The sequence below is a fragment of the Mytilus californianus genome, unplaced genomic scaffold, assembly GCF_021869535.1.
Source record: "Mytilus californianus isolate M0D057914Y unplaced genomic scaffold, xbMytCali1.0.p SCAF_2, whole genome shotgun sequence".
NCBI classification, from domain to species: domain Eukaryota; kingdom Metazoa; phylum Mollusca; class Bivalvia; order Mytilida; family Mytilidae; genus Mytilus; species Mytilus californianus.
Window position 1 is genome coordinate 6,076,251 of NW_026262668.1, and position 72,089 is coordinate 6,148,339.

A 72,089-nucleotide genomic window follows, 5' to 3' on the forward strand; every position below is an offset into this window, starting at 1 on the left:
TAAAGATGTAGCTTTTTCACACACAAATGAGTTAAATGGCATATGAGAATTTCTAATTTTAGATGAGAACGTATTTTATCTGAGTGGTTGTGTGGTTGTTTTCCCTTACAGCCTAATGCTATTTTTTTTAATCTATCAAAAAATTTTGTATTTGTAAAAACAGTCGTGATGACAAGACAAGATAAAACAATTATCTTAACTTAATTCAAAAGTATATACCCCTTCTTCTTCCAATAGCATTCACATGAAGATGAATGGTTCTTCGTTTTTGGGTAGTTTAGGCGATTTGAGCACACTGGCTAAGTTATGTGCACAGTGATTGTCGTTTTAACCAATGCGGTCATCCCCTTATTACGAATTGTAATGAGTACGTTATAAGATCTTCTATTGATTCGAAGTCCAGTCCTGACCTCAGTGACTTATTTTCAGTTTGACTACAATCCATGATCTTCCAACTGGTGCTTTTTCCCGGAAAAAAAATTGACGTCACGTTGTCTTATAACGCGTTTTTCCCCCAAATGACCTTCGGGTCAACCGAGGCAGTTCATTCATAAAATCGAATCTTGCATGAAATCTTTTGTATTTATTCGATGGTGATAATAAACTTGATTCATGATTCACAGATGATTGCCACAATTATGACGTCATTTTGTTAGATGACGTCATCTATGCAAGTTTAGGTGTATTTGACATACAAACAAAAACAGTAAGTATTGATTTATTCTTGTAGAGTGTAACGAGAATTAGCCCTTTGTCTTTTATTATAATGTAAAACATAAAAAAAAATCAATGCCTTCTGGTAAATCCATTCTATATATATAATAACGATTTGCGATTTGCTGTTGTCAAATAGTTTCAAAAATGAGTGTACCGTGTGCTTGATTGAATGCCCAGTTCCATGAAAAAACAATATATATATCCATCAAATAAGTGGACTCAAGGGACGATCCAGTGGCGGATTTACCGGGGGGGGGGGGGGGGGGGGGGGCACAGGGGGAACGTGCCCCCCAGTCGGGGTCACCAAAAAATTTTCTAACATAGTTTTATTGCTACTGTATCTGCTTATCTAGATCGAAAATCAAGACACAGCTTGAATTGACTTCCTAAACTGGTCGTTAATTGACCCCAGCTTCAACATGTGTGATTTATGACAACTTATCGATGGGTTTGTAAATATTGACACCTTTGTGTAATGTCTATATCCAAAAGCATTTATGTAAACTACATGTACATGTACATGCTGATTGGAATTAATTCGAATATATTTATTGGTTTCTAATACAATATTACAGGAACAAGATCGATTAACAATTGACATTTTCTGATCAGAAAAGAAATTACCAACTAAAATCGGTCAAGAATATGTAAAAATAGATGTTTAGTGTCAAGAATGTTAGTATCGATATGATATACCGTGGGGCGTCTTTTTTACCAAACACTCACCATGCTCACATTGTATTCGGTTTCTGGGGAATGTCCCTTTCTCAGAACAGTCTTTTTCGGACTTTATTAAACAACAAACGATTTTTTTTAATGCATACAGCATTTTTTTTTAAACAGAATGTCGTGTTTTTCCCCTTATTTTTTTTTATGGAAACAAAAACGGGCGTCTTTTTTACCAAACACTCACCATGCTCACATTGTATTCGGTTTCTGGGGAATGTCCCTTTCTCAGAACAGTCTTTTTCGGACTTTATTAAACAACAAACGATTTTTTTAATGCATACAGCATTTTTTTTTTAAACAGAATGTCGTGTTTTTCCCCTTATTTTTTTTTATGGAAACAAAACCTTCCCCCTCCACAAAACATGAATGGTCTGTGTCTTATATAATCATTAATAAAATGATATTGTATCTTGGAAAACCTACTTATATTTGAGATGAAGAACATCAATAAAAGCTCATTGTGTGTTTTTTTTTGCTGTGCATGTACTGATTTTGTGTCATGGATGAATACCCCATATCCTTTGTTTTTCTATTATAGTACAGTAATATGTGTATATTTTTCTTGTTTTAATTATCATGTATGAGGGTATGAATATTTTACCGTGAATGAGGGTATGAATGGTTTACCGTGAATGAGGGTATGAATGGGGTTTACAGATTAGAGAATAATGGTCAAAAAGTTGAGACTAGAAAAAAATAGGCCCAAAAAATATAGAAAACAGATTAAAGCTGTGATGAACTGTAAAGAATAGAGGACAATTGGCAGCAAATAAGAGAGTAGAAAGAAATGGACCCCAAAATAATGAAAAGATATAACCACCATCATCCCCAATACATGACACCAACAACACCCACACTTGCATATAAGCATATATAAAAAAAATCTTAAATTTTGGTTTCATGGTCCCCCCCCCCCCCCCCCCCCCCAAAAAGACATCGAGGTTCTGGATCCGCCCCTGCGATCGATTTGATATTATAGGGAGGGGAGGATTGCAAGAGAATTTTAGAAATGAATATTCATGTCTGGTAAGAACTTAAATAGTAACCTTGCCCAAGAGAAGATGAAAATGATAGTCTGCACACCAAAATGTAGGAAATGAATGTGAACAAAAGTGAAAATAAATTTTCGCGCTGCAAAGCTGCTTAAAAAAGTTAAGCTGAACTAACAATAGGTAAGAACGAATTTCCTGCCAACAAATTGCAAATAAATAGTCCTGGCTCACACGGAAGATCGATTGGTCGCCTCCTCACCTTGTTATAACTGTAAACAAGCATGTCTGGTAGATTCGCCCATAGGTAGATACATGTATTGCCTTTATGAAACACTTTCTTTGGAAATATTTTAAAAGGAAAATTTTCATAAATAGATTCCCATGCAGGTATAAAATTTAAGTATACATGTAAATGTCCATGGTAATTTGATAGCTGCTATGGAGCGATTATAATGTGATAGCTTTTGGTGTGTAAATTATCAAAGAAAATATACAGAGATCCCCGTAAACTAGGAAAATTACAACGGAAATGATGGATTTCAACGAATTCAAATATTATGTCCCCCAAAACACATCTACAAAACACAATCCTGTTTGTGATAAGAAAACAGTAAAAGTAAAGATTTTAATAGTACCAAATCAGTTTTTCTGTATAAAGATATATATAAGAAGATGTGCTATGATTGCCAATAAGCAACTATATCTACCAGAGTTTGATTGACGAAGATATAAAGCAATTATATATAATCGTACGGCCTTCAGCATAGGGAAAATCCATACCGTATATTCAGCTATAAAAAGTCCGAAGTAGTTCATCTTAACAAGCTTTAATTATGCTGAAAAAAATGATCCGAACTATACGTAACAAACATAGTTTTATGCTGCAAATGGTAGAAATATATACAGCTAGGGTTGTTTGGAGGGCGGATTTCCTAGATGGACGGATTAACCGGACTCAATTGTCAGTGTGACATTTTACTTTTATTATGCATTCCGTAACTGAAATTTATCATTTTTTTTATGTTTTTACTGGTTTATATTATTTAAATTTAATCTAAAGTATATCTGACATTTTCTGACACTATTTATTTTATACATGTGAAGTTCTTTTTCTGTAATATACTATGATAATCCTTACCAAATGTCCGAAACCAGTGGCGGATTCAAGGGGATCGGGGGTGCGTATAGTGCGCACACCCCTCCTTGATTGGAAAATATATGATTTTTACCATAAAATCTTCCCAAAATTTTTCGCATCGCTACGCTAGACAATTTTCAGGGTTTTTTTTCAGTTTGTTTTAGGAATTACGCCCCTTTCAACAATACCTGATCCGACTCTGCTAACAACAACAACAACAACACTACTTTATTTTAAGAGTGTAACACATATAGCCATATAACTAATCTTCCCTGAGGCCCTCATCATAGAAAATAATAAACAAAAATGTAAACTTATATATAGCATACCTAAGTATAAAAGTCAAATATTATGATAATGTACAACACAACTGCATAAAATGTTATAAAAAATAAACATGATGAAATAATTGATATTCAATACTTTTCAATTGGTTGATTTCAATAAATGATCTGTCTTTTTGAATTTGAAAGAAGTGACATTTGCAATATCTCGTAACGATAAAGACAAATTGTTTCACAAGGATGGTCTAGAATACATAAAAGATTTCTTGAACATTTCGATTTTTTTTATCTTGAACAGCATTTCTCAAGAGTATAGGCTTTCCGTCTGAAACATAATGAAACTTGTTAGTAAGATAAGATGGAGCATCATTTTTGATCCTCAAAGCTCATAGTTTACTCCTACAGTGAATTTGATAGAAATAGAAAATTCTATTTTACACCGTTGTTAGTTATTGAGAAACAATTATATGTTTTCGGGTAAAATTTTTAATAAGTCATATTAATTTTCAGTACTCAGGGGCGTTGAAAAAATCGACAAGAATATTTCCACGCCCCTGCATCGTAAATTGGTTATAAATTCTAAATAGTACTGTAAATGTTTTGTGTTACATTGTATATACATATGAATTCATGAAGTGTCCCGCGGCCGTGCAAAACGTCGATCTGGTTTGTTTCTTTACCGAAAAATCTGCGCATAGCTGTAACAATTTCCAAACACGATGGACGAGACGGAAAAACTCGGAGTTTTCTGGAAATTTGAAAACAACACTTGACAAATTTCATGCGTCTGAAGCACTTTTCTGGATTTACCATCATCAGGAACGCTCAAAGCAGAACATAACAAGAATTACTGTTTAAGGTGATTAAGCAAAATGGATTTGACAAACGGGGTTATTGCTCGGAAGGTAAGACCGTCAGGATTCTACTTTGTCAAAATTATCTCCCCATTACGCCACCTAATTTTTATAATCGTAAAAATGGAAGCCATTGTAGTGATGACGCGCTGTCAATATAGCTCTTGAAAACCTATCAAGTTCAAAAATATTTTAAAAAATGTCAGAGGTTTAAGACTAACTACCCTAGATAAAACACACAAAAAATGAAGTTTTTTTGAAGTTATGCATTTATAAGATCCACTTGTAAAGTCTGTCGTCAAGTACTTTTAGTAAAAATTTGTTATTCGAACACGCTTTCTCTGTTGTTATGACTAATTAGAAAGGTATTCCGCTTGACCCATATATTTCATTTTTTAGTACTGTAAATTTTTAAAGTTGTTATATCAACCTATAGCCTAATTATGTAAAAATAATAGAATCTAACGCGAGATGATGTATCAAAATATTTTTTTCTTTTATACGTTTTCAAGACAGAATAGTCAACTCAAACACGCCTGCACATAAAACGGAAACGGTGTACTTTACTTTATTTTTTCAATGAAATTATTGCCCATTTTGGGGATTTTTTCAGGAAAACTCTCGCCGGGGCAGAGATGCAAATTAAAGCTTTAAAAAGATCAATCTATTATTTTTTTTTGGCGAAATTTATGCTTATGCACAAAAAAGATCCACATGTATTTGCACCTACCACAATCGACTGTTTTGTGAAGATTTGTCTATAATATAAAAGTTTTGGTTGACGACTTCTTTAATAAACTCTTCTTAGTTACCTATTTTTGTGCGCCACTGAGACGCGAGTTACGTCTGTATGGGGAGATATTGGTTGCAAAAATTTGATATTTCTTCATTTAAATGCAATATTTTTTATTTATTCAAATGGTATAATTTGTCATCCAAATGCAATATTTTTTATTCAATTGGTATAACTTGTCATTTTAATGCAATATTTTTTATTATATTTGTCGTTTTAACTGTAATTTGCAATGTTTAGTAGTTTTTTTATTTATATGCAATAATTGCATTATGGGAAATTGTTTGACGGTCACAAGGTTAAATTTGCAACAACGCATTTTTCGCCAGTTTTAGTTTAGGTTCGTGTTGCACAGTTATGTAGTGGTCTGTGATGTTTTTTGTGGTCCGTTGTTTTTCTTTTCGTCTCTTTTGTTTGCCATGTCATTTTTTTTGTCTGTCTTTTTTTTTGTCTTTTGTTTCTTCTATTATAAGTTTGTTTTGATTAGAATAACAAACTTTTTATTTTCATTCTCCAAATATTGAGTCATGAATTTTATATGTTGTAGTAATACGAAGAACTTTAAAAAAACGTACAAGAGTTACTTATCAAGAAAACATCTAAAATCTAGAATCCACCAATCACAAACGTTGTTGCAAATTTGACCTTGTGACGTCAAACAATTTCCCATAATGCAATTATTGCATATAAATAAAAAACTACTAAACATTGCAAATTAAAGTTAAAACGACAAATATACCAATTGAATAAAAAATATTGCATTAAAATGACAAGTTATACCAATTGAATAAAAAAATGTTGCATTTGAATGACAAATTATACCATTTGAACGAAAAATATTGCATTTAAATGAAAAAATATACCATTTGAATAAAAAGTATTGCATTTGAATGACAAATTATACCATTTGAATAAAAAATATGGCATTTAAATGAAAAAAATATACCATTTAAAGAAAAAAAATATTGCATTTAAATGAAGAAATATATCAATTAAATAAAAAATATTGCATTTAAATGAAAAAATACACCATTTAAAAAAAAATATTGCATTTAAATGAAAAACATCAAATTTTTGCAATCAATACCAACCATGCCATAACCCCCCCCCCCCCTTTTTTTACTTGCACTTTTTTTTTAATTCAGACTGTAAAATGATTAAACAGACTAGATTTCGTTAGCTTTCCCATTTCCCGTATATTTTATGCGACAATTCGTTACTTATAAAGATATTATTCGCTCGTATATACGTGTAATATATTATTGATTATGTCAAAATCACGTGATTCGCTACCGTGGAGTTGATCAGTACGTCGAAAAAACGTCACTCAGTCATTTTGAAATTCAAACTATAGTAACACATTTCTAAGGCTGAGGGGGGTGACACACTTTTGGGATTTGGGATATAGGGGGTAAAAAAAAGTGGGATCTGGGAAAAAGAAGGAAATAAAAGAACGAAATGGGATATGACCATAATGTGGGATGTGGGAAACCCCCCCCCCCCCCCCCCCCCCCCCCCCCCCAAAAAAAAGAAACAAAATGGTGAAAATGCATGAATGGTCATGATGTGTCTGATTGGTGGTGTCCCCAGTCATGGAGTCGAATACAGCATATTATATATAGATCTACATTTTTGAATTTGCTGTTTCGTTCTCTTCAGTATGTACAGAACTTATGAAAAAACCCACATCTTTGCCATAGTTCACGAATCCAGGTTCTTACTACGAACGCCCTGAAGGATTGGTGCCTTTTAAGGCAGTTGTGAAAATGCCAATAATCAAAGAAATCAAAATCCCTCAAGCGCATATTTACGCTTTGCAGATATTTCTTCCTATAATTATCCAAGGGTGTTCTATCTGATATAACACTCTTGGATAATTATAGGAAGAAATATCTGAAAAGCGTAAAATAACTCTCTATTAGACAACAGAACACCAAATTTAAAGCAGGAACACTTCCATTGTATGCATATCTGAAAGAGACACAAAGTGTTGATACAATTGACTTTGAAAAATTGTTGATTGATGAAAAAGAAATTGGTGAACAATCATCTAATATAATGTTTCCAACTGGAACATTGTTACTTCTGTCTGTTGAAGTGTGGAATCTAATCAACAAAAACGAAAGAAGGATATGCGACTTAATCATATTCAATACCACTATAGAAACACCTGTTGGATCGGACGATGTACGTGGGGATATGTTTGTAAATTCTCCAGGAAACCCCTTTATTTGTAAAACTATTAACTGTATGACAATTGGCATAGACCACGTGGTGAAGGAACTATATCTGAATTCAGTATATCTGAACTTCTTTACGAGGAACTTATTGGAAAACCCCAGGACAAAAACAGCAGTGGAGACGAACAGGTTGAAAACATCAACGCAGTTATGGGGATAACACAGTCTTCCGGGACACGACAAAGACGGACACCAAGTTATTTAAAAGACTATTTTGCTTTAAAAAATAATCAATGATCATCAATCAATGCTTTTTTAAAATTTATTATTAGCCCTTTCAGATCACTTTATATATTAATTATCTTGTCCCGGAAGGTTGTTATATCTCCATATTTGTGTTGCTGTCTTCATCGTGTTTGAATTTACTGCTTTTTTTTGTACAGGGGTTTTCCAATAAAAGTCAATAAGTTCCTCGTAAAGAATTTTAGAAAAACTAACAGTGTTTCAATTTAATTCACATTAAGCTTCGCATTCAGAGATAGTTCTTTCACCACATGGTCTATGCCAATTGTCATACAGTAAATAAAGTGTTACAAACAGAGGGTATTCCTGGAGAATTCACAAACTTCGTCCGATTTAAAAGGTGTTTGTTCCATGGTTTTGCATATATTTAGAGGCCATTTTCTATGTTTTTTATTGTTGATTAAATTCCATACTTCAACAGACAGTAGTATCAACCTACCAATTGGAATCATTATTGGTCATGCTTGTACACCAGTAATTTTGTTCATCAATTAACAATTGTTCATCAATTGTATCACACTTTGTGTCTGATATGAAGATCCCCTGCTTTGGGTTTTGTGTTCTGTTGGTTTTGTGTTCAGATAAGTTTTGTGTTCTGTTAACTAAACGGGAGTTGCTTTAAGCATTGGAGGCATTTATTTTCATAGTCATCCAGGAGTGCTTTATCACCTTTGGTGGTTTTTTTCCTATTATTTCTTTTCACAAAAGCCTTAAATGACATTGTTTCTTGAGGTTGTAGTAAGAATCTGGACCAGTAAAGTATAGGTAAGGCAAATATGTGTTTATTCATAAGTTCTGTACATACTGAAGAACAAACAAGACAAGAAGACAACTCTAGGTTGCTCCAAATAGGGCATTATGGAAAACCAAAATCTGGGATTTGGGAGAATTGGAAAAAAAAGTGGGAAGTGGGAAAAGTGGTCTAAAAAATTTAGGAAGTGGGAAAAATTTCCCCAAAAAAGAAGGATTTGGGAAATGAGCATCCCTGTGTCACCCCCTCAAGGCTGAGGATGACAAACATGGCGCCTTCAAAGCGACAAAGGATGGAGCAAGGACGTATTGACTCCTATTTCACAATTCCACCCAACAGAAGGTAATACTCTATTACACTCACATGATAACAAAAAGTTCCACAGCTATAATATTCACCTACGATACCATGTTTAACCCAACACGGCCCAGCCCATTAATAACATTGCTGAATAATGATCCCCAGTCAGTAATCTCTAGATAGATTAAAAGCCAAAGGTACGGACCATTTGATTTTTGCCTTTAAAAAAATTCTGGCCGTACCTGGGTTGAAAACAATAATCTTGCCCACTTTTTTGCTATTAGAAAAAAAATTTTCAAACAAAATTATTTAGCATTAAATGTATAAAAAACGGGCGTATTTTTTTTTTTTTTTTGTTTCGCATGTAAATCCCAGGCCACCAGCGTAACATCCAGTTCCACAGAAAGGGCAAACTCGTCGTTAAAAAAAATTAAAACCTTCTCGCGCGGTACAATGGGAGAAGAACGCTTAAATGCCCTGTTACTTTTGTATGTCCATAAAAACATTGAACTTCACTATGAAAAAATCATTGACGATTTTTCTCGACGAAATCCGAGGAAGATACTTTTGGTGAACCCTATGGCTTAGACGACAGATTTGTACAGGATCATCACTAGAAACTCTCAATAAATGTTTTTGTGGATTTATTTTTTATTGATAAGTGAATAAAGTAAATCATCAATTATATTAGTATGATCAGATGCAACTGGGTGCGAATCACAAATTCGCAATGCATTCTTCAGATGCTAGTTGTGACCTCTATTTCAGTGACTGACTTGGCTAGGGAGAATTTTTCAATGTCCTTTTTTTAATGACAAATCCCACATCAAATACATAGCTTTGGATCCATCCAATCATTTCATAATAGACAATTAATGGGGAGAATACGACATCAAAAATGTCCAACCCTTACACTTTAACGATAAAATATACATGCCCCACGTCAGGAACCGTTACATTAGTGCATTTTACACTTATTCTATGTTTTTTAGCCAACAACATAAGTTTCTATTCTACACCCCCTTTCAAAAATCCTGGATCCGCCCCTGGAATATTTTATTTTGAAAATATTTTCATTTCTTGGCAGGGCTGGTGACCGTTGTTTTTTTTTTTGCTCAAGACAGGTGTTGTAGTACTAGCTGGCTCCTTCCCATGATTTGTAAAACAAATATTTAATACAAAAACACATGGAATCATTACACAAGACACTTTTAGAGCCATTACTATTAAGCATACGCTCGGTTGTACAAAAAATCTGGCCTTTCGAGTCAACTACAGATACAACACGTTTGACTGACTGTTGCCGATATTGGTCATTAACATCTATTCTACTATAAGTATAAAGGGAAGAAATACTCTACGGTATCGTAAATTGGTCTGAAAAACTAAATAACACCCGCATAATATATATCTAAAGTACAATAGTGAATCTTGTAGTAACAATAAGCGTTAAGGACGAAACTGTCTGTAGTTTGTATAGCTGCAACCACAGGAGCTTGTTACCGAAAAAAATGATACATATTTGTTAAGTAAAGGTATAAAGGTATCAAATTATTTTTCAGTAACAAGTGCCCGTGACTGTGACCCTACCATCAAAATGAAAAAAAGTTATATTGGTGTGGGATATATGTGTGAATGAGACAACAGAACGGCAAACAACCAAAGGGTGTCATCCGGGTTTGCCCTCTTTTAATTACATGCATATATAAACATGAGGGGAATTGTTAACAATTAAAGTCAGTTTCTTAAATTTAGGCATATTATTTTCCTGTAAAATCTTAAAAAGCATACATATTTTATGTTGAAAGTTGATTCGATATTGAGATTTAAAAAGGAAAAATATTATAACAAAAACTATAAATATAATTAAAAAAGAGATGAATGCTATAAGAACATTAATATTGAGATTTAAAAAGGACAAAATATTATAATAAAACTATAACTATAATTAAAAAAGAGATAAATGTCATAAGAATTTTAAATGAGATTATAAAATAAAAAAAAAATATATGTACAAACTAATAACAAACAAAAAATGTACTCATATTTCTATCTATTCATCTAAGATATTATAATTGAATTAATTTTTCAATCCAAATATTTAATAATTATGTGAACAGTATTCCGCATCCAAGCTAGGATGTCAATGATGATGATTGGTTTTAGAGTCCTTTTTGATATTGCGGACTCATATTAGTAAGTTACAGATTTGGACCTGCCTGTCTTTTTGCTTTCATTTTGCTCCGAATGCGATGTTGTAGCTGGTACGGAGTATTTAGCCGTTCTAACAGCATGACAGCTTCTCTTTGGGTTGAAGGTTCAAGGGCAACCGATGCGGTGGTGTGGTTAGAAGGTCATGGTCGTCGATGTCAAACCCTTCATCAAAGTCGATACTACTACGCTTGCCTCTTTCAGTTGTCGACGTGTAGTAAATAAGGCGATGACATGCCTTCTTGGGATTGTACGGACTGGTGACAATATCCTTGTTGATGACAGCTCTCACTGGTTGACCTCTGTACTTAGTTGGTGTGAGTAGTTTACCAACTACTGTGTCACTAGCTTCTGTCTGACTGTTGTACATGTAGTCTACCCTGGCCTCGGTGTTTTGTTGTTGTACAGCAGCGGGAACAACTGTTGTTTTTGTGTCCATCCACAGGGCGAAACGGTTAGCGTTGCGTCTCCTGGTAGATAGTGGCTTGTTCTTCTTTTTCAGTGCCGGCTCAGGTTTCCTAGATGAGGTGTCCGGTTCCTTAGCCTTGATCCAAGTGAGTTGTACAGAGACCTGGTCAGAGCTGGCGGTGAATTTCCATTCCAACTCTTTTCCATCCGACTTCATAGTTACAAGTAAGGCTTTCAATTCATTTGATAGTTCCATAATGATTGTCCACGAAGTGATCGATTCTAAGTCCAACTCACGAATAGGATGTCAACTACTCAAGTTATGCTTTTGTAGAAAGTTCTCTTAGCTTAGACAAGCTTATTATCATCTGTTTGAACACTTCTCACACTTTCGTTAGTAATATAAATAGACAGGTCGGTCAAATTCAAGCCATTCTAGCCATTCTAAACCGTCATCCTTGTGAACAATTATTATGGAAATACCGAATGATTTGACCCGTTCCTTAGCCTTGATCCAAGTGAGTTGTACAGAGACCTGGTCAGAGCTGGCGGTGAATTTCCATTCCGACTCTTTTCCATCCGACTTCATAGTTACAAGTAAGGCTTTCAAATCATTTGATAGTTCCATAATGATTGTCCACGAAGTGATCGATTCTAAGTCCAACTCACGAATAGGATGTCAACTACTCAAGTTATGCTTTTGTAGAAAGTTCTCTTAGCTTAGCCAAGCTTATTATCATCTGTTTGAACACTTCTCACACTTTCATTAGTAATATAAATAGACAGGTCGGTCGAATTCAAGTCATTCTAGCCATTCTAAACCGTCATCCTTGTGAACAATTATTATGGAAATACCGAATGATTTGAAAGCGCTTTTAGCCAACATGAAGTTAGAAGGAAAAGAACATGAGTTGAAATTTACTGCCAGTTCTAACCAGGTTACAATCCAACTCACCTGGATCAATGCCAAGGACTCGGACACTACATCCAGGAACCCTAAGCCGGCCCTGCAAAGGAAACAGAAGCCTCCATCTACCCGGAGACGAAATGCCGAGCGTTTCACCCAGTAGATGGACTCTAAAAAAAGCCGTTGCTTCCGCTGCTTCCCCTGTACCTACCACCAGTACTAGCGTAGATAACATCTGTCAGACGCAAGCCAGGGATACAGTCATTGGTATACCACTAACACCAACAAAGTATTGTGGAGAACCAGAGGTAGTCAACACCAAGACGAACATTTTCACTAGTCCGTACAACTCCCACAAGGCATGCCATCGCCGTTACTTCTACACTCCATCCAAACCTAGAAGTAAGCGTTGCAGGATAGATTTCACAGAGGGATTTGAAAGCGATGGGCCCGACCTACTTCGCACACCATCCCGTACTTCTCCAATATCCTTGCCAGATCCAGAGGCCATTCAAACTGCCTTTACCTTACAAGAACGGCCAGACACTCCGTACCAACCTCAACCACCAGGTTGGTGCAAGATGAAAGGGAAAAGAACAGCAGATTCAACACTGCAAGAATAGGTTATTGTAGTCCGCAATATCTATCAAGATAGCCGGACGATAAAATCCAACATCAATCAATTCAAGCCATTCAAATAAAGTACTGTGGATTCATTTATTTTCGTGGGAACCATTTTTCGTGGATTGAGGAAAACTTGCACTTTCGTGGATATTTGATTTCGTGGTTTTGCCAAAATCTGCATACATTCTTATAGAAAATTAGTAATTAGTTGTACATTGGAATTCGTGGTTCCCGGGTAACCACGAAATCAACGAAAATTGGTATCTAGCGAATAATAATGAATCCACAGTATGGCAAATGCACAACTTCAACCACTTCAGTATATACAGAACAGAGATAGTTTAGTATTAGGAGGTCACCGTTATAGTTTTAAGAATAGACGCAACAATAACAGAATCGACTGGAGATGCACTGTTTCAACATGTCCAGCAACAGTCAACACACATGAGGGTCACCCGATTAAATTCAGTCCACCACACAACCACCAAGCTAACTCAACCGAGGTATCCAAAATCCTACAAACAATGAAACAAAGAGCCAAGACAGAGGTCACACCTATTCCAAAACTATACGAGGAGGAGCTTGTCAAACTCTGTAACCCAGATTGGACAGACGACATCAAATAGATTGTAGAACAACTACCAACATATTACTCTGTTAAGACGTCATGTACCATCAAAGATCTCTAAATATACCCGTACTACCAAAGACAACAGCAGACACCAATCTTCAAGAAAAATGGTGCCATTTCACTAAAGGAGATCAGTTTCTTCTACCCTCTGACAACATCAACCCACCAATGCTTATATTCTCAACTACAGACAACCTTAGACACGTTGCTTCTGCTGACACTATCTTCTGTGATGGAACCTTCTACACATGCCCAACTCTGTTCCACCAGCTTTACACAATCCACGCAATGGTTGATGGTGCAATGTACAACACTGGCATACAGCTTATTACCAGGAAAAGATACTGACAACTACATAAGATTATTCAGTCATCTCCAGTATATATCTCAACAGCACCAACAACATCTTCAACCCAGTACCATATTCATCGAATATGAAACAGCTACGAACAATGCAGCTCGTGTCGTCTTCCCTGGTGTTCAAGTCAAAGGTTGCTTTTTCCACTTTACCCAATGTATTTGGCAAAAGACTCAGAAATGTGGACTGCAGACTTACTACAAACAAAACGACGACATCACAAAGCTTGTTCGACGGGCAGCAGTCTTACTATTAGTACCCTAGGACCAACTTGAAGATGATTTGCTCGACACGTTAGAAGAAATAGCTGAAGCAGAGAATGTTCCTGACACAACCACTTTTACAGATTACGTCACCGAATATTGGACTGAAGGACATCACTTCCTCTGGAACCACTACCTGACTGAGGGACCAAGCACTACCAACCACTTGGAAGGCTGGCACAGTAAAATCAAGAAGATTGTCCAACAAGCACACCCAAATATCTATGAGATAGAGTTTTGAATAAATTAAACAGAAACAACATGAATTATTGACGGACTTAAGAATATAGAATAAAAATTAGTACAGGAAAAAAACCTATTAACTATAAAGGAACGATATATTATAAAAATGAAAAGATGTGGTATTATTGCCAATTAGACAACTCTCCAACAGACACCAAATGACATAGAAGTTAACAACTATAGGCCACTGTCCGGCCTTTAGCAATCAGCAAAACCCATACCGCATTGTAATCTAGAAAAAAGATCCCGAAATGAAAAATGTAAAACAATTCAAACGAGAAAACTAACGGCCTGAGTAATGTACAAAACAATAAACAAAAAACAAATATGATACTAGTATACAGCAACAATCGACAATCACTGAACTACATGCTTCTGACTTGGGACAGGCACATACAGAATGTGGCGTGGTTAAACATGTTTGCTGGCGCCAAAACCCTCCCCCTAATGTATTTATGATAAACAACAGTATACGTTACGTCCAACACCATGATATCGGTTGCAATACTTCACTGAATATTACTTATAAGAGCTTCATAACAGTGCAGATTTATCGAAAGACAATTTCATTTTTTGATAGATTGATTGATTGACTGGTGTTTAATGCCACTTTCGGCACTATTGTGCTATTTCATAGCAGTCAGTTTTTTTTATTGGTTGAAGAAGCCGGAGTGACCCGAGAGAACCACCGACCTTCGGTAGGTAAACTGACAATTCTAGTCAATTTAGATTGGAGTCGAGCGCTCCTGCCACGCCGGGATTCGATCTCACAACATCAGTGTTGACAGACTAGTGAGTTTATTTTGAAATAAGTAAACTCTTTGATAAGATGTTGAGGTAGTGTAGAGTAGAGAAATCATGACGAATTTTAATAGGTCGTAGTTTAACCAAGACTTCCAAAGAGTTTGTCACTTTCCTGAAATAGTTAATACCGCAATTAACTTTATCCCAATATTTCATAACAAGTTCCTTAAAGGTTATAAAAGCATATGTCAGAAGAACCAAACATGCGTAGTTGAACATTAATGCAGATATAAATCGAACTTTATAAGGTTTTTTTTCGCAATTAAGAAGGTTCATACATAGTGAAAACCATGTGGTATTCAGGAACTTTCAATTCAGTTACTAGTATTCTTAGAACGTGTTCTTACATTATCTTAATTCCTTCAATAGAAGTTGTAGGAAAGAAAGTCTTTGTCGTTGTGAATTTACTTTCGAGAGTTTCAGTAAAGTGCTTTCGCCAAACAAAGGCAACGTTGTTGGTTGCTTAGTAGGCAGGTGCAAAACAAAACGCCTTCCTAAGTCTAGAAATTGTTTTAGTAGAACGATTTTGATTAAACTTATTTTCGAAATGTTTTATACGATTATTAAACAAGATTCGTGCATTTTTTTAAAGAAAGGATCCAATTCTTCGTCATTTGAACTCCGGTGTATAGTTGTCTCATTAACCATCATACCACATCTGCATATCTTTTTTTATATCTCTTTGTATCTATCTCTTCTGAACCAAGGTTTGCAACTAAAGACCAAAATATAGCGCTCAATAAGATATCAATTTGCACAAGACCAAATAACAGTGGGATTTCCAGTGACACTAGAACAATAGAAAAGTGACTCTTCTTATGAAAGAGATAGTAAAAGTAAAAAAAAAGGGAAGACAATTAACACATAAAACTCGATATGCATAGGGATGAATATCTCTGAAAACACAAAACCATAATATAACTTTTATACAACCACTTTAAGTTAAGTATATTTTGAAGCTGAATTTGTTGATAAATGATTTTTTAGTTGCCAAATATGCTGCTAATTGAACAATTTATTGCTCAACATAGGGTGTATAAAAAACTGCCAATCTTGACTGCATATTTTTCTTTTTTTTTTTTTAAATATATATCAAACCTTAATAATGTAGCGTAATGAGGATTCAATTTTTAACGTGTTCCAAAATGTAGTTTCGCCACAAGAATTTTTCAAAGTTGGGTCATTTTGTCTATATGAATGTCGGTAAATTCGTATGATCGAGCACACCGATAAGTGTATCTTTTGGACAACTCGATATAATGTAATCAATATACGTGACAAATTATCTAATGTAAAGTGTATTGAAATCATCATAATATAAATGATCAACATATTATGTTTAAAAAAAACATGAGTCCTATAATATAAGACTTTGAAGGTTCGTATCATTTACATTCAACGTTTTTTATCGGATGTTTTTTTACTATCAATGTAACCTCGAGGTCCAACATTGATAGTAAAAAAATCCCATAAAAAAACGTTGAATGTAAATGATATGAACCTTCGAATTTTTTTAATATAGGACTAGAAAACAAGTGTGTTAAAGAATAGACTTTGCACTTTTATGATGTACAGGTATGCGCATCTTCCATATTCAAATCTGTTAAAAAAAAAATTTTAAATTGAAATACTTACATACTATGCAATAGTTTTGTCTTTGTTCAAAAATCATGAGTATTTTTATTTGGTATTTCTTTGATATGAATATACTCATTTCTCTAACTTTGATTTCCATTCTCAATTTTATCATGTTTATTGTCATTTCATGTAGTATGTTGGAGTGTGTGCAAAATAAAAATATCCACCCGAGTCAAATTAAAAATGCACTTTTGTAGGTGTTGATTTAGAAGTCCGTATGTGAAATCTTTAATATATTTAGGTATAAATAGTGGCGGTTCCAGAAATTTTCCTTAAGGGAACTACCATTTATTACATTGGTAGCAATGAATTACATTGATTTCCCAGTCAAATAAAAACCGATAATTTCACATGTGAAATAAACGTGGTTATTTCACTCTCTGACGTCATACAACAAAAGGCGTTGTCAAGACGTCGATAACGTCGGATCAAAACAAATTGTGAATGCGTAGAAAAAAGATATAGTTCCTTACATTTTCTACATTAATTTCATTAAAAAAAAAGCCATTTGCCAATGTAATAAAAAGAATAACTAATCAAAGAATTCAAATATCGAAAAATATTCAACTCGTGACCGAACAACACTGATAATTAACTCATGCGCTACGCGCATTCGTGAATTAATGTGTTGTTCGGTCACTCGTTGAATATTTTTCTCTATTTGAATTCTTCGATTAGTTATTCTATAATTAACTTTAAAAAAAGGGGGTATGGGGTTTTTTTTCTTTAAAAATATTATGATCCCCAATTTGATGAATTTTGTTTGTAATACTCTTATACAAACACTACATATATGAAAGTATTAGATGTTAAATCTGAATTTATTAATATATGAAAAATGTTTGACTCGGACAAAAAGAAATACCCCCCCCCCCCCCCCCTAAGGGATGCCCACTGACTGCCTTAAAGGGAGCCCGATCCAGTACTGCTTTAGTGTTTTCGTATGTAACTAACAAAATTTGTCTCACACTGAAAGGGGCGGCCGGACACCTTGCCCCCTATTCAGACTCTAATGAAAGTTTGAAATCAGGCGGGTAACATGCGAGGAGCTATTTTTAGAAAAAACTTGACTAGTTCTCTGACGTCCAACGACTGTTTCCCAGACAAGCACGGCCCCAGCTTGTCTGGAAAAACAGCCGTTGGACGTCTTGGTATAATCTCGGACCATAACTTGGTATGTCGTATTAACAAACAAATTAAATCATTATTTTGCCATAAACTTTGTGAACTACAATGTCATGCAAACTGAAACCAAAAGCCCATCCTTGATAACAAAAAAAATGTCAAGTGTGCCAAATGTGGAATTAAGACGGCAAACAGATCGTATCATGATATGAACAAGCCAGTGGAGATTTTAAGAGAGTAACAAGACAATCATAGGTTATGATTCTTGGACCGTCTCTGTCCCAGTTGTAACATTTCTTTAGAATGCAAATGTGTCAAACCCCAGGGTCCTCCACAAAAAAGAGAAAGTCGGACACTTGTCAAATATGTCCCAATATAGCTTAAAACCTTCATAATACTTTAGGCTAAAATTTAAACTGCGGCCTTATTTTAACTGTCGTTGATGCCAAAACATATATGTTCATGTTCAAAATTGAATATACAGATGAACTTTCGTGGGTCTTTCTTTTCCCTCAGTGACTAGCGTTTTCTTAAAATCACCTAGCCAGTTCTTTTGAAAACGTACTTCGATGCTGGATTAAAAGAAATTGCCAAATTAAGACACAAAGAAGATGGCCTCTTAACAGTCCAACAGCAATGCATTAACTTTATGAAAACTCATTTATTTCATCGTGACATCTTTCTATACAAAGCTCAGTTGCTCAGTTTCTTTATCAATTGAAATATAAAACATGAGCATTCAGAATTTACTTGTAAAATCACAAATGAAACAAAATATTGAAAGACGTGGTTTTACTGACAATTGAGGCAACAATATTGATTAAAGAAATCTTCAAGATTTTCAAAATATTACCGACAAAAGCCTTCAGTTGGGCAATCTTACTGTAATCTAATTATCTCTACTGATAAATAATGCAACACTAATGACACACTTAAGTTTTGGAATAATTTTATTCACAGAGACTGTTTTTCATTGTACATTTCTTTGCTCTTGTCTTTTCGGAGTTCAAATTTGGAATTACTAATTGCTGCATGAAAGAGACTAGTTCCACTTTTCTATGCATATGATCGTCATATGTACTTGAAAATCATTCCATAAACATCCGTTTGATATCCGTTCAATGCCAGAAGCTGTCTATTACCCAGCTGAGAGCAGTCCTCAGCTAGTGGTTTTTCTGCCACAATTACAAGGGAAAACTGGCTACAACTTGCACTGGATCAGGCACTTGAATCTTACATCGATCTTGATGTTAAACAGTTAGTTTAAAGGCCCCTCCGGAACTGTTAGATTTTATGACAGTCTTCCTTCCATACAGAACATCGCTGCAAAATAATTTGACCATTCAATTAGGTAATTATATTTTAATAATATTATTTGGCAATCCAAAGAGAACCTGAAAATATTAGACCAATGTTTGAACAGAGAAATGCCCCCAAAAACAGCCATTTTGCTAGACAATGAAATTTAAAAACCAGATAGATGCATGTGTCCCATAATCTTTTGTTTCAGTTAAAAGTAAATGTAGATCAGATCATTGGCTCTAACCAAAATTTTAAACCGGTGTTTTGAATTCCAGTATTGTGATTGCCAAATTTAGCTGCCCCCTGAAAATCAAATGGTTGTTACCCCCCCCCCCCCCCCCCTAATTTGTTCAAGGTATGGTGGTTTGACCCCTTTTCGGCTTTCAGTACATCATATTGTATATCTTTAATGAAAATTGCATAAACTAGATGAATTTCTAGTAATTTTCTACGATATTATTTATCATTTGAAAAAATACCATGCATCTGATTTAAATTGTTTCCTATTTGAAAAAGCGCGCCTTCTTTAACTTTAATTTACCTCCCTTTATTTCACGTAGCAACGCAAATAAAAAACTGCCATTCTTTGCTGCATATCAATTTTTTTCCCCGATAAAAATATATATCATGCAACATAATCAAATTTACAAATTGGGAGACAATCAAGGTGTTCCAACCGTTGGATAGTATTAAAAAAAATAATGAAAGGATGGCATGATTACAAGTTTGAACCCTGACGACACTGAAAATCGAAGATTCACGCATTTACCTATCATATGAAGATACGATGAGGTGATAAACTTAACAATTAATAATTTACCTGATTCATTATCATATTCACAGTATGTTGACACGTCTTAGTTCGTCTGTGCTAGCTCATTTCAAACAAGCAAAACAATTACAGCACCATCCGTTTTTCTTTACCGATCGCCTCTAGTCAGGAGAGCGCACTGTTTACAGGGGAGGTAATATTTTGTCACCAGTTCGTGCACTGAATAAGGCTTCACATTAGTGACGTCATCTTGTTATAGAAATGAGAAAGCAGTTTGACATTAGTTAGATTGGCTATAAACACAAGAATATCAGAGGATGTTTTTCATCAATTAAAATGGCTTTAGATACAAGAATATAAGAGGGTGTTTTTTATCTGTTAGAATGGCTTCATATGCAAGAGTATCAGAGGGTGTTTTTCATCAGCCAGAATGGCTTTAGATACAAGATTATCAGAAGGTGTTTTTCATCAGTAAGAATGGCTTAAGATACAAGAGTATCACCGAATGTTTTCATAAGTAAGAATGGCTTTAGACACAAGAGTATCAGGGGATGTTTTTTATAAGTTAGATTGGCTTTAGATACAAGAGTATCAGAGGGTGTTTTTTATAAGTTAGAATGGCTTTAGATGCAATAGTATCAGAGGGTGTTTTTTCATAAATTAGAATGGCTTTAGAAACAAGAGTATCAGAGGGTATTTTTCATCACTCAGAATTGCTTTAGTTACAAGAGTATCAGAGGGTGTTTTCATAAGTTAGAATGGCTTTAGATGCAAGAGTATCAGCGGGTGTTTTTATAAGTTAGAATGATTTTAGATGAAATGTATCATAGGATGTTTTCCATAAGTTAGTATGGCTTTAGATACAAGAGTATCAGAGGATGTTTTATAAGGTATATAGCTTTAGATGCTAGAGTATCAGTGGGTGTTTTTCATAAGTTAGAATAGCTTTAAATACAAAAGTATCAGTGGGTGTTTTTCATAAATTAGAATGGCTTTAGATACAAGAGTATCAGAGGGTGTTTTTGTTAAGTTTGAATGCCTTTAGATACAAGAGTATCAGAGGGTGTTTTTGTTAAGTTTGAATGCCTTTCGATACAAGAGTATCAAAGGGTGTTTTTCATAAGTTAGTATGGCTTTAGATACATGAGGATTAGAGGATGATTTCCTCGGTGAGAATGGCTTTAGATACAAGAGGATTAGAGGATGATTTCTTCGATGAGAATAGCTTTAGATACAAGAGGATTAGAGGATGATTTCTTCGGTGAGAATAGCTTAAGATACAAGAGGATTAGAGGATGATTTCCTCGGTAAGAATAGCTTTAGATACAAGAGGATTAGAGGATGATTTCCTCGGTGAGAATAGCTTTAGATACAAGAGGATTAGAGGATGATTTCCTCGGTGAGAATAGCTTTAGATACAAGAGGATTAGAGGATGATTTCCTCGGTGAGAATAGCTTTAGATACAAGAGGATTAGAGGATGATTTCCTCGGTGAGAATAGCTTTAGATACAAGAGGATTAGAGGATGATTTCCTCGGTGAGAATAGCTTTAGATACAAGAGGATTAGAGGATGATTTCCTCGGTGATAATAGCTTTAGATACAAGAGGATTAGAGGATGATTTCCTCGGTGAGAATAGCTTTAGATACAAGAGGATTAGAGGATGATTTCCTCGGTGAGAATAGCTTAAGATGCATGCATAACAGGAGACAGTTCATGCGATTCCTTCAGAATCTGTTTGGTTAATTGATTTGTCTATTCCAATTCGATTTACGAGATTTGAAACAATTGTAAACTGCTGTAGCCTCAATAAGATACTAGAGGATATGAGGTTGTTATTCATTAGTTAGAATGACTTTAGATTCAAGAGTATTAGAGGATATTTTTCATCAGTGCGAATGGCTTTAGTTGCACGAGTATCAGAGCACTTTCAACAGTTACAATGGCTTCAGATACAAGAGTATCAGAGGATGTTTTATTTTTATTAATTGCGGCTTCCCAATTATGAACTTTCCATTTTCATGTAGCAACATTAATTCCAACAGCGCCTGCATATGGATCACAGATCTTTTTGTTGATATTCAACTTTATATATTTATATATTTGGCTTTATAACTATTTTGATCTGAGCGTCACTGATGAGTCTTATGTAGACGAAATGGGCGTCTGGCGTATTAAATTATAATCCTGGCACCTTTGATAACTATTGATACGATATTCTATAGCTGGCATTTCCTATCATGATTTTCAGAGTTGCTACTTACAAGGAAGCTATTGAACCAATAGTTCCAAGTGGTGAAGCTAAAATCATTCCTTCGAATTTTTTACGGACGTCATCACGATTTGGTTGACCGCTATGGAATATCTCTTATAATTATAGGTGTTTATTTACATCACAGATGTTCCGTCATCCTGAATCATGTGTGAACAAAAATTTACAAATACCGAGACAGCAACCCAACGATTTCAATTACTACCACAAGACAACTAGATTGTAACATACATTGTATATCAAAAGACATGTGTCTTTACAATATATCAAGCTCTTAACCGTACATAGTCTGTAAAAAAGAGATTTATTAAAGATGTGCCAATAAAACAATCGAGATAACTGTGAATGTTTATTCCCAAAGTCCTATATCCATACACCACATTTGATGTAAACTTGACCATATTTAAGGTTTCAAGTGGTATTTTGTTACACCAGCAGTTGTTGAATTTGTCCTAGACTAGCGTTTTCATTCCCACTTCCAGATGCGAGGAAACCCTTTATTTGGGTTGCAGGGAAGTTAAATGTCACCACTTTGAGAACACTTACACCGTGCAAAATGAAACAACACTTGAACTGGGTGATTTAATGACTCCAATCTAAGAGTTCAAAAACATGTTTGGTGCGCTATTTCCCTAGAAATGGCCATTAAAGTTTAAACGTTATTATCAGTTAACTCATTTTTACAGTGTATGCTTATGACAACAGAGGCTTCCGATACAGCGTTTCTCAGATGCACGTGAGAGACAAAAATTCGAACCACAGTGTTGCCCAAAGTTCAGATGACAGTGTGTCTGTTGAAGTCAATGATTCACACCGGATACGAAGTAATTCCGACACTGACAGTGAAAGCGGAAAAGACGAAACGTATGACCTAAAGAAAAAACCAGATGGAGACGGCGAAGACGCCGCTTTATTAGGAGAGGGTGTTAAATTCAGGAATAAACCTAAAAAAGAACATCTTTGTTTGGGTAAGTTGAACTGTAGTAGTTGCAATGCATATACAATAATTGTCGAATTCTTTGCTTTCTTGTGTAGACTCAGTTTTATACTATTGATTTCCAAGTACGTCTATTAGAATCCGAGTGCTTGATTTAATATGCGATTTGGAAACAACCTGGTTATGTTTATATTCATCTATTTGTATGTTCCATGCTTATTGTATATTATGTTCATTATGTCACCAATCATCTTTAATATCTATATGACAATAAAACATTTGAATTTGAACTATTATATACATAGCTGCAGTTCGACTATGTTAAATTAAGTGTACTCTACTTTGTAAATGAAATGAATGATTTTATAAAACAAAATAGGTGAATAAAAAATAGAATTTAGATAACATGATGAAATAAAATTATGAAAATAAAGCTGTAAAACATTTTTGATTTTTCAAATAAATTGCAGGTTGTCCTGAAGGAATATGTAGATTCATTGGGAAACATTGCTACAGTTTCTTCACGGGACCAGCAGATTCATATACGCCTATTAAAACAGCACTTGGATTTCCGTTTGGTTTTCTGTTAGCATATGGTAAGTCTTTATTAAATATAGGGAGATGTGTTTTGATTGCCAATAAATCTTACGATGTATCAGACTTTTGGTAACAGTCTTATGAAGGGAGGGAGAGATACCAAAGGAACATTTAAACTCATAAGTCGAAAATAAACTGACAACGCCATGGCAAAAAAGAAAAGGACAAAAAGAAAAATAACAAATAAACAATATACAAAACTATATAAAATATATATATTTAGGGCAAAACATAACAAACATTTATAGTGACTGAAGAATGTCATACTTGGGGAACTGGAACTTATAACATATATTCTGGATTGAAATAAAGTCTTTAAATAGCGGACAGGTTTGAGGTAGGCCTAACTTGGGATAAAACAATTTGAAAAAAATCTGCCATTGTCAAGTTTAACCCAATAATACCTAGTAATAGTTAACAAACACAGCGCCAATGACTTAATTTCGAAACATACTTGAACAATTGTGTAATATATTTGCCTTATAATAATACAATCCAGTTTCCATAACTAATATATTAACAAGTACATCGTTTGATGGTCAGACTACAGAATGACAATATGTGTATAAGAAATTTAATTGAACTCTTAAGTTATGTTTATTTAAGAACGTGAAGACATGGGAGAGTTGCTGATCTGTCAATTATAATTACTGTAACAGATGATACGATAATAAAGTGCGGTGAACTTTATAACACTTTGCATATGTTTGAATTTGTTTACACGTGTTATTTCTTTGTGTTTAGGTCTTTATTATGCTTTGATTGTACCTATGCAACTTGAAGAAAAGACAAGACATTTTCTTGGAGCAATCCTAATTTTAGGAGTGGCATGTGGTTATGCACTGTCAGTTGAGCTCCGATGTGTCGTCTGCCTGCTGATTCCTATATTTTTTGGAAAGGAGGGAAGATCCTATATTACAGCCATAGCCATTACTTTTCTTATTTCTGGTATGCATTTTATGCTTTATAACTATAAGTATGGACGGAACCGACAATGGTGTATTCCGTGTATCGCGTAGTCGTTATAAATTCAATCCATGTCCTTGAGATAAAATTGTATTTCTAGTTAAATTTAGAAATTTACATTAATGTATTTCTTTCTCGGTAAGAATTTGCACTTACCTGGGGAAATGTTTGGTATATATGATCCCGTATTTAACTTGCAAAGGGGTCTATTTACGATTATTTCGTAACTTTTTGTAATGAATTACAGTAGATTCAAAATTTTGATTTGTTAATGATACAGCTAAAAGATAAGACAAAGTTACCAAATGACCAGCAACAGTAGTATAACAAAATTCTTAAATTCATCTGAATACACAAACCAAAATAAAAACCTGCAGGAATCGATTGAAAACCAAATGGAGCGAGATCATATACATTTTTGAATATTATATTCTCTCAAAAATTTTTTTTTTTAAATTAATATGTTTCTACGACTTAAGGTGGTACCCAACACATTGACTAATATTAATTTGGCTCGTTTAATTTTCATAAAATTTTGACAAAATGTTTACTTTGACCCTTCGATAAAAATATAAAAATTTCAAAAAATTTGAACCAACCACTTTATCAGAAAAATTTCATTGGTTATATAGCAGTTTGACAAACACTAATTTTGATCATTGAGAAGCTTGATATTTCCTTAACAATACAACGTAATTAAAACGTTTAGCTGATTTTTACAGAGGTATCTCCCTGTAGTGTTAGGTACCACCTTAAAAGTGTTTCTTTGTATCTAAAACAATCTGCATCTCACATTCGCTGTCAAAAACTAGTTGCACTAGATTATGATATATAAATATTATTAATATTGATAAAAGTCTTGTTACTATTATGGACAAAAAGACAGGTGTTGCATGCACAGTAGGATAGTTTTGCTGTCCCTAGAATTATATTACTTCCGGTTTTAAAGTTCGTATTGCCATGCTTTTAAATTAGTTTCAAAAGGTTGTTGAGCGTAGCAGGCTTCGTTGATTTTTTTTCATACATGTATTGTTCCATGATTTTACTGTCCTTTTTACATCCCTTTTTTTAAATTTTTATCTGTTATTTATTACTATTTGGATATACTCTGTTTGTGTTTGTGTACAATTCATTAGTCATGCAGAATTTAGTAATTAAGCAGTTGATTGCCATCTATTTTATACAACCATAAAACTTATTGGGTTATACCAAACTGGTTGAAAAAACCTGGAATGAATCGTACCTGAGAAAGCATGCTATATATGACGGTTCTTTGGTGTAACAATCATGACTTTAATTGATTCAAACAGTGTATGCTTATGTCAACAGAGGTGTCCGATACAATCATGACTTTAATTAATTCAAACCTACCCCAATTTGGGCATATTCTTCAAGTTTTTCTTCTTCATTAGGACCAGTACAAAATATCATGGACAATGGCAAAGAAATAACACGAACATTGGCCTGCGCGGCTGAGTTGTCTGCAAACCACACTAGAGCAAAGTGGGAACTAAAGATGAAACCATTAGAAGATGCAATGAAACAATGGCAGGTAAACATATCTTTTTTTATGTAAATTACATTTTTTATGTGACAAGTGCTTTTCGTATAGGGAATACGATAACTTTGGACAGCATGCAAATATGAATCTTCCATATTGATGCGCAATCCAATTAAGGTTTAAAAAATATATCAATACCAGTCGTCAGGTTCTATAAATCGAAGGGATTTAATTATTTATGCATATGAGAGCTAAAATCCGTATCAAACTTTTCAAAACCACATGCATTGAATCTATACGAAAAGGAAAGCAATAATTATTGAACTCTTCTTAAATTGTCCTTGGGATACCATTAGTGACGATAATGAAAATGCGGTGCACTTGTTTTCTAATTATTAATTGTAGATAGTTAACACAGATATGAAACTGAGGTTTTACATCTACTTATAAAGAGTTTTCTTTGGAATTTTTACACGTTTGTCTTAACTAGGGTCATTTTTTGAATAGACAGTATTGATGTGTTATCAACTCCTCCTCCAGTTTTCACCCGAGATCTTTAAAACTATTTCGAAAGATTGTACACGCATTGAATTCGTGCATTACTATTACATATTATTATTTGAAAAAATGCTTACTTTTTACAGACTTGTAATATTAATTATTTGAACATCTAAATTTTGAAAAGACGGTAAAAAAATTCTTTCTGCTATTTAAACGCATATATTTCAAACTCAACAAAAGGTTAGCAAACCTCCCATTATAAAGCGGCAGGAGAATTTACAGCTTTTACGTTTTATTTTTGCATATCATTAAATGTTTAAACAGTCTTTTGAGTCGAAGACCATTTTTGAAACACAAAACACGTTGATATTTTAAATATTTATGTCATACCATGTGTAAGAACTTTTCCAATTGCTAAGTTTTGTATATATACTCAGCATATCGGTGATGTAAAAACGTATATGTTTCCCAAATGGCTTTAATGATGGACCTTAATCTGATACCTAATGTAATGAAACTCTTGTTTTATCATTTTCATAGATCTGTAGTTTTTATTATTAAAAGTCGGTTACCTGGCATGTTACATGCACATTTCTACTCCTTACAAGCATGTGAAGATATGGTATATATGTACATTCATCGAACGTAACCAAATATGTACTGTTTAAACCTTAACGTATTTATATGGGTGATGATAGTTTTTAATAGTTCATTGCAGTCATTTAATTTTTTCTTTCCTTTTTTTATGAAACACAGATTGAATATCTACTGTATTCACGTTCATATTATAGTGGCAACTCGAAATTCAAGTATTTTACATGAAATTCCTAAAATTTTATCTTTTAAGAATAATAGAACACTAATTGGTCATAGATTAAATGAGTATTTATAAAGGGGTATTACAATAAACCTTAATAAAGTAATGAAGTAATGAAGAAAAATCTTCATTTACTTACACGTGCACTGGTGCTACATGTGGTGCAGAATCTGCTTACCCTTCCGGAGCATCTGAGCCCAACCCCGGATTTTTGGTGGGTTCGTGTTGCTCAGTCTTTAGTTTTCTATTTTGAGTTTTTTGTACTGTTGTGTGACATTTCTTAGTGTTCCGTTCTTTGCCATGATAATGTAATCGAAAAAGAGAGGCGAAAGATACCAAAGGGACACCCAAACTCATAAGTCGAAAATAAACTGATAACGCTATGGCTAAAAAAGAAAAAGAAAACAAACAAACAACAGTACACAAAACAAAACATAGAAAACTTAATACTGAGCAACACGAACCCCATCAAAAGTTGGGGTGATCACAGGTGCTCCGGAAGGGTAAGCAAATCCTGCTTCACCTGTGGCACCCGTCGTGTTGCTCATGTTAGTACAAACCCGGTGATAAGTCTAATTCGGTAGTTCACATTCGGGAAAAAAGGAACGGGATTGTAGTTACGAAAATTGGAACATATCCGTTGTCATCTGTGAAACGGATATTTCATAACGGTCAACCAACTTGTGATGGCGTCCGTAAAATTTACGAAGGCAGAATTTCAACTTCATCACTTGGAACTCTTGGTTTAATAGCTTCCTTGTGAAAGAGAGGCGAAAGATACCAGAGGGACATTCAAACTTATAAGTCGTTGTGAGCAGTAACCTTCTATCAAGGAAATCATGATAGGAAATACAAGCCCTGGAATATCATATCAACTGGGAGATATATACTCCGTATGCAGGCGCTGCTGGAATGTTGTACATAGAAATGCAAAATTCACAATTGGGAAGCTGAAATCATCTCTTTTGTCGTAAAGTTTTGTTTTCAACCAACCCTCATTGTCAATTTATAGATGTAAGTCAAGATATGAGGCAGATGTAACTGTTTCTGTTGTATCCTTTATCTCATGTTCGATGGGATATATACGTTCATCATAGTCACCAAGTTTTAAATTATTTAGTTAGAGAACATCATTTATATATCGGAAAGTTAAGTTAAAGGATACTGCTAACTTTTTTTCTTTCTTCCTAAGAAGTTTCTGTATGAAGTCAGCCTCATATGAATAAAGGAACAAGTCGGCAAGAAGTGGAGCACAGTTGGTTTCCATGTGAATGCCGATTGTTTGTTGAAAAACACGTCCTTCAAACGTAACAAATATGTTGTCAATCAAGAAATCAAGCATCTTGATAATGTCAGTTTCGGAGAATTTGTTGTATTTTTTCGCCTCTCTTTTTAGTTTGTAACCCGGATTTGTTTTCTCTCAATCGATTTATGACTTTTGAACACCGGTATACTACTGTTGCCTTTATTTGCCCTGTTATAAATCTGTTAAACAATAAGTAATAGGCAACCATAGTATACCGATATTCAAAACTCGTAAATCCATTTTTAACATATACACCATAGTAAAAAAAAACAGATGAAAACGCATGAGCCCTTATAACCTGATAATTAAAAATGTCTTTGTATATGCAATCTTTACTAAAGAGATAACAATGAAATCAAATTGGCAAATGTATTTCATATGACGACTAAGCGATAAACACAAGCTGTTATTCTTTTTTATTATTATTGTTTTACAAAAGAATGCAAATATGATTAATGAAATGTGCATAAATAAATTTGCACTTTTCAAACATCTAAGCTGTAATATGAAATGATTTGTTGAACTCGCCTGGCTTTTTAGAGCCTTTGAATTCATTAAAAAACAAACACTTTATCAATTTTGAAAAAAAAATTTATTTCAAATTTGTATTTCACTTTTGCCCATGTTTACTTAGTGACAGTAAGTGGACGTTTAATGTGCAATGTTCAAAAGTATGTTATCTTGTACAGAGAAACTCAATAAAAAAACCTTGGAATGTTATGCAAAATTTAGGAAAATACCATGTGCCTTGTAAATGTACGGTTTACGGCCTGTTCGGTCACCTTTTAGTTCTGACATTAAGATTTTTTACAGATCTAAATGAACACCGACGAAGGAATTATTATATGCTATTTAACGGTGAAAAACTGCATCACAATTGAAATTAGAATAAAAAGTGGAAAATTTATACTCACACTAACTTAAGAACCATAAATGTGTTCAGTCAAATATGTTGACAAACACAAGATATGTAGGTTTCCAATATATGTCTAGACTTTAAGCTATGTCCTATGTTTTGAATTTTCATGACCAAATAAGTAGTTTTATGCATTATGAAACAACTATGAAACTATCAGATCAATAGTGAAAGCAGCCAAAAAACTTTACTCGCATTTGGTTGTGTAGATCGGTACTTTTATAAACGTCAACTGGTGGCAGGGAAACAGTAACAGTAGCATAATGCTTCATCGTCACATTAATGTTTTTAATTGGGTTGAGCCTTATTTGTTTCCCTCATTATTTTAAATGATGTATTAACTAATAAAATTCATTCAACGTTATGATATCTATTGTTTTATTTTTTATCATGTATTTGTATAAGCATTTGTAAAGTAGAGCTGGCTGTTAAAAACCATTTGATAACGCTTGAAGTTGAGGTGTCAGATTAGGTCAGCGTCAAAAATACTTTTTTTCAAAGTTGAACACCTCATAATCATCAGAATATATTTGAAATATTTGATCTTGGAGATCCTTATTCTTATAAAAATATAACAATTTGTTTTTTGCATTTGTAGCATGTGGCCTCGTTGTCTGATCAATACTTTTTGAGTTGAGCCATAATTTCACAGAGTTATCACAAGCGCTAATTTTCCTCTATACCTTTTCTGTGAATTCAAAAATGTTTGACATTTTGCCAAGCATCATGTTTTTGTACAAATGATTTGATATCTGAACTTGAGGTTCAAAGTGTGGATTTTTACAAATTCGAATAATTTTCAAAAAATCTCCGAAAGATTTTGGAATGTATCGACACATCACGCGCATGAAATATTTATCTGTACCTTTGTCAAGATATGATGACAGCATTCGTTCTCGTGGCTCTCTAACAAATACTGCCTTTGCCAATGCACTATTGAGCATCATTCCTTTGATGTCCTTAGCATCAAAATACGCTAAGGGAATAAGTCCGCTTCTCCGAGGATCGGGTGCATTTTTTTTTGTGATTCCCTGTAGAATCTGAAACAGTCTTTTCCAAAAGGTGCCACCTGACTTGGAGGTCATGAAAAATATTAAATTAAACTTTGGTAAAACAAACGGTAAGGTAAAAATGTTAGATTTTATTTTCCTTATGTCGTCGTCTGACATCTCAATAACACCTCGTTCAGGATTAAATCAATTATTCCATCTTTGTGATGTCGTATAATGATGAAATTTTTTCTCTCGGTAGAGCCTGATTTTTCGCTATTCCAACAACAAGTACGTATATTTGCTAATAAAATTAAGAAACTGATAACAACAAGTATAAAAAATATCTGCATCCGTCTGAAACACATTAGTTTATCTAGTAAGTAATGGTAAAATTGGTGTAAATTCACTAATATAATCAAATTGTCATCATATTTTGAAGACTTCTGCATTGGTGAGATACCAGGTGAATAGTAAAATGTATCTCTTTTGACTATATGTCATACAAATATTAATAAACCATAGTTGCTATTTACTCTTTTTTTTAACAATACGGCATGGTACATGATAATCGGTTATTAATTGTTGATTTGAATCTAAATCAGGTATGTGTATCTAAATTCAAATCAATGTTGAGAATTATCATAAAAAAAGTATTGAATTGTATTATTGTCAAATTATAAGTAGAAGAGTAAAACTGGATGATAAATGTCGAACAGGAATGGAGTTGATCTCTTCTTTTACATTTTCATCTCTATAAGAGATAGAGAGAGAGATTAGAAAATATTCTCTACTATTTTTTTATCGATAAAATAAAAAAAAAACGCATATTGCAAAACTGACTGTTTTACACACGTGGGCAGCAATGACGGTTTTCTAGGTCTTTTTGATTTCATGTCGTACATTAAAAAATGTATAAATCATCGTTTTACCTGTATCAGATTGATATTTCACTGACAAAATCAAGCAATGGAGTGGTTCGTACTAGTGGATTCTTTGTTTACATTTTCAATGCTGTCATTCTTTTATTTTCAATAACTTAAACATGCGCAACCCAACTTCATCTACTTTAAAGGTCAAATTAAAAGGTTGCATGAATACGGATTCAAATTAGTTGAATTATTGACTTAAAGGTCAAGAACACACCAATGATGAATTTAGCTCATTTTGACAAAATCGAACAAAACTGACTGCTAATAACGAATTATTGTTCCTTTATTCCGCTTTTAAAAATGTTTGAAACCAAAAAAAAAAAAAAAAAAACCTTGTTAATAAATATTCCGTATCAACTTCACAAATAATACATGATGGTCTTGAAGTATAGATAAACTTTTTTTGATTCGAGCGTCACTGATGCGTCTTTTGTAGAAGAAACGCGCGTCTGGTGCAAATACAAAACTTCAATCCTGGTATCTATGATGAGTTTATTTATTCGTTGGTTACTATCATCAACAACGTTTTTTGTTTTTGTTGGGTTTTTTTTTGTCATAAATCAGTCGTTATTTTTTTTTTTTCTTTTGCATTGTTTCCAACTTCTGCTTTGATTTTAACTTATTATCAATCACGCTATATCTCACCTGGCCTTTAAGGCAATGTGAGCTTTTGACATCACTTGCCGTCCATCGACGCCGTTTGTCTGTTATAATCTTTTTACAAAAATCTTTTCCTCTGCTACTTCTGGGCAAAATGTTATCAAACTTTATCTGAATGGTTCTCAGGGAATTTAGTTTAAAAAAATTACCCCAGGTTGAGATCCATTTTCAAGCATAGCCACTGTTACTAAAATAGAACATAAGGGTAAATCTGCATTTGTTTGCTTATATCTCATAATCAAAAGCAAATCCTGCAAGCAAATCGTAATTAGCAGGTCAAAGTCTATCTTCTCTGAAATTTTCAGGATATTGGACAATTCTTTTTGGAAGAATTTCTCAGTGTTTGGCTTATATGTACTAAAACTAAAGCAGTTAGTGCAAAACTAACATAAAATATGATCAGCAAGGCAATGCCTTTCTCCTGTGGAATTTTCAGATAATCGAAAAAGATTACCAGAACTATGAAGTTTTCAAATAAGTCAACATGACCGAAATAGTCCATTGATCCCTTATTAGAGTTACAATGTATTGGTTTTGAATGATGAAATCCACTCTGTATTTTTGTGGAAACTATAGTAAATAGAAAGAATCTTTAAAGGATATAAATGTTCAGCATATAAAGACCTTCAAATAAATCATCATGGTCAAATTTGCAATCGGCCAGTAATATGAGTTATTGCCCTTGTGTTTTTCCAGAAACTATAATAGATGGATCGTAAAAATGTTAAGTCAAATAATATTTATCAAATTGCCGAAAATGTCTATTGACCCGTTATAGTGGTATTGTCCTTGAGAGACGATTTTTACCCATTTCTGTGTTTTTTGCCAAACTATGATAAATGAAAAGAAACTGTTATTTGCGAAAATGTTCAGCAAAGTATAATTTACAAATACTGCATTATGGCCGAAATCGTCAATTGATCGCTTATAGGGAGTTATGCAATTGACATCTGTATCTCAACCGGCTTATCTTCTTGAATTAAAAATCTTATGACGAGTGGTGTGTCATTAGCAGAAGACACATACAATGTAGATTCACTCTGCTTGTTTATGTGTATACGAAACTTTCACTTTTATGTATTTCCCCTCAATTTATGGTGCTGTAGATGAATGTAATTGTTGCAGATTGAAGAAAATTAAAAAAAAAATTAGAATATTTAATTTCGTGCTTTTAACAAATCCGCAAACAAAACTATAGAATATTTGAGTGTTTCAACAATCTAATCCATAGTTCACCCTGACAAAAAAAATCCACAAAAATGAGTACCTTCGCGTATAAAAAAATTAATCATTTATATTTCAACTGTACAGCTATATACTCCCTTTATTAATACCTCACTGAAGATCTTTTGTCACATTTATAGGCAGAAGGTATGTACATGAACAAAGTAGTAAATAGAGTGGACACTGCATTTAAACCAATGAAGAAGGAGGTATAGTATAACTAAATTTCGTGGATTATATTTATATTTCATTAAAGTGACAAAGAAAATTTCGAATCTACCAAATAATTTTTAATTAGTATTTAAGAAAATATTCAAAACTACGATATATATATTTACCATTGGTTTCAAGACGAATTTCAAAAAGGTAATAAAAAGTAAAATAACAAAAATACCGAACTTCAAGGAAAATTCAAATCGGAAAGTCCCTTATCAAATGGCAAAATCAATAGCTCAAACACATCAACCGAATGGAAAACAACTGTCATATTCGGAACTTGGTACAGGCATTTTCTTAAGTAGAAAATGGTGTATTAAACCTTGCTAGCTCTCATTTGTATGACAGTCACATACAATTCCATTATAGTGACAACAATGTGTGAAAAAACCAACAGACATAATAGGTAAAAATGTCCAAACTAGGGGTACAGCAGTCAACATTGTGTTATAATCTTAATCACTATAATAAAAAAAAAATATGTCAACAAAGAAAACAAAATAGCATATAGACAAAAAACATAAGCAAAAATAAAAGACAGGAATTCAAAAAATGACCACAGCACAACAATACAACGGATGGATACATAAGTACCGACCCACGCCAAAAGGATATTACCAAAATTGGACTAAACAGTAAAGTTTAATAATTTACGAAGACAAATAAAAGAACACTATAACACGTAATTAACATGATAAACAACGTCAGTACCTAGAATATATACTGCAAGACCATCATGTATAATTTTTGAAGCTGATATGGAATATTTATCAACCAGGTCTTAGTATCTTCCGATGAACTTTTTTAGAAAAAGGATGAGACGTTCTTTGACATAACCCTGGTTCATCAACCTTCTGCTCAGACACAAATGACGTTCTATAAAGTCTGAGTAGTAGCTACAATCTCTTGAATACCGAATGAGTTGGGGAAATGTATTTCCCATATGCAGGGGAAGTTGGTATATTGCTACAAAGATGGGAGAAATTGATAATTTCAAAATCAAAATCGTCTCATGTTACTTTAATCCAAACTTTAAGTCTAACCCTACCATGCAATTAATTTAACCACACCCTAAATAAAGATGCACAAATAATTTAAATAATTCCATGCCCATCAATTTTTTAATTACCGTAAAAACATTAAAATAAATCAAAATTCTGCTTTACAGATACCCATAAAACAAAAGGGAGTCAAAATACTTCATAAACTTAATCTAGGAAATTCTGTTATCTTTTATGAACATTATTTAGCCCTGGTAACATTTTTGGCATACTTGAATATTTTCAGATACTATACAAACGGAAAAATCGAAAATCGTACGTCAAAAAGACCGAAAACACCAAGGATAAAGGAGCAAGGACGGACGCACACACATGAATGTACAAAAACCTACACAGAAAACTAATGATTGAGCAACACAAAACTAACAAAAAAAGGGTCAACTCCAGGATAGTAAGCAGTACCTGCCCGAATAATGTCATCCGTCGTGTTGCTCTATGGAAATTCCATCGTATTCCATGCTTTCAAAAACGAGGATATTATCAAACCCTCTGGTGTTGACTGGTATAGCAGGAAAATATAAAATGAGCATTAGTATAATTTTCCGTTACAAAATTTATGATTGCTTTATTACTCACACTAGAAGTGTCCTAATTTTACAATGCAGGTAAGAGATCAAGAGGATGCATCGATAATGGAAGCCAAAACGGCTAAGGTGGACAAACTAACTGGTAATAAACGTGGAAATAGACTAGCAAAAATTCATCAGAAAAATAAATCATCCAATAGAGATTCTCGAGAGAAACAATCGGAAAAAAAATTTAGGACCAAGATGGATTTGCAATGTGAAAGTAAGCAAGAAAACGTAATAACTACTACATGGCTGTCGAGAATGTTCGAAAATAGTTTTAAATGGGAGGAAGACAAAACAAGTTGTAATCAAAGACCATTTCATTTTTAACACTCTTTTTCGGTATTTTTGGTGTTCAATGCTCCAGCTTCGCATTTGATTGGTCCTTCCAAGTAATTGATTCGAGCGCCACTGGTGGCAAAAAAAACGAAAAACATCGAAAATAAATATAAGGCAACACGAACTCACCAAAAAAACCGGGGTGATCTAAGGGGTGCTCCAGAAGGGTAAGTAGATCCTACTCCAAATGCTACTTATGTTAAAAAAAAAACTCGATAATAACTGTCACATATGAGGAAAAGGGAATGGTGATAAGGTTTTTTTTAATTAAGATATAGGCCGTGTTGCCACATTAAAACAAAAAGAGTAAAGCATAACAGCTTAAAGCGACTACTGCTATCGTTACACGATATGAATAATTAAGATGTGAGGTATAGAGTTGAGGATGTTACAATTAAAGTGTAAGTTTAATCTATAATTTGAGAATTTACATGCATCTGTATCATTTAAGTCATGTTAGACGAGCTGTAATGACTAAATTGTAATTAAAAAAATTGATTGGTTTAAATATTTTCAATTGGTCACCCATTTTACTTACTTATTTATTTATTTATTCATTTTGTAATTCTTTCATTAAATGTGTTGTACTTAACTTTTTAATTAATTAATTAATTTATCTATTTATATGTATGATTTTTTCTGAAAGATGTGTGGAATGAAGGTGTCCTAAGATGTAGAGATAAATTCAAAGATCTAGAAAAACGATGTCTCAAAACCATACCATTCATAGGATACCTATTATGTTTGCCAATGAAAATGACATTCTTTTGTGAGATTATAAGATGTAAGTACGGTTATTATTTGTGCTTGCAAGGTCGATGTAATCATGACTTGTTAAAATGCTTACAAAACAAATTTTTTAACCTGACCTTTATTTTAGGCCGGTTGACCAAACGATATTTTAAAATTAAGGCGACAGTAGCGTACCGATGTTCAAATCTCATAAATATATCCAGAACACGATGAGGAGACAAATCAAGTTAACAAACAAAAACCGATAGATCGCACAAACTTCAAGAAGGAGCGAGAAAACAGTCATGGCTGGTACTTGACGTTCAGATAATTATAGAATACGAGAATACTCTTTATTTTCTTGACGACAAACTATACGTTATTTTTAATTGCAAATTAAGGGATCCTTTTTTTTTTAAATTGAAGCTATAAAAAATTACCTTTGAATTACTGCCTGCCCTTTAATGTTATATTTAAATTCCAAGTCTATTTCTAGAACCTGGAACAATGTTTAATTCCAACGGATCTGATATATATGTCGTAACTTTAAAAATAATAAAAGATATTTGGATAGAGGAATATTGGGAAAATATCTTACACACAACCTTTACAAAAATCATCAGCAACATCACCAAATAATTGATAAACTTCATCTATCCAACATAGATCTTTATTTTATAATATGTCATTACCAATATTATTCTGATTGAAAATACACTTCAAGAAAAGAGGTCTCAATTTCACTTTCGTAATAATTGTGGTAAAATATCTACAAATTTGAAAAAAAATAATATTCATTTTTACCATCTTATACGATTGATTAATATAAGCATATGTCAATCTTTGTCAATAGCCACGTGCGGGGTTGAACTTAAAATCTCGGTGTTGACAGGCTAGTGATATACAAGATGACATACTTAGATCACTCGGCCATCGAAGTCCGGACTCCCCCATTTTTCATGACAATCAAAACCCTACCTTTTATTTTGTCTATGAAATGATTTTAAATGATGATATTTTAGATGCTGAAATTTTACAATGAGAATATGTTTTTATATGAAATCTTAGTTTGCTAACGTTACGTTTTGTAACAGTTTGTTTGCTTCTATCAAACCTAGTAAAAACTGAGAAACAAACACAACTGTCAATATTTAGTTAAGAACAAACACTTTATCTAATTAGTAATACATGTATTATTTTTTTTTGCGCTCTAACATTCACATATATTTGCAGTGATTCCAGGTGCTGCCGGCATGGACTGTGATTCTATGGATGTAGTAGAACCCGGATTTGGAGAGACGTATGTAGCTTCTGAAGATATGGTGAACGTGATGGATGAAAACTTTGAAGTCAATTTACAGTATAAGGTCTATTTATTAAATAAATTCTCTTTAACTGGTTCACATCAAATATCTTCCTTATTCTTTTAAAAAAAAAGACGTCCTTACATTATAGGAAATTGATGATATTTTGAGTCAATCAGTTTTAGGAATATTGCAACATATTCCCTTTAAAAGAAATAACATACACCGCTTTCGTGTTAGATAACGGCTGTGGTTTTCAAAAAGATTATTTTTTGGCCATGGTGATGTTTTTATTTGACTTTTTGATTGCCCTCTTGGTATCTTCACTATAAAATTGGACAAGTCAAGTACGAAGATGAAGAGCATTGAGGACCCTAAATTCCGAAAGCTTTTGCCAAATACAACTAAGACACACCATAGAAATGTGTAAAAAAAATTGAAGTTTATTGTTTGCCACACGCTAAGTAACAAAGATTACTTCATGTGGAATTTCATTATTCTAGTTAATATTTACTCAAATGAACAAACATGTTTAATGCTATGACATATTTTCCAGCCATCAATGTAAAATAATAAAACGAGTAGGAAACAGTGTTTTCAATTTTTAATGTATATCTTAATCTTATTATGCCGAATAAATAAATGTATTCGTGTTTTTTTTTTTCATGTTTATTGTGGAGTTGTAAATACATTTTATTAAATTCCGAAGAACTTTAGAACTCTGGAAGTCACGATACATACTGAAATATTGAAATTTCACCCCTTAATCATCGTAAAATGCAGGAATCCCGCGTGTATCGTTCGCTTTTAACCTATTTTCTCTCTAAAGGCAGACTTTTTCCTATTTTTTATCAACATAATTCTGATCAAATAATTTTACAACAGATTGAAAGATTTATTTTTTCATATTGTGGTACTTTGGACAACAGTATGAGCTGTTATGATTGGCTTTTTATTTTGTAGAAAAGCATGATTGTAGTTAATAATGACAATAAACTTCCTTATATTTGTAAAAATAAATAATTATATATGGATAGAAGAGAATAAGAATTTAAAATTTTAAAATGATATTTAGATGTTCAGTAAATTTTATAACTTTACAGGAATTTCTGAGTGCATTTAAGTTTTGGATTTTCAAATATTTTGATCCATTTGTGTTACAGACACACATTTCGTTATTCTATTAAGTTGTTTTGCGTACTGTCCTAAATTATTTTAGTTATTCGTTGTTATTCTGTGGTTAACACAATTAATGTACTATTATATTATTTATTTATGTATTTATCTGTCTTTAGTGTTTTTGCATTTATTTGTACTCTGTTCCCGTCATGTAATGTTGTCATTTTAGCGGTATATTTAACATTGCCATAAAGCGCGGAGGTTTGGCTAGCCACAAAACCAGGTTCAACCCACCATTTTTTCTTAAAATGTCCTGTACCAAGTCAGGAATATGGCAGTTGTTATCTAAAAGTTCGTTTCTATGAATGTTGCATTGATGTTTGTTTTTTGTTCAACTTCTGTGTTCTGTTATTTCGTTGTTTTCCTCTTATAGTTGATGTGTTTCCCTCGGTTTTAGTTTGTAACCCGGATTTGTTTTCTCTCAATCGATTTATGACATTTTAATAGCGGTATACTACTGTTGCCTTTATTTGACACCCAGGTGAAGAAATCTTAATGGTCGTAGTGCATTCTGGTGCAATAAATTCCTTTTATATATGATGAGGGTTTTTTTTTGTGCCGTTAAATAATTTAAAGTGACATAATATGCTTGAAGTCACGCCATTAGTTAGAGGAAATAATTAAAATTAAAATTTACCAGTGTTCCACAGTAAAAAAAAAGTTGCAATTGAGAAGTGAAAAATGCACATTAGAAATAAAAGAAGACAAGAAATTGAGCTTTATACTGAATTAAGATACAGCAAAACGATCGTTTTTATAATTACTTACCCTTTTTTCTTTCTGTTTACATAATAAAACATTTTAAAAGATTATTTGAAGTACGTCTATAATATTCCATTACAGCTTGTTCAATCAAAAGAAGGCCTTGACTACACATCTGTTGAGGAGATACGTAAAGGAACGATGCATGAATTTAAGCAACGAGAGCAGTTAATTGACATGTTTAAGAAGCTGTTAAAATGTCTCCTTGGATTTACTTTTCTACGAGTTATTTACAGGTATCTCTTTAAATCTTTTTTACTTTTAGATCACTTTTCATCAATTATTTTCATCTAATGGCTTAAAAATGAAAACAACACGTTATAAATTTCATGCGTCTGAAGCGCGTTTCTGGATTTACCGTCGTCAGGAACGATCAATAACGAATATTTAAAAGGCTAGGATGTATAAGAATCGAAAGAGTTGAAGAGCGATATGATCAAAGTAACCTTAAAACAAAAATAAAAATCCATCTACGGTCAACTTTTCCGTAGGGAATTGAGACCTTAGTTTCATTATAATTTCAAAATTTATAAAAGGATAATTTTAGAAAGGTTTGTTATAAATCATGTCAGTACCGAAGTACCGACTACTGAGCAGATGATACCCTCGGAGACTGATACTCCACCAGCAGAGGTATCGACCCATTGCTGTAAAAAATGAAAACAACACGTTATGAATTGCATACGTCCGAAGCTGTGTCTACCTTCATCAGGAACGCTCAAACCCAAATACTGTAGATTCTTTATTTTTCGTGGGATACCAATTTTTGTAGATTTCGTGGGTACAAGTGAACCACAAGTGAACCACGAATTTTAATGTTCATCGAAGTAAAAATTGTCTATAGGCTTGTATGCAGACTTTGCCAAATCCACGAAATCAGATACTAGTAGTCACAAAAATACAATTTTTCCTTTAACCACGAAAATGATACCAACGAAAATAAATGAATCCACAGTATTTGAAGGCCAAAGATGTATAAGAACCGAAGTGTCAAATATCAAAATATCAAATTCACTTTGTCAATATGTGATCAAAGTTCCAGGTTCCTGATTTTCTTGTTGACATTTATCTGAGCATGATATACGTACGTAACAGAATGCGTAATCCTCGCCGTTTCGTTAGAACAAAGATTCCAGATTGAACCAATTTGAAGGGATTGTTCTCATGCTATTCACATCATTTATTCTTTATAATGATCACAGAAATCACTTTATTCGTCTGTATGTCCAAAAGAAAGGATTTTGGATAGCAACTTGATTTTTTGAAAGGTTTCGTAACTCCTGACCAAATTTCTTACTGAGGAAGCCCCTAAAAAGGTTTTTTTTCTGTAATTTAGTGCCCTGGAAAAATATTCCTCCTTTTAATCATTTTAAACATACATGAAATTGATTTTTAAAAAAGGAAGGAGAATCCAACTATAAAACTATGTATTTATTCAGATTTTCAACTTCCTTTCTCGTAAATACTATTTCTTAGCTTCAAAAGCAGAATATGCTAACCCTTTCAGAGCACCTGAGATCAATACGTTTTGGCAGTGTTTGTGTAGCTCAGTCTTAAGTTTTCTATTTTGTGTTTTGTTGACAGTTATTTGTTTTATGGTCGTTTTCGAAAAGTGATTTTAGAATATTCGATGGACATGTCGGCACCCTTGATTTCGTTATTTTTAAGCTTATCCGACTTTTTTTATTTAATAGCATTAACAATTTGCCAAGGAATCCAATCTTTTCCTTGATTAATTTCATTGAATATTCAACTAAATGTCTGTAAAATCTTGTTAATTTTGCTATCTATATAGTGCTAACGTTTCTTTACAACACATATTCATCTCTTAAACTTCTTGGCCAACATCATCTTTGGGGTATCTAGTTTGAAAAAAGTGTCAGTTGAATTGTTTGGACGCCACAACGATTTTCAATGTGACTTCATGGATCCGTTTAAGAAGAAATCAGGTAGAAAAGGCAACTCGAGCTGACGGAAATTTCAACAATTAATTTTGTAAGCCGATTTTGGAGTCAAACATTTTTAAATTAAAAGTTGCGTTTGCATTGATAAAAATGAAGTTAGATTATAAATGTTGTACATGGTACCAGAAATGGTAAGCAACATGATTATTTTTTGGTAAAATCAGACATGAGGAGTCATTTCGGAAAATATTAAAGTTATCTGATATATACAGATATTTACATGTCTCGATATTGATACAGTTGTAAAAATTGATATCATTTTTTGCTTACATAGCTCTTCAACTGTTTCGGTTGTTATATATCCATGGCTTTCAAATATTCGGCTTTGAGCGTTCTCAATTAAAGTAAATCCAGAAAAGCGCGTCGGACGCATGAAATCTATGAAGTGTTGTTTTGATATTTTAAAGCACTGGGTTGATACCACTGCTAGCTAGTGAACTATAAGTCCCAGAGTGTATCATCAGCTCAGTAGTCAGTACTTCGGTACTGACATGATTTATAACAAACCTTTCTTAACTTGTCCTGTTATTAATTTAAAAATTGATACTAAGGTTTCAACTCCTCAGGCAAATTTGACCATAAATGGATTTGGCTATTATTTGTATATCCTTTTTAATCATATAGCACTTCAACTATTTCGGTTTTCATACATCCTTGACTTACACATATTCGGCTTTGTGAGTTCCTAGTGAAGGTAAATCGAGAAAAGCGCTTAAAACGCATAAAATTTATAAAGAGTTGTTTAAATATTTTGTTTTTGTTGTACAGTTTATTCTTATATTGTGCTATAATGGCCTAGTGTTATCTTTCCTCGTCAGTAGAATCTAGAACACAGTACATGATATATTAGGCATGAAGATTGAATTGATTGCAGATTCGTCTCAAATTTAGCCCAACAATGTTAGATCTTCAAATTTGCGTTAGCAAATTTTTGTGTTTCCCTCAGCGGGATTCGAACCCTTGTGTCTGTGACATCGTGTCAACACCGCCTGCACCATTTAAAGCGCCCTATGCCACTTGACCACCTAGGCTACATAAAAATAAAGTTTTCGGTGGACGATGTAATACTTTTCCTCGTCGGCTTTATCTAGGGTTGTAACACAGTACATGACGAATATCAAATGAATATTTCTGTGACTGCATCTTACGATCCTTTACGATAGATAATTTAGCTAATCTGCAATCAACTCTATCTTCATGCCTAATACCGGTATATCATGTACTGTGTTACAACTCTAGATTCTACTGACGAAGAAAGGTAACACTAGGCCACCGAAAGCTGAATTTTTAGTTCAGTCTAGGTGACCGAGTGGTCTAGAGCGCTGGACACAGTGCAGGCGGTGTTTTGTCGAGATCTCAATAGCATAAGTTCGAATCCCTGCGAGGGAAGAACAAAAGTTTGCTTCAGCAAATTTGCAGATTTAACATTGTTGTGCTGATATTTAGAGTAATTATGTATACATATAACTTATTTGGGAAATATATATATAGCAAAAGTAAATAAATACGGAGTACAGAATGTATATATCAAAATTTGTAATTCGCAAAGACTACATTTCACATCAAATAATAACAATTCGTTAAAATAATGTCACTAGCGCTTTCATGCCTTCTGCCAATCTTCAGGCGACGATTGAACAATGTCCTTGACGACACTACCGTTGGTAACGTCCTGTACCAAGTCAGGAAAATGGCCATTGTTATATTATAGTTCGTTTCTGTGTGTGTTACATTTTAATGTTGTGTTTTTGTTGTGTCGTTGTTCTCCTCTTATATTTGATGCGTTTCCCTCAGTTTTAGTTTGTAACCCGGATTTGTTTTTATCTCTATCGATTTATGAGTTTTCGAACAACGGTATACTACTGTTGTCTTTATTCATTATGTTATAATAATAATAAGGGGAGATAAATATAACGTGTTTACGTAGACCCGTTTAATTTTAGCTGAACAACCTTTATAAAGTGTGCTTCTTTTGCCAGTCTTTTATATTTATTAGATTCGTTCATTTTATAGACGTATTTCCGTTCTATAAAATGAACGAATCTAATTAAATGGTGATATGCTTAATAAGCATAGAAAAAAACCTACGATCGTGTTGGATATATGATTAGATTTATGTTTTTTTTTCCAGCTCTTACAAATATAACAAAAAATATTTGTCGGACTTCAACTTTGACAATGTTTACATCTCAGACTACTTTAAACATATTGACAACAGAAGGAAAGCACAGGTACTTTATATCATACTAAATAATTTGCATAAATGTTAATTATTACAATATACATATAAACATACTCTCAGAGTTGGTAAAATCACTCGAAACTAGGTAAGACATGCGCAGTAGTGATATATATGTAGTATAAATATAGAAAATTGAATATTTTAATCAACAAAAAAAATTTTTTAAAAATATCTGTATCATATACCCAAGCGCCTGTGTATGCAATATCTAAAAGAAGGCAGTTTTTCTTTTATTTTGAAATGAAGAAAACGTTTGTTTTCAATTCTGCCTGACATATTATTTTGCTAAATAAATCTAATTTTTTTTTTTTTTTTGTCATTTTTTGGGGTATTATTTTGTTTATAAATAAACGATAGTGTGAAGATAAACATTTATATATTTATACTAACGTATGTTAACTTTGTTATTTTGTTTATCATCGTCATGCAATGATTTTTCCTAAATCAATTATTGTAGATATTTTTTTGAACAAATAAGTTAGGTCGGCTAAATTATGTATTAACTCGAGTTTTAAAGTGCTATATAAACAAAAAAATAAGCAATTATCCAACAAAGTTACTTTGAATATGCTGCAAAAAGTTTTTTTTTCCTTTTCTTTATGTTTGGTAAGATGATTGTACTTTTTTTTTTTAATTAACACACTCTTTTTTTCAAAATAATTCATGGTTTTTGTACTATATGAATGGATAGATTTATATTCAACGCCAAGTGGCAAATACCAATTGCATATCAAGACGAGAAAAACATAATGTCGAACCGACCAGTCTTTGCGCTAAAAGACGTTTTCTTAGCCAAGGATCAGCAAAAATCAATTTTCAAGTATGCGGTTTGATCCGACCGCAGATTCCAGGAAGTTTTGTAAGTCGATCTCGGCTGTAATAAAAAAAAAATTGGGGTATACAATTACCGTTGTTAGTTTGATATGAAAAAAAGTGTTTTGTGTTGGTAGCTCAATGTAGGAGAATTTTTCATCTTTTCAATCTTAGATTGTCGATTAGAACTGCTAGAGTGACAATGGTGGTATTGAATATTATATATTATTTACAATTATGATTAATATTTGTTTTCCATTCAATGTCCGTTCAATCCTTGTATGGTCTGAAGTTTGTATATTTAAGATTTTTTACAACCCTTACCTTGCAGGAAAAACGTGGATTATTACCACTAAAAAAGTCAGAAATGAAGCGTTTGGTTTTCCCCTGGAGCTCAAAGCTCATGTCAGCGGAAAAGAAGAAATTGGTAATCATTTTGGTGGTCTAGTTTAACTGTATTTCAACATTTATTTAAGATAAAAAAAAAAGTTATATAAATAAATGTGAATAATTAACCTGTTCACATTATATGCATTCATGTACATTAAAGAAGCAAAGTAAAACAGCTTTCCAGCTGAAGCCCGCCTCCGGGTGCGATATTTTCTCGCTGTGTTGAAGACCCATTGGTGGCCTTCGGCTGTTTTCTTTTCTTAAGACGGGTTGTTGTCACTTTGACATATTCCCCTTTTCCATTCTCAATTTTATACATCTTTACATACATCATTTTCCGAGTATTTTGTCTTCTTCTTATTTGTTAGAATTTGTATTATTTTGCAATTAATACGTACAGGCAGGCAGATGACACGAAAGGGTTTGCAAGAAAAGGTACAAACAAATTACTATGTCTCAGTATAATCGAGTCACTGGTGTGAACGACATCATTTAGGCAATCTATTCATTGAATATGGTGGTACAATATTGAGACATTGGAATATGTCATTTGAATTAATCTTACTAGAATTTGAAATTACAGATACCTTATAAGCTTCAGAAAGTAAATCTCTGTATTTCTAGTAAGTTACAATAATTTTATACAGAAATAATAAACAATCTAGTAATGATACAGTTCCATAACGTACAAAAATATCCCGGGTATTAACAGGGAGCCAGATAGAATAACCACAACGAAGTATTATAAATGTTTAATATAAAACTGACAATCCGAATTGAAAGTTAGTAGGTGTAATGGGAAGCATACAATGAATTCCAATTTACGACATAAGCATATCATGCATATCTAACCAACATAATATTACGCAAGAACAACCAGCGCTTGAGTGATCTAATACATTGATTTTTGTTTTAGATTTTAGTGAAGCAAATATCTTGCAAAAAGTTATAATTCCTCCTTAATACTACTACATAACAACCTTACCCTTGGTATCTTCCGCCTCTCTTTCGACAATAATCAAAAAGTTAAATTCAAATGACCTCAATTCCTATCAAAATTTACGCGAGTACACGACAATTTAGCTCGATGAAAAACCGGACCGCCTTTACAAAAACAACTTGGACCGTCTAATCTATACAGACATGGCAGACTGTCCTACAGACCATGAATGGCTGGTGTATTATTTATTCAATTTAAATACATGTATTGACGAGAACTTGGATGTCTGTGGGGACAACTGAGAATGGAAATAAGAAAACTTTATCAACAATGAGCAAAACACACACGGTGTCATATATATATACGTGAAAATATATGGTATACACAAAAAGAATGTATATTCATATTGCATGGACCATTAACGACATTCGATCTCAGTCAGTATAACATACATGTACTTTGCGATGCAAATGGTGCATCGACTCATCTAAACACGATTATCAAATAACATATAACATATTTTAGATTTAGTCCATTATCTGATAAAAGTGGGTTTTTTTATGTTAAATAGTTTTAATATCATTTTATTCTATCATTTAAAGTCTAAAGGAACCTTCATGATATTGATGCGATGTTTTATTACTGGTATTGTCATATACTCTGACTACCTCCTGTTTACTGTGATGGATATCATACGACGTCATAGCAGAGTTGATTATGCGCAGTTTGGTAAGATAGTGTAATTACCGTCAATTGTAACATTTGGTTTCTCAATTCAGTAATTTCTACAAAAACAAAAGTTCTAAGTTTGATACAATGCTTATCACAAACTGTCCTTTTTGTTAATTGCCTCTTAATTGCATTTTCTCAATATATTCAAACAGCCTTGACATACTTAAACTTGTCTCCTGGGTGTTTCTGGTGCATGTAAATTCATATAGTATCTACGTAGGTAGGCAATTCGATATATTTGAATATGATTACCGTCTCCGGAGTAGATTGTTTAAAGAGTTGAGCGATACACAGTCTTCGGAGTGAATGATGTCTGTTACATAATTGGATGAAATTACTTACTCAAATACGTTGATTGATTGAGACAATTTGTAAACGTTTTCCAATCCAACAGGGTTATCGGGGTTAAACTCTGCATTTTTAGTACTTTCCATATTTCAATAAAACCTGGCTCAATTAACGCGATTTTATTATTCGTAGATTGATGAAATATATCTTTTAAATAGAAAAATGTATATTGGAATTCGAAATCTACGCTTAGAAACCATGTAAAACATTGTGTCCAATATGTTAATTTTTCAAATTAACCTTTTAGAGCTTCATATTTTTCCTGATAGAACTCAAATTAAGTATTAAATCATTGGTTCAATACAGTCTCGCATTACAAGATTTTTGTATTATATTGCTTGAGTGTCAAATATGATAACATTATGTATCAATTGAAAACTTGTTTAGTAACATCTTGTATACAAATTGTTGAAAAAAACTAAACATTTAAAAACAACTCATCGACTTGTGTTATCTTTCGTATCTTTAATAAATATTTTTTTTAATATAACCATTAGAGTAAAAAACAGGAATCTGATGTTCAGTAGTTGTCGTTTGTTGATGTGGTTCATAAGTGTTTCTCGTTTCTCGTTTTTTATATTTTTATATAGATTAGACCGTTGGTTTTCCCGTTTGAATGGTTTTACACTAGTAATTTTTGGGGCCTTTTATAGCTTGCTGTTCGGTGTGAGCCAAGACTCCGTGTTGAAGACCGTACTTTGACCTATAATGGTTTACTTTTATAAATTTTTACTTGGATGGAGATTTGTCTCATTGGCACTCATACCACATCTTCTTATATCTATTTATTTTAAATTTGGCATCATATTAACATATTCTCATCCTGATAATCATATATACCAGCAGAAATAATGTATAATCGGGAGACAATTTTGACGAAGTAGAATTCTGTCTGTAATTGAAAGGCGTACATTAATAACGTTGCAGTTTTCTTTCTGATTTGCTTCTTATACATGGAGTTCTGTGTTTAAGAACATTTTGGTTCTGAGATAATATATGAATACCTTATTTGAAAAAAATACACCTATTTCAACTCTTTACTTTGTCGATTAATAACTTCAGATGTCAAATACTTGTTTCTTCATCGAAAAAGGACAAATTTAATTAGCAAATGATATAATAAGAAAAAGCCCAGTTAGGGCCTTCCAGAAAAGTGGAAGAAAATAAGATTTTGTCATAGAATTTCAAGCTTACTATGGATTCATTATCATTCGTGGGATACTAGTTTTCGTGGAATTCATGGGTATTCGTTAACCACGACTTTAATGTTTAACAAATTACAAATGTTCTATAGGCTTGTATAAAGACTTTGGCAAAACTATGAATTCAAATATCCACTGATTAAAAGTACTATCCACGAAAATTGGTACAGATGAAAATAAAAGAATCCACAATGTTGAATTTTAAATACTGATGTCAACCTTATATTCAGTACATTGATATATATATATTCCTTGCTTGGTATAACAATCGCAATTTTGAAAGTATTTTTATGAATTTAAACAGGAAAAGAAAATACTAATCGTTGTGAATTTTATGCCGCGTGTCATAATAAAAGCTTTGCTTAATTTTAATTAAAGGCTTGTGTACAAAGGTCATGATATCAGCGTGATTCAATTATTAATTCATTGCAGGAAAACATCATATTGTGGTACGAGTTTTCGGCAAGGGCTTCATGTCCAATATTGTGAGGATGTTCATTAAAAGTTTTGATGCAAAGCACGAAATTGATGAAGTCAGTACTAACTATGGTAAGTTTATCTTTAAGAATAAAACTTGAATATGTAATTTCATCCAATTGTGTCCTATAATCTGGCGTGAGATTTCTGACAGTAGGATAGGCATGGGGCATGATACATGCAAGTCAAAAGACTGTCAACTGTCGACGCATCTGACCTTTCTCCGTTTGATATCAATGCTATTCCCTCACGGTTGTTTTTCGACATTTAGAAAGAGTGTGGCTTTGCATGGTGAGAGTTGCATGTATATCAAGAGAAGCTTATCATGTTGACTGACCTGGTCTGGCTTCTTTTGGAGTTTGATTGTTACATTGATGAGTCTCTTCTAAATTGGTTTACGAGAGTTCAACATCGGTAAACTATTGTCGTCTTAATTTGAACATCGGTAAACTATTGTCATCTTGATTTGAACATCGGTAAACTATTGCCGTCTTAATTTGAACATCGGTAGACTATTGTCGTCTTAATTTGAACATCGGTAAACTATTGTCGTCTTAAATTGAACATCGGTAAACTATTGTCGTCTTAATTTAAGCATCGGTAAACTATTGTCGTCTTAATTTGAACATCGGTAAACTATTGTCGTCTTATTTTGAACATCGGTAAACTATTGTCGTCTTAATTTGAACATCGGTAAACTACTGCCAATTCTTATTTGACACTTAACGTGAACTGCTAGTCGTCCACAGTGCAACCGGAGTCTTAAGTTAGAGGCACTGAATATGTGATAGCAAAGTCTTCAATTTACAAAATTTGTTAACGATATTAGGGTTGAAGTGCATGTTAGCAAATTTTTCATCTTATAATAATCGTGTCAACATTATAAATCAGGGAAACAGGTTAAAGACCCGTTTGTTCGACAGAACAGTTAAGTATAACAAGGTTTCTGAAATCACTCATTATCTGTATGATATTTGGTTATGTAGCTCATCTGTAAGGATCATGTGCTCTTTTCACATCTCATGGCGTCCGTCGTCGTCGTTGTCTGTCGTAGTCCGACTCAGACCGTTGAATTTTACAAAAACATTTCTCTGAAATTACTAAGCCAATTGGCAAAATTTGTTGACAATCATCCTTACCCATTGTGTAGCATCACCACCGTATATAGGTACACTCGAAGCGGTGGAAAAAAAAGTAAGGTTGAATTCTTATTTTATAAGAACTCTTAATTATATTCTACGTATTGCTGACAAGTAAAGATTTGTGATACTGATTCCTAATACTAGTAATGTAGCTACAATTTAGGGCTAATATGATCCTTAATTGGCTTTCTCTCCCCCGAAATCGTCAGAATCGGTCCGCGTGGTGCCTGTTCAATGTGACGAGTTCAAACTTTTTAAAACACATTTATCCTTCAAGTATTCATTTGAAGTTTTTGTAGAACAAAGTTATATCATATTCAAGCTTGAACAACACTGTATTTCGAAATAAACTACTGTTTTCAGGGAAATTCATGCGAATAAAGCCGATAAATTGTACGGCGAATAATTTTTACTGTACGGGGAATAGAATAGATACTTTTTGTTGTCATTGTTTCTTTGCTTTGGGGTAACCTATATCCGGTGGTGATGCTATACACTGTTACGTGTCTAGTTTGATAACCGCTTGCTAACCAAAATGGTTAAAAAAAGAAGACAGGGGTTTAAATTCAATTGTTGCTCATTATTGTGTATGTTTGTAAAACCGTTATAGAGAAAAACTGACAGAGCCGAAAAGTTATACATGTCAAGATGTACGTACCGTCCATTTTGACTAAAATTGTAAGACGACTCCTTATTGGAGAGATAAGCCTTGCATGACGATTTACACATATTAATTTTATGACTTAAATCGTCAGTCGACTCCTCGTAGAAGTTATTGCTCTTGAATGACGAATAAACCCATTTTTTCTGCAGAAACTATAGTAGATAAAATCATCATAGATACCAGGATTAAAATTGTGAACGCCAGTCGCAAGTAATATATTCCTGTGATAGAAAATCCTTAGTATTTCAAAATTTAAAAAATTTGTAAACAGTTAATTTATAGTTAAGACCACCATAGCAATGGATAGAGAGACAACTGTGAATAGCAAAAGTAATCAGCAACATGAATTCTTCAAATAAAGGTGATATTGTCAGTTTACACCTCATAGAAGTTATTTTCCATTGAATTAATATTTTACCCATTTTTTGCGGGTTTTTAGTAGAGACAATAGGAGAAAGAAACTAGCCAAAATAATCAACTAAGAAGTAAAACTGTCAATTATTGTCAGTCGACGTTTTATAAGAGTAATTGCCCTCAAATGATGATGCGACCTCTTTTGTTTTGTGGAAACATTCATAGTTGATACAGAGAAAAATGAACAGCTGAAATGATTAGCAGGACAAGATTTACAAATAAATTCAATGTGAGATCGTCAATTGACTCCTTACAGGTGTTGTTGATCCAATTTTTTTTATCTTTGTTTAATGTTTTCAAAACTATAATGGATTGACTAAACTTGGGTCAACAAAAATTATAATCAAGACAAGTTTTGGCCCGCACATTTTTCATTAAAGAAAATCAATGTAATGCAAAAATGCCAGGGGAGCGATACAGGCTTCATTGAGCCTCTAGCTTCTGTAATCGAAAGAGAATCTGTATGATGCAGCATTTTTTTGAAATATTTTGGAAATAACCATATACCATAGGAATAGACTTTGTTTGTATCACAGCTCTTCATTATAACAGTTCCTATAATGTCTTAAGCGAGAAACGAAGTACTCGAAACTTACAACAAAATAGATATATTTAGACTTAATACATTTAAAAGAATTTGAACAAATTTCATACGATCATATTTTTCCAGAATGCCTTCCAAGACCAGTAAGCATGGATAATAAATATATATTTTACATCTATGGAAGTTTTGCGGCAGTTTGGTTATTGATGATAGTAGAATCCTATGGACTCAGGATTAGACGTCTTGTTGCCGCATTCTTCTTTAGAAAGGTACTTTTATACAATAAGCAAGGACAGAGTTCATTTAATTGTCAAAAACAATATGACAGTTAGCACCGAAAAAAAGATGAAAATCACAATAATTTTGTTTTTATGTTGTCCTATGTATAAAATTATGTCAACAGCGCTTTTTGAGTTTCCTTGTTAGAAAACTGGGTTAATTTGCACAAAGTGTATGAATAACCATTTTCTGAACTTAATTTGAATTTCAAAGCCTTTAAAAACAATTCTAAAAATAAGATAGATCAGAAAATTGTTTTATGTCTTATGTCTACCGGACAAATTTTAAATTAATTGTGCATTTATTTTTCATTTATGTGTGTTCGGTGGTGAGTAGTCAATAAAATCTTGTACAAGTATTATCAAAATTTGATTTTTTCAATCAAGCTTTGATTATGGAGTTTAGAAAGATATGTATGCATATTTGACTGTAGTGGTTAAGTGAAACATATTTTATTCAACAGAGAGAGAAGGCTAGGATTTTGTATCTGTTTAATGATTTGTACAAAAAGAGAGATGGCTATGCACGACATATGAGACATGAAGTGAGGAGAATGGCCAGAAAGAAAACTTTATCGGTAAGTTATCACACTTCAAAAAGTAAAACCTAAATAGACGTAAAACTCGTCGAAGTTATAAGTATAGCAAAAACACAAATGTTAATTTGATTATATTTAGAGTATTTAATATAAAAATGAGGAGATGTGGTATATTCACTAGTGACTAAATGACATAGATGCAAGCTTGTTTAACGAATCGCAACCTACCAATACATAATTGGTAGATATATAATAGAGAATTATTGATACTCCACGTACCTAATGTTATATATATCTAGATTTAGAAAACTAGAATTTTTTTCAAGAATGTAAGACTCAACTTTGATTAGGAAGAAAAACAACTTACATTTGAGTTATTTCCTAATTCACTTTTAAAATATAATGTGTTTTATTTTGTTGCTTTTGTGTTTTTCCTAACAGGGATTGAAGATCAAGCACTGTGCACGTGCAACCTAATATAATCACAAATGAATACAATTAAACAAATTGATTTCCTGTTCTGTATATTTTTTTATGATCTGCACCGTATTTTTATCACAAACAAAATTACAACTAATTAGATGAATTTACATACTTATGAATGCACGACAAATATATAATTTGTGATGAACTCACGTACATAGGTACTTGGAACAGGACTATTCTTTAGTAACATCTCTGGGTTTTTTCTTACACGCAACATTTTTTCTCCCTTTTTTAACTTTGTAGAACAAAACGAGTTTATTAGGAAGTTTTCGTAAGGAATTCCCATCACTTTGCGGTTGGTTGAAAAGGTTTCAGTCAGGCAAGGAAACCTGTTTAATCTGTGGCGAACCCGAGTCTAAAAGTTTTATGAGGTGTAGAACAAAGGGATGTCCATTCGGGTATTGTGTTGAATGTTGGAAAGATGTAAAGGTAAGTAATAACAATTTTTCTGTACCAGGTGCGCATTTTGACAATAGATGTCTCTTCAGTGACGCTCAAGGCCTAAATATTTGAAAATCCAAAACTTATTAAAAAATGAAGAGCTTTTTTATGCACCAAAAAGGACATACAGTAAAGCCAAAGCCGAGAAAGGAATGAGAGCTCTGCATGAGGGAGATAAATTCCTTAATTTTTAAAAATTTTGAAATTTTGAAACATCAAATTTTGAAAAATTGTAAATATGATTAGATTTAATTAGAATCAGGATTGACTGCTTACACTTGGGAGAAAGTTGCATAATACCCTTACTTACATGACTACTTAATTCCTTTTAAATCAGATCGAAATGTATGAAATTATCTGCATTTCAAGCGCTGTGTCCGAATTTTGAAGTCAATAGCTTGGAAAGCCTTAGATCTATTAACACATATGGGGCATTATAAAAAAAAAATGACATAATTAAAAAGAAAGATTTAAAGTGATCAAGATGAGCAACCAACAACATTTGCATGAACTATGTTAGGTTTTTACTCAAGACAGAGGACGAAAAAGCAGACTAAATAATATGAGTAAACCAAACCGTTGTGAAATTGGTCCTTTTAGTTTATATCATAATAAAAGTACCTAATGTCAATTAAATGGTGTAAGGAATATAAGTATTATGAGTATTGTCAGTCTTTGTCGATTTTCCATATTAATATTATTTTTATTTCATGAGACATGAATAGGAACACAAAAGCATACATCGTACACCCTTTTATAATTAAGACATGTGAAAAATTGAAATAACAATTAGTTGACACGATCAAAATAAATCTGGTTCTAACACTGCCTTTGCAGTTTCGATGCTATGCATGTATGTATGAAGATTTCGACGACAGTGATCTGACTGAAGATGAATCTGAGAGTTCTGGGGAAGAGGAAGTTTGAGACACAGGTTAGATTGTTAACAATATCTAGAGTAATGTCTCCCTAGAAGGTGTCTATCTAGAGTAATGTCTCCCTAGAAGGTGTCTATCTAGAGTAATGTCTCCCTAGAAGGTGTCTAGGGAAGAGGAAGTTTGAGAGATAGGTTAGATTGTTTAAAATATCTATAGTGGTGTCTCCATAGCAAGCGTCTCATTATATTTTCAGTCACTGGACCCAAAATGTGATCATTAATTCATAAGTACTAAATCGAACGTTGTATTTCAAAGATAGCTAATGTATATTTATAAGATCAGAAAAATCCCCCAATACACACACTTACATGACCAGACATACACACACACACGTTGAAGAGCGCCTAACAAACACCGATTGTTCCTTTATTTCTTGACAGTGTTTTTTGTTTTGCCTGTATGTTTTCTAGTTCACTATTTAAGATATTTTATGTATTTACGCCTACTTTCCTTGTCAGTTTAAAACAGCAAGACACACCAAGCCCATTTAAAGACAATAAAATATCTGGAATTTTAGCCCATTTAAAGACAATAAAAATATCTGAAATTTTAATACAAACACTTTTACTGATAATGCTCAGCGTTTCTTTGCTTATATTCAGATTAATTCAATAACCTACTTAAGTAAATAATTTTAATTGTTTTATTATATTTATGTTATACAGTAAGTGGATATTTTGCAAATAGGTGGGTTTAAAATAAAAACTTAGCAAAACAAAATTGTGTTTATTTCAATTTGCATATATTTTGTGAAGTCGTTTATAGTCCAAAGTGGAAGGAACTAAAAAGGTATATTTCAAGGACTCTGGGGTAAGTTTTTTAAAATACGGTAAAAAAAAATCTGATGGTTTTTTACACAACATACAGAAATTAAATACACTGTATACTGATTTAAACAGAATCAGATTGCTGGAATCTAATTTGATGCATATTAAAACTTATAGCTCTGTATAAATGGAATTCGTTAATAAATTAAAGGATATTTATAGTAACTGTATTGAATTATGATTAAATAAAAAAAATATAAATATGATTACTTATTCTTTTTTTTTTCACCTTCCTATCCAAATAAAGTTGCAAAATCAAAAATACGTTACAGCAATGTATTGGTTGGTATATACTTATTTTCAAATATACTTGACATGAAATATGTAATTAAATATCTTTAAACTGATTTGTTCTGAAAATGAAAACGTTCGAAATAACTGCGAATAAAATCATTTGATCATGATAAATGTAAGGATGTAAATATAAGGAGATGTGATATGATTGCCAAGCGAATTCAAACGAGAAATACAACGACCAGATCTTTGATTAAACAATAAACGAAAAAAAAATACCGCAGACAACAAACAACGACTTTTACTGCATTACAGTCTTCTGACTAGGGACAGGTGCATCTAGAACTTTGGCGGTGTTAAAACTATAAAATCGGTTAGAAAGGGTTTTATTCATCAGTTTAGCACGAAGCACGCAACAAAACCGGTGCACAATTTCAGAAATTAAGGTCAAGTTCAAAAAGTCATGTATTTATATAAGTGAGTTTCTATCTGTGGAAATACAAATTTAGAGGATGGCCTTTATTCCGTATATTTTTAATGCTGAACCACTCATCGGTATTTTAGAATGTTTATCTATTCATTACTTGAAGAAGAAAAAACGTTAAAGATACGTAAAATGGGTGTTCATAATTACTTGGTCTAGAATTCATGGTTGCAAAATTTCGTTTTGGTCATACACTCGACTTTTTTTATGATACAATATATATAGTTACTACAACCAGCCATTGAGTACTTTATTTATGTAGTTGTCTTTTCATGTAAAAATAAACCAAACAGTTGGGATAAGTTATACTTATAGATAAAGCACTTGTTTTAAAACACAATTTGACTTATTACACCTATATATATAGATCTAAAACAATATGCATAATGTAACGTAAAAGTATTTATTTTTTAGATGAAAATGTCCGATGAAGAAAGATTTAGAGATGAAGAAGAGAAGCCAGTTAATATAAAGACTACACTCAATATGACATTACTGAGTTTTGGAAGTGCTCTGTTTGTCAACTATATTGCTGAGATTGTACAATTATCAGACCACTTAAATGTACCAAACAAACACATTGCCGTCATTGGAGCAATAGTACTGTCATCAGCAGCAATAACAATGATATTGTTGTATTCACTGGCGTATATGTTTACAAAAAGAGGACACGAACAGAAAACTATGGTTTTGTTTGTTGTAGCTTTTTCATGCTTGAGTATTGCAATTAGTGCTCTAGGTATTGTCATTGCTTCTACAGACTAATATCTTTGTTGTAGCTTTTCCGTGCTTGAGTATAGAAATTTGTGCTCTGGGTATTGTAATTGCTGCTACAGACATATCTTTGTGATATTATTTTAGTGCTTGAGTATAGCAGTAAGTTATGGGTATTGTTATTGTTGTATTAAATGTATTTACTCTGGTTGTAATGTGTATGTTGATTAACAATTATATGGTTATATTTTGTAGTATTATAGCAGTAAAACAGAAGTGCTTTTCTTTTTCTTTTTTTCTTCTATAGTTTATAGCAAGAAGACAATCGCCCCCTCCCCTTTTTGCAGAAAAAAAACTATTTATCGAAAATTTAAAAAAATGAAAATGAAAGAAGACACTGGCAAACTAACTTCTAGACTCTTAGACTATAGAAAAATTTCCTGTATGTCATTGTTATTTTTTTCCCCACTGTATCATTGGAATAATTTGAGATTTGGGGTACAAATCGAAGTGACAGCAACCAATTGAGACCAAAAAACAAAGTATCTTTGAAGTCAACATGCAGTCCTCAACCATTACCAGGTGTCTGTACAACAGGTTCTAACTGACCTCGAGTCTTGAATAGTTGTGAAGGAATTTTACAGAGAGTATCAAAGGTCTGCTATCAACACAACATTTTCAAAATAACAAAAAAAAATAAGATATGTTTAAAAACAACCCCGGCTCGTGAATTGGGACGGCCACATAGAAAGTGTTTGGGGGGGGGGATTATTCTCTGTGATTGGAACATCAGGTTTCCTTTAAATTCCTTTTTTCTTTCTTTTTTTGTGCTTTTTTTGTTTGTTTTGTTTGTGGTGTGAGGGAAAGGGGATTTTACTGATGCTTTTTTTTTTATAATAAATCAATAAAAACAATTATTCCCTTAACAAATTGTTTTTTTAATTCCTTTTACTGTAATTATTTTACAGCAATCTTTCAGTCCATAATCATTTTATTTCTGGTGTCTATCTGTAAAGAAATTCAATGTAAATCAATAGTTAGTTATATGATCCAAAAAAAAATATACATGGAGTAATATATCGATATGAATTTACTCTTTATATAGTATCATGAAATATAGAAAAGCAATATATTCAAATGACTGTTTTCTTGGAAATATCAAATGTTCTGACATATAGTTATTTTGAAAAATTGAGGGTTAAGTGACTTTATAAAGAGTAAACATCAGTAATTGTATTGTCAATCTTTATGTTGAAATGTTAAGGGCATACGATACAGTAGAGATCCCTCGTTGATTTTTTCTTTAAATTTTGGTAGAAGGTCAATTTCGATGTGTACTTTTGATATATGCAAAGAAAAATATACCTTCATGACTTACTTTTTGAGATAATTTGGTTCGAAATTTGCATATTTGAAGGAAATACCCTGAAATTTCATAAATAAGGACTTTTAAGGAAAGTACCAATACTTTTGAACGAACAGTCATAATTTAACCGGGTTTTTTGTAAAATGTTTCCTTGATCTATGGCATCAGCATGTTGTAACAAGTTAACGGTTGAAATTAATAATTATATCCTAAATTCTTTTAATACAAGTGAAATAAAGGAGTTGAAAATATTTTTGCGTCTACACTGAAGTGCAGAAAAAATTCTATCGTTGATTTTTTCTTAAAATTTTGGCGGAGCGTTCTTGAAACAGAACTTGATCGATTGCAAAAGAAAAAACTGGGGGTCCATGTGCTTGTTTTTTTCAATAAAAGCGATAAACCTTAATTTTTATTGGCAAACGGGACGTTTGCCAATAAGGCGCCAAACTACGTTGGAATAAGTTTTATTTTCAACAACGTCGTGAAATCTTTCCCGCCGTTCACTATACTACGTTGTCAATTTCAGTGGTAGAGCCAATGTGTTTTTTTAAACCAATGATATTAATCATGAAAATTAATAAAGCTGGCTCCTCGTAAAATAGCATCATATTTGCCAAACCTTTATGAATTGTTTCGAAACTTGGATAGAAAAGGTATTCTAGTAAATTACTTTTAGAAAATAAATGTTCGGAAACAAAACAGATATATATAATAAAAAAAATAATAATTTGTATCTCTGTCCGACATTAGTCATACCATTCATGTAGACAACACAGCTTGAACATAGTAGTAATTATTCAAAAGGCCCCGACATCACAAAATGTGCAACAATTGTAAAGTAAGGGGGGGTGATATAAAAATAAGGACATTTGGTATGATTGCAAAAGAGACAACTATCAACCATAGTTAAAACGAAGAAGATAAACGCTATTAAAGGTCACCCTACGGCCTTCAACATAAAAAAAAAAGAAAAAGAAAATGCCACACCGTATAGTCAGCTTTAAAAAGCCCCGACATGAAAATGTGACATAATTCAAACAAGAAAACTTACGACCTACTCTATAGGCATTACATGAACACAAAATCATACCCACATTAAATCGGGTCAGCTTAGTCAATTACAGTGTAGTATAACATTTCATACAGCAGTCGATATTAGAGCATAAAATTTAATGATTCTGTATCAATAGATAAGTTACCTAAGCTTGTCTTCAGGGTATTTTTTTTTATTACGGTACATATAATCATTGAATTACTTGTCTGTATTATACCTTCAATCTAGGAGTGAGTGCAACCACATTGTTTGTCCGGTCCAACAAATATTTTGTTTATCTGAGAAACTACTTTACAAAAAGACTTCGTATTTGGTCAGTAACTTAACATCAATGAGTTGCAACTCTGGTCTGTCAAATACCTAATTCTTGTGTGCCGATTTTTCTCTCTCAATATGTACATAGAGGATATGCTTAGCACATCAACGGGTGCGTTTTTGTTTTTGGTCTATAATACGGGGCTTATAATTGAGTCATTTTAACTGATAATTCTTCTTCATACACTTATATATTCCACGGGTTAAATTCTAAAAATGCCGTTAAACTCTTTAATGGACCTTTTCAAAGTCAGAAACAGTAAGATGCGCTGTCATTATTTATTACGTTTTTTCGTCATTTTGTTGATAGTCTCTTTTAAATTTATCCGTACAATTCTCATTACGATTTAGAGTTAGCCAAATGGTGAAGTTACTATATAATTAATTATGTTTTTTTTTGTGTAGTTGGGTTTCTCTCTCATCGACGTCTTATGTTTTTCATATCTCTTATTAATTTCGTATATGAAATAACAGACATACAAAATTAAGAATGTGGATTTGATTTTTTCCCATTCGAAGTTAATATTGTTGACTTCCTTATTAATCATGAATAAATATAACAATTCTCGTGATTTGGCCGATTTTCATTGCAGGTACTTTTTTCAAATTCGCGCAATCGGGATTATGACGTCAGTGGATTTCCGCAAATGTGACTACATCTAAAGCGACGTCGCGAAATGTAATCGTTCTTATTAGAAACATCGCGAAATTTCAACTTTCTGATTAACAACGTCGCGAAAACAACACGAAAAGTTTTGAAAACGTTATTATCTGCCCCTGCTACTGTATCGTATGCCCTTAACCCTTTCGCTGCCAAACAAATTGTATACAAAACCCCTTCAATGCCAAAGCTTTTTTTGATTGTCTTTACGATTACGCAAATAACGTCGACGTCATAATACAGGTTTGATAGCGCCAAAAGATTTAAACTGAAAATTGGCGGGAATTCAACCTTTTAATAGTTTATTTTCATATTACCGACTTTTGACTCCGGAGTTAATAATATTTAGACAGGTTACCTACTCTATTGTAAGATATTCTGGTCCCCGTTCGCGTAAGAGCAACTAGATAAAGTAAATTCAGAGACATATATGTCTCTGGTAAAATCAAGCTTACAATTGGTAAAACTTTTTTTTTTGGAAGAGGGGGGGGGGGGGGGGGGGGGGGGGGAATAAACTGATTTATGTTTTCTATACATGACAAACTAATTTCACTGATTGTAAGCTTGACCCTACTTCTTTCAGTTGCTCTTACTTGAATAGAGACCACTGAGAAATGTCCTACCACAGAGAAGGTAACCTGTTTAAAAATCATATACTTCAGAGTCGAAAGTCGGTAATATGAAAAAGAACTATTGCAAATTAAGTTATCACTACTTATAAAAGAAAGTTTGTGATTATTCTTTATGAATAATTTCATTACATGAGCTTGGGATACAAAAGTCAAGATTCATATCATACAATCATTTATCAAGAAAGATTTTTTATTCATCAGCGTTACATCGTCTGCTGTGTTTCTTATGACATGTTTTATGAACAACTTTACGACAGAGAACACATATAATTATATATGTTTCGACCTTTTCCTGCCACCAGGGACATATCGTACAGAACATACAGAACAATCTTTTTCTTTTCGATCCGGCAATTTTCTCAAATGTTGGTTATTTCTTTCATCATTCAAGACCCCAAGAGAGGCACGATTTCTTGTCATATGATCTTCGGAAAATGTCATCAATGAATAATTGTATAAAATGGAGGCGAGATCTAACATTGTGAGAGTTCTCTTAATATAAAACTTCTATCGTACCTTAATATGAAAAATGATGTGTTCTTAATTCTTGACAGGCGTACAATAATTATTCACTGTAATTGTAATTTAAAATTTTATAATTGTTCACAAAGTTCTGAGGATTGTGTGCGCTTTTTTTTTTCTTTCTTTTTTTAATAAAGACTATTATGGAGGGATAATACGTCGAGAGAAGGGACAAAATAATAAATGAGTAAACACATGAACCGATCGAAGTTAGATTTTTTGTACCTCTTGTATCCAACCCCTTGATTTATTATTTCTGTTTAACTATTTGGCCTTTCCTATCGTATGCCGTATATATAAATATAGTCTCAAAAATTTGAAGGCAGTAAAGTTTTTTCATTAAAATTTATTCCATGCATAAAAATTCACTGGTGTTTTTTTAAAGGAACATGGGCTTAAAACTACCTGTTTGTTTTCCAGACAAACTTCTTCATTGAATGAATTGTTGAAAATCAGCATGAAATAGGCAATGGGTCTGGCATTTCTCGGCACCATTCTTTTATGTTCTACATTTCTAAAATTGTGTGTGATCCCTAACTTCGGCCGAAGGATAAACTCGAAACCACTTGAAGGGTTAGGATAAGCCATAATCCGATGGATGCATTAATGGATGACGTCATTAGCTCAATTACGTCATTAATGTGTGTGACAATATGATGGGCTTAAAATATATATATATATATATATATTTATATTTATATTTATGATTATATATTCTCAAAATGTTTATTAAATTGAATAAAATAAATACAGGGGAATATCTATTAAGAAAATCATGACCTTGGGAAAGGTTGTTTTAATTGACCACTAAGTTGCATATAACTTTAAAAACATGTTTACATGCAAACCAGATGGTGACATGTTGTAATAACAATTAGTTAAAATCTGGACATACGTGTATTCTACAACTATCAATTTCCAGCTTAGTCAAAACATGTCAATTAGAGTCAACTTAATAGATATTCATCTATGTACCTTTAGAATTAAAACTATTATTGTCAAATTAATAGAAACTTTGACAAACTGTTATATTCTGTATATATACCTATGTATTTACTGTATGGGACACATCGGCTCATTTGGCGTAAATAAACTGTTAACTAACTATCTTGTTGTGTTACACAGTCTTTGTGGTGTACCGTGCCAGGACGAATTCTAAAGAAAGGTACAGTGAAATTTTATTTGATAATCTTAATTATTATATTCTCAAAAATGGCTGAACAAGAATTTAATGTAGGGTTAGTTTTTCAAAATTTAGCAACACAAGTTCAAAGTCTTACTCAAAAATTAACTGCAAACGGTGTCAATTCGATAGTTGAAGGCTTTGATGGTTCAAATTCAGAAAAATATTCTCAATGGATTCGATCCATAGAAAAATATGCAATGATTACCAATTTAAATCCGAACGATTGTAAAATGGTATGTTATCAAACTTCTGTAGGGCCAGTAAGTGATTTCATTGCTAGGTGGTTAAGAGAAACAGATGCCGGAAATAACAGTTGGGATAATCTAAAAACTCAATTGAATTTTCGTTATGGGCATATTCCTGATGCATCATATGCATTTGAACTTCTGAATAAGGTTCATCAGAAAGTTGGCGAAAATGTTCCCATATTTGGAGAACGAATTTTAACTTTAGCAACAGATGCTTTTAGAGGGCAAGATATCAACCAACCAATTGTTCAACTTCAATTAGTTAACTTTTTCATAAACGGGTTGTATCAAGATTATTTGAGAATGAACATAATGCGTGAAAATCCACAAACTTTGGCTCAAGCAGTAAACTCGGCAATGGCTGAAACGCAATTAAGACGAAAATTTGACTTGAAAAAAAGTAACGGTAATGAGCGTAATATTACACCAATGGACGTATCATATTACCGAGAAATAGGTGTAAAATGTAACTATTGTAAGCGATTTGGCCATAAGGCAAAATATTGTAGGGATAATAATGCAAAATTTCATGTAAACACAGTAAGTTCGCGTGCCGAATAACATGTGCCCCGAAGGAATTTTAATGACAACACGCTAAGTAATAATGTAAATTCATATCCTCCTAGAAGGTTTAATTCTGTCCAAAATAATCCTAACTTAACATGACAATCAAGAGGAACATTCTTCTGTTGGAATTGTGGTAAACCAGGTCATTATCAAAGAAATTGTAGAGCAAGACCAAATGAACAATTCGGGAAACCAAGAGAAAATTTAAACTAAGACGGTCTCTTTATGCTGAAGCCAATAGGGAGACTTTTAAGGGAATAAGGGGAAATAAGATGTTTGAGAGAAAAATTAATTATGGAAATACAAAACCTGTATATAATATATATGAATCATGGTTAAAAAAATTAAATAACAAATCAACAAACTTTAATAATGCATGTTCTAACAATTTTACCTATCACTGGAATCAAAGTTATTATAAACATTCTAACGATCGTAATTCAAAACCGGAAGTAAACAAAGTAAAAATGGCGCGAAATTTTAGTTCAAAATCGGAAGTAAACGAAGTACAAATGGCGCGAAATTCAAACGTACAAAATAGAAACATTGAACCTTATCATGAACAAATACCTTTGAGTAACATAACCGAAAACATAACTCAAAGTGAAACTGATCAAGTCGAAACTTATGAAATTAATTTGGCGGGAAATCCAAATTCTTGTTTGATTAAAATAGCACATATGAAAGTTAGAAGTTTAATTGACAGTGGAGCTTCAGTATCTTTATTGCATAATAAAATTTACAATTCAATTAAAGGATTACCAAAATTAGAAAAAAGAAAAGTCAATTTACAAGGAGTTAACGGGGCTTCTTTAAATGTTTTGGGAAGTATAAATTTAGACTTTAACATGAAAGGAAACAAAATGAATCATACCTTTTATGTGGTATCTGACATGAACAGAAATGCAATTTTGGGCCGTGATTGGTTAGTTAAATTTGGTGTTAGAGTTTATTTTGATTTGGGGTGTTTAAGGGTAAATAAAACTTATGTACCATTAGTAGAAGATATTCACATAGCTTCAATTGTTAGACTTGCTCGTACCACTGTCTTTAAACCTCAGACTAGCAATATCTGTTATGTAAAAGGTAATAAAAATTATACCTTTTCAAGTTCTAAATCTTTTGAAATTTCACCAATTACTAAGGGGCATTTGAGTTCTCAACCAGGTTTAATGGTTGCTAATTCAGTTGCAAAAATTAATGAAAAACGTCAAATGCCAGTTCTTATAGTTAATACTACGAATAGAACTTATAAATTTAGAAGGGGCATAGCAATAGGCAGGGCTTCACCGGTTTTAGAAGAAAATGTTGTCTCACTTGAATCTACTCAAGAACACTCTGAAATTGAGAATGTTTTTGAAACTGATCTTAATGTTCCTGATGCTTATAGGGGTAGGGTGTTACAAATATTGAACAATAATAGAGATGTTTTTGCTTTTAAGGATACTGAATTAGGTCAAACTGACACTGTAAAAATGAGGATTGACACGGGTGATAATCCCCCGGTTAAATTGAAACCATATAGAACTCCATTACATAAAAGGGAAATAGTCAATAAGGCAATAACTGACATGTTAGAAGCAAACATTATTCGAAGGTCTAACAGTAATTATTCGTCACCAGTAGTATTAGTGGATAAAAAGGATAAAACCACACGTTTCTGCATTGATTTCAGAAATTTAAACTCTAATACATTAGCGATCCGATATCCGTTACCGGTTATCGACGATATATTGACCCTTTTAGGGGCTGCAAAGTTCTACAGCCTAATCGATCTTCGCAGTGGATTTTGGCAAGTCCAGATGGCAGACGAAGATAAATCAAAAACAGCATTTGTTTGTCATCGAGGATTGTTTGAATTTAATGTTATACCATTTGGGTTACAAAATAGTCCTGCTGTATTTAGTCAATTGATGGAGATAGTCTTACAAGACCTAAAATTTGCTATCTCATATATAGATGATATTTTGATATTTTCTGAAACTCTAGAAGAACATTTTGATCATATTCAGCTAGTATTTGACAGATTAAGGCAACATAATTTGAAGTTGAAATTAAAGAAATGTCAATTTTTACAGAAAGAAACCAATTATTTAGGATTTAAAATCAATATCGACGGTGTAAAACCGGACGATGGCAAAGTCGAAGCAATAAAAACTTTACCAAACCCTGTTACGGTTAAGGAAGTAAGAAGTTTTATAGGGGCGTGTTCATACTAAAGACGATTTATTCCAAATTTTTCAAAAATTTCTATACCTTTAATTGCTCTAACCAAAAAATATGCTAAGTTTCAATGGGATGAAGAATGTCAAAAAGCTTTTGATTTTTTAAAATATAGTTTAACTGTGACTCCTTTATTAGCATACCCAGACTTGAAGAAACCTTATGTTTTATATACTGATGCGTCTAATGATACCATAGGTGCATGTCTTACGCAACCTTGCGAGGAGGAAGAAACTCATTTACCATGTTTAAGAAAAGAAAAACCTATTTATTTTTTATCTCATAAATTGTCTGATACACAGTCTAGATGGTCTACTATCGAAAAAGAAGCATTTAGCATTCATTATGCATTACAGAAATTAGATCATTATCTTCATGGGGCTGAATTTATTATCAGAACTGACCACAAACCTTTAAAGTACCTTTTGCTCTCGCCAAAATGTAACAAGAAATTACAGCTTTGGGCTTTAGGTATTGCAAGTTATAATTGCAAGATTGAATGGCTTGCGGGTACTGATAATACTATTGCTGACTATCTTTCAAGAAGACCTCCGGGTCAAGAAAACAATCAAAACCAAAATGAAACAATTGAAGTAGATATAAGTGACAAGGCTTTTCAGATCAATACTTTGAACTCAAATCAGTTCAATCCAAAAGATTTTGCAAGTTGTGACTATAAGGAAGATGACCAATTAAGCGTTAAGGAATGCACGATTCCTGGTTATGACATGAAAATTGAACAATCTTTAGACATAGAACTTTCGGAAATTATTAATCAAATTAACACAGGTAAAGCTTCAAGGAGTGTTGATAATAAACATATTATTATCAATGATATACTTTATTACATTTCTCACCCCGATGATGATTTAAAATTAAGGCTTTACATTCCATTACAATTAAGAAATGAGGTCATTAAAAGTTATCATGACAACCTAAGTCATTTGGGCATCGACAAATGTCACGATTCAATTAGGCAAAAATATTTTTGGCCAAAGTTATATAAAGAACTAAATTCATATATTAATTCCTGTGTTATCTGTCAATCTCAAAGTGCAGGTAAAACAAAACCTTTATTACAAATATCTGATATACCACCATTTCCATTTGCTAAGATAGGGGTAGATCTATCTGGACCTTATCCTACATCATTGTCAGGAAATAAGTATATTGTTAGCTTTGTTTGTCATTACAGTGGGTGGCCTTTGGCTTTTCCTGTTCCAAATAAAACTTCGGAAAATGTTGTTCATTTATTAATTGAAGAAATAATTCCAAACTTTTCCGTGCCTTTGGTTATAGTGTCAGACAATGGCGGTGAATTCACCTCCAAAATATTTGAAGAAACTTTAAAAGAATTGAATATAAGTCACATAACAACTTCTTTTTATCATCCACAGGGAAACGCGAAAGTAAAAAGATTTCACAGGACGCTTCATGACGTCATGGCAAAGAAATTGCAAAGTGACGCGTCTACTTGGGACGTATGCTTAAATCAAACAATAGCAGCTATTAGGTTTCAAAAAAATGAATCAACAAAATTTTCTCCATTTTTTCTTTTATACAATAGAGATCCTGTTCTTCCAATTGATAATCTGTTAAAACCTAGAAGGAAATATGTAGGTGAAGATCCGCACAAGATTTTGTTAGAACAACAACATAAATCTTTCGTTTTAGTTCATCGAAATTTGAAGAAATCTAAAGAAAAACAAAAACAAAACGCAGATAAAAATAGACAAGAAATAAATTTAGAAATTGGTGATCCAGTATATTACAAAAATCATTTAAGAAAAAGTAAATTAGACACTAAGTGGAAACCTTATTACAGAATAATTGAGAAAACTTCTCCGGTAACTTTTGTCCTTAAAAACCAATTAGATGGGTCTGTCGCTAGAAAAGTCCATTTAGAACACCTTAAAAAAGCTAAGATTGATGAATGGGTTATTCCAACAAATATAGAAGGTAGGCAATTAAGGAAAACAAATTATGTTGTACCTCCCGAGGACATTGACGGTAGTGAAAGTGAACTTCCGGACGCTAATCCTCGAGAAAAACTCATAAATCGTTACCGACAAGAACGAGAAACATCGTCCGACGAGGACAATATTCCGCTCGCCGAATTAAAACAGAAAATAGCAAACAGAAACCGACGCGAAAAGGAGGATGAGAAGTCTTCCGTTACTTCCGGTTCCGGTTATGGAATGTCAGATAATAATAGTTCCGATGGGTATAATTCAGAAAGCAGTCAAAAAATGTCTGTTGATGAAATTAGAATACCAAAGAAAACTAAACGAATTGTTGAAAAGTCTGAAAAGAAAGACGAATTAATTTTAAGTTTTCTCTCAAACATTTCTTGTTATCTTAATAAAATGCACGACTAACACGACGTAGACGTAGGCTTCGTGATGATTGTTTTTAAATAAATATATGTGTATATAAAATAATTTTGTTTTGATTAATCATTCTAATTCTCGCTTCAGATGGATCGCTGAAAAAATGTTGATTGTTTAGAAATCCTATTAATATCAGTAATCTCTGAATCACAGCTTTGTTTATGAAAAAGGAAGGAAAGTGTTGGTTGAATGTCAAACCTTATTCAAACCATTTTCAGTCCTTCCGAGAAAAAAAAAATATTTCTTAATTTTTTCCATAAAACTTTAGAGGTTTTTTTTGTTCTTATTTAAAATAGATAACACATTGATAATTTCATTTGCCAAATTAAAGCAGTAAGAACTTATTGAGGACGACTTTGAACTATCAAATTTATTAAATGCATTAATTTATTTTTTGTTGCTTTCACTATAGGGATTATGTTATATTTATTTTGTAAATATCGTCAAAATATTAAGAATAGGTGTTTAGCCAAGAGAATGAATAATAATAAAGAGGTTCAAATAGTCACAAGATACCTTGGTGGCGATCAAGTGGTGTCAACTAATGTTGAGGGCGATGGTACTGCCTCCAGAGATGTTAAAATAGCTTCTGCACCACTATTGGAACCATCCACTAAGAACCATTATCCAGTACTCAACTTGTCAAACAATGAGTAGTAGCAATCAAGTTAACTGACCACAAGAATGATGATTGGAAAAGAACACTGGATATTGGCTTTGATTTTTGGACACAACGCAGACGTTTAGATGTAAATAAAACTATACGATCACATAACTTTATATTGGTAGAGGGAATCGTTCTACAACATCACAGGTAGATTTGCCTGAATTGTTTCAGCCGGTGATAACTGAGCAACCTAGTCAGGGACCCTGAATCAACAGGGTAGGTAAGCTATGTCAGTTAGGAGTAGTATCAACGACTAATGGTGGATCACATGGAGGTCGGAGTATATCAACGACTGATGGTGGATCACATGGAGGTCGGAGTATATCAACGACTGATGGTGGATCACATGGAGGTCGGAGTATATCAACGACTGATGGTGGATCACATGGATGACGGAGTATATCAACGACTGATGGTGGATCACATGGAGGTCGGAGTATATCAACGACTGATGGTGGATCACATGGAGGTCGGAGTATATCAACGACTGATGGTGGATCACATGGATGACGGAGTATATCAACGACTGATGGTGGATCACATGGAGGTCGGAGTATATCAACGACTAATGGTGGATCACATGGAGGTCGGAGTATATCAACGACTGATGGTGGATCACATGGATGACGGAGTATATCAACGACTGATGGTGGATCACATGGAGGTCGGAGTATATCAACGACTGATGGTGGATCACATGGAGGTCGGAGTATATCAACGACTGATGGTGGATCACATGGAGGTCGGAGTATATCAACGACTAATGGTGGATCATATGGAAGTCGGAGTTATCAACGATAGTCGGAGTAGTTGCAGTACTTCTGAATGACGGGAATTGGCGTTGCAGATAAACAAACGAATTGTTGGAGTTGACAACGACGATCGGAGGAGCAGTTCACCGGAGTCGGGGTTATGAAGACAGTCCGCAGTTGATGGTTGCGCCTTTTTCTAGAATTAAGAAGTTCCGATATTTGATGTTACGAGGATTGTTAAGATAGAACTATAACAACTTAGTTATTCACACAAGGATTGTATGAACTATACATTGCTGGACATTTAGATGTTGTTGAACTTTTGAAATGATTTTGTTTATGAATATTGTTTTTTTTTGTTGAATTTGTAGGCCTTCATATTGTCACCGATTTTAACTAAAATATAAAATTATATTTCTTAAGAAAGGGAGGAATGTGACAATATGATGGGCTTAAAATATATATATATATATATATATATATATATATATATTATATATATATATATATATATATATTTATATTTATATTTATGATTATATATTCTCAAAATGTTTATTAAATTGAATAAAATAAATACAGGGGAATATCTATTAAGAAAATCATGACCTTGGGAAAGGTTGTTTTAATTGACCACTAAGTTGCATATAACTTTAAAAACATGTTTACATGCAAACCAGATGGTGACATGTTGTAATAACAATTAGTTAAAAGACTGGACATACGTGTATTCTACAACTATCAATTTCCAGCTTAGTCAAAACATGTCAATTAGAGTTAACTTAATAGATATTCATCTATGTACCTTTAGAATTAAAACTATTATTGTCAAATTAATAGAAACTTTGACAAACTGTTATATTCTGTATATATACCTATGTATTTACTGTATGGGACACATCGGCTCATTTGGCGTAAATAAACTGTTAACTAACTATCTTGTTGTGTTACATGTGTACTGCACTTTTTTGTACTTTTCATCTTTTCACGTTTTTGAGGGTTTTTTTTATTTTTTTACTTGCGTTTTTTCTCACCCATTCTTTGTAAAAGGTATTTTGTTCTTATTTGAATAATTTCTATCTTCTATATTTTATGTATTTACATTTTTACTTATATTCTTTTTACTATGATACATTTTTTAAAGTAAACCCTTGAAAATTTCAGGAAAGTAAGCCTAAAATGCATATATAAAATATACTGCAAAAGCGCCGAAAAAAGAGAGTAAATTTGAGACTCTATACTTCTAAATATAATAAAATTATTATATCTATTATTCTATAATAATTATAAAAGAAGCCTTACATAATTTTATTTTCATAAAGGAGTAGGTCCGGTAAGGGTCGATTTTGGCCTCAAATTTCAGGTTCATATGACGAAGGATTTTGGACACTTTTTGAACACTAAAGTGTCTATTTCAATTGATTCTATTAGTTTATGTGAAAGATTTGAACTGATTTACTCATTAAAAACGCTCCGATTCAAGCTTAAATATGAAAAATATATAAAATATGCCAAAAATGTCACTTTTTGGATGGTTTTTGTCAAAAATGAAAGTGGCCGCATCCGTGTTCATCCTCAACCTTTATATATGTTATGTATTATCATCAAATACTACTTACATTTCAATATTAAGAATGAACACAAATGCGGCCACTTTCATTTTAGATGGAAACCGTCTAAAATTTAACTAAAATGCTAAAATTGTGAAGATTTCAGTAATTTAGCCTGACTAAAGGATGCTAGTACCCGATGTATGTGCATTATATTGTCAAAAACAGCCCATATTTATGTAGCAGAAGCATTCTTCTAACCAATAAATAACTTAAAGTTTACATTTTAACAATTTTGTAAAACTGCTATATTTTGGGGCCAAAAAGGGATCTTACTGGACCTACTCCTTTCATAATCCATATTTTTTAATATTGGTAAAAAACGCGCGAAAATTACAAGATGGAGGAATTAAATTTAGCGCAAAAACGGCGACGTCATAGTACATTACGTAGTTCATAACATTATTTGAATTGGCCGATGAATCGGCCCTTTGGCATTGACAGGAGTATGACTTTGGGCCGATAATCGGCCCTGTGGCACAGAACTCGTTAAATAACAATAATTATTGTTCAAAGTATTTTTTAAGGAATTCTAATACCTGTTTTCATATATAAGGGCATGTATTTTGGATTGATAACATCTTGTGCATTACAATACACACTAGTAGGATCACAGTTGATTTGTTGACAACAATCATAACATGTAGTCCATGGTGGTGTCGTTGTCGCCCTACAATCCGGATTGTTGATGGTGCTCATACCAGCATTGGTGATACATACAGATTCATTTGTACCGCCCCTTTCTATGAACCAACCATGCGCAGTGTACACTTTCTTTACATAACAGTGGGTCTGACTGCTGTCAACATCCTTAGACGATGTTTTACACAGTGATACTGAAATAAAGTAGCACACTGCAATGATGAGAATATTATCATTATGTTAGGCAGGTGTTACTTGTAAAAAATGACGCAGTCCTTTTTATTGTCGAGTGCAAATTTAAAAAAAAAACAAGTTGTTGATTTTGCATTCACTA

The 72,089-nt window shown here is 32.9% G+C and overlaps 1 protein-coding gene and 1 long non-coding RNA gene across 2 annotated transcripts; one reads left to right on the plus strand and one right to left on the minus strand.

The window, feature by feature from the left end:
- Window positions 1-19,185: 19,185 nt before the first annotated feature.
- Window positions 19,186-20,490, minus strand: LOC127728758 (uncharacterized). Its single transcript, XR_007994359.1, has 2 exons — window positions 20,376-20,490; window positions 19,186-19,576 (listed from the first exon to the last, which is right to left on the minus strand). It is a non-coding gene; the product is annotated as an uncharacterized LOC127728758 (long non-coding RNA).
- A 4,395-nt stretch (window positions 20,491-24,885) lies between these two features.
- On the plus strand, window positions 24,886-57,926 carry LOC127729160 (E3 ubiquitin-protein ligase DCST1-like). The gene is made up of 16 exons (XM_052236834.1): window positions 24,886-25,081; window positions 26,512-26,651; window positions 34,086-34,154; window positions 35,828-36,011; window positions 36,777-36,914; window positions 38,096-38,229; window positions 40,189-40,343; window positions 44,203-44,302; window positions 45,458-45,553; window positions 47,059-47,185; window positions 49,171-49,287; window positions 52,106-52,248; window positions 52,722-52,835; window positions 53,526-53,711; window positions 54,561-54,657; window positions 56,621-57,926. Exons 1-15 carry the CDS (start codon window positions 24,904-24,906, stop codon window positions 54,648-54,650), a joined length of 1,971 nt encoding a protein of 656 aa, XP_052092794.1. The 5' UTR covers window positions 24,886-24,903; the 3' UTR covers window positions 54,651-54,657; window positions 56,621-57,926.
- Window positions 57,927-72,089: the final 14,163 nt, after the last annotated feature.

Excerpts from the sequence above, each read along its gene's own strand:
- LOC127729160 (XM_052236834.1), top strand. The coding sequence starts at position 24,904 with ATGCAACTTGAAGAAAAGACAAGACATTTTCTTGGAGCAATCCTAATT. Across the intron at positions 52,249-52,721 it reads CCGCATTCTTCTTTAGAAAG|AGAGAGAAGGCTAGGATTTT; the intron begins GTACTTTTATAC and ends TTTATTCAACAG. Across the intron at positions 52,836-53,525 it reads CCAGAAAGAAAACTTTATCG|AACAAAACGAGTTTATTAGG; the intron begins GTAAGTTATCAC and ends TTAACTTTGTAG.